At 43.5% G+C, this 72,089-nt stretch overlaps 1 protein-coding gene across 1 annotated transcript; it reads left to right on the top strand.

Moving 5' to 3' along the window:
* The first annotated feature begins 10,353 nt into the window (after nt 1-10,353).
* Nucleotides 10,354-27,981, top strand: TMEM38B (transmembrane protein 38B). Its single transcript, XM_074813094.1, has 6 exons — nt 10,354-10,542; nt 16,826-16,982; nt 20,004-20,188; nt 21,256-21,343; nt 23,379-23,496; nt 25,111-27,981. The coding sequence occupies exons 1-6, from the start codon at nt 10,437-10,439 to the stop codon at nt 25,318-25,320; spliced, it is 864 nt and encodes a 287-aa protein (XP_074669195.1). The 5' UTR covers nt 10,354-10,436; the 3' UTR covers nt 25,321-27,981.
* Nucleotides 27,982-72,089: the final 44,108 nt, after the last annotated feature.

A 72,089-nucleotide genomic window follows, 5' to 3' on the forward strand; every position in this document is an offset into this window, starting at 1 on the left:
GGTGTATGCTAAGGAGCTTCTGGACAGATCCAGCAGCATTGGCTGCAAGCTGCTCCAGTCCTCAGTCCCAGGCTTTACCTAGGAATCAACACAATATTGCTGCTTTAAAGGTTGTAGGAGAAGAGAAATTTTAAATATTTGTGAGAATCTAAACTGACGTGAGGGAGGAGGGATCTGAGCCGCACTACTGCTCAGTTTAAGAAACACTTCTATTTCTCCACTTTGCAAGATAGATTGGTGTCAAAGAGCACCTAAGGAAAATAAACCAAAATAATGTTATGTTAGGAGATAAATGGTCAAGTGAACTTCCTATGATTTATTTTCTTAGCTAATTTTTTCAAAGCATGTTAGCAAACAAGTTCAGAGAAAAAAATGAAAGGAGACAGGAGAAGGTGACCTACTGGAGGAATATTGTAGAAAAGAAGGAAGGTAACAGTACTGAAACACAAAGCTGGAAGGTATGCAGAGGTAAAGGTGAGGCCTGAGTATATGAGTGTTCATTGAAAGCATGCATGAGTAAGGTGACAAAGATGGGGTGAACAGGCAGATTCTGAGTGAGAGACAGGAGACTGAGAGGTGTACTAAGCCGTGACAAAATGGTGAGGATGGCATGGAAAAAGCAAAAAAATCAGGGAAACTGGGAATGTGGTAATAACTGTGAGGAGTGACACTGAAAGAAATATGAAAGAAATAGGCAAGGTTAATAAATATATGGTGCTATAGAGAGAAGAAACAGAAGAAAATGTACTAGAAGATCGAAGTAAGCAGCCTGAGGAGGATGAGAGATTGTTGGAAAATGGGGAAACATGAATGAGACAGAAAACTACAGAACAGAGTGGGAACTGGACCGGAAGAAGACAATGTGGCAGATGACTACAAATCACAAACATGGCAGGATGAGAACAGACAATAGGAATGTCCATTTTCCTATCTGGCAAAGATTACTATTTTCATCTGACTTGATTCTGATGCTGTCCTGGTTTAGCCAGGATAGGGTTAAGTTTCCCCAGCAGTGGGGGGAAGCTCTAGCCGGGTTATTCATATACCATGCTGACGTCATGTCCTGGCACAAGCACGGGAAGAATCGGTGATCGCGTGGGTTGGCGCAGCCGGTTCTCTCACTGCTGTATCGGTATATACTTTGCTCTGTTCATTGTTATCACTGTTATTCTTACTGTTATTGTTTGTTGTGCTGCTGTTGCTCTGTTGTATTAAACCTCTCCTTATCTCAGTCTCAGGGCTTTGTATTTCACTCCCTTTGTGGGGGAGGGGCAGCAGCCGCGTGGTCTCAGACCCCGACAGGGGCTAAACCACCACAACTTTGGCGCTCCAACATGGGGCTGGAGAAGACTGAGATAAGGACAAAAGGAGAAGGTGTGTTAGAGCAATCTGTTAGGTGTAATTTTTCTGTTTTTATTTGCATTTGTTTGATAAGAAACGTTTGCAATGCTGGCCAATTTGCTTGCGTGGTGGGGCTGGATTAATCCTTATATCCACTGTGTGTTCCTGGTGCTGGTGTTTGTTGTCGGTGGAAAATGTGTCAAGGGTCTTGTTTTGCTGTACTGGCTGCAAACTGCTTATAATGGGCTTGTATTGCTGCTTATGGGGGTGAACCGGTACCTGTTTGCTGCCTGGGCTTTTGTTTGGGGTCTCACCCCCTCTATGGGTGAGCCAGGGGAAGAGATCCTCTCGGTTTTTGAGAGTTTCAGCTATCCCTGGAGCATCCTGGCCACTGTGTTCGCGGTACAATGCTTTCTAAATGTGTGCCTGATCTTGTTTTGGGCCATGCGGTACTTCTCCAACAATAGCACCACCCAGAAACCTACCCTGAGGGCAGATAGTTGTAAATGGCAAGGTGTGTGGGAAAAGATGAGCAAGTGCCTGAGTCAGTGGTCACCCACAATGTTCTGGGATTTCACCCCTGAACAAGTGCAGAGTCCTGATAAACTGGTGGAATATTTGGAAAAGGTGTGTTGCCAATCTGACAAACCCCGGGAGACACAAATCCTTGCAATGTGCTGGGGGCTTGCCCATGCTTACCATGTCATTTTTAACACTGTTCACTGCCCTCAAGGGGGAGAAGGGGCTGAAGAATCTGAGAGTGAACTTACTGGTACAGCAGCTGGGCCAGAGGGACAAGCAGTACCAATATCAGTTGCCCCGATACGGAAAACCAAATATACGAAAAAATCCCCTCGCAGTGTACAGGGTGATGATGAACCAGGCCCATCACGAGAGCAGGAGGAAGAGCCGGAGGTAATCATCCGATCTCTATCCCTCAGTGAGTTGCAAGATATGCGGAAGGATTTCAGCCGCCTTCCAGGCGAGCAAATTTGCACCTGGCTGCTCTGATGCTGGGACAGTGGAGCTGCTGGTTTTGAATTGGAAGGGAGAGAGGCCAAGCAGCTGGGACCTTTAGCCAAGCAGGCTGGTATTGACAAGGCAATAGGGAAACAGGCTCAAACCCTCAGCCTTTGGAGGCAACTCCTGCTCGGTGTGAGGGAGAGGTACCCCTACAAGGATGATGTTCTATGTCAGTTAGGCAAGTGGACTGACATGGAGAAAGGCATTCAAAACCTCAGGGAATTGGCTGTGTTTGACATGGTCTATGGTGATCTGAATGATGAGCGGTCACCAATGGATCCAGATTAGGCCCCTTACACACAGCTGATGTGGCGGAAGTTCCTGCAAAGTGGACCAGAGGCACATTCCAAAGCATTAGCAGTAGCGTCCTGGTAGCGAGACACCCAGACTCAGACAGTGGATGAAGTGATTGTCCAGCTCCGGCAATATGAGGGAAATCTCCCTTCCTCCCAACATGCTTTGGTTTCAGCTGTAGAGGAACTGTCTCAGAGGCTCCAGAAAATGGAAGAGGACATGTCCTACATTCCACCTGCATGGGCCAATGTCTCAGCTATTAGAAGCAGGCGCTTCCCCACCCAAGAGAAGGGCAGTGGAAGGTACACACCACGGGGCACCCTGTGGTTCTTCCTCCGCGACCATGGGGAAAACATGAGGAGATGGCATGGACAGCCCACTTCCACCCTAGCTGCACGAGTACAGCAGCTGAAAGCGAAGACCACCATGAAAGGGGAGTCTTCCAAGAGAGACGCAGCTCCAGTGTCCAGTTGGAAATCCCCCAGACAGAATAGAATGGCCAACAGTATGCTTGACCCTCTTGAGGAGACCAGCAAGTCATTCTTGCAGGAGTCACTCTTAGATCAAGTGAGTGATGGTGAGCAGGATTAGAGGGGCCCTGCCTCCAGCCAGGTGGAGGAAAGGGATAATCGGATTTACTGGAAGGGAGATTCAGTTCCTAGGAATAAAATGGCAAGATGGGCGTCGCCACATCCCAATGGAGGTAATAAACAAGATAACAGCCATGGCCCCACCAACCACTAAAAAGGAGACTCAATCTTTCCTGGGCGCTGTGGGGTTCTGGAGGATGCACATCCCAAACTACAGCCTGATTGTGAGCCCTCTATACCACGTAACCCGCAAGAAGAACGATTTCAAATGGGGCCCAGAGCAACAACAAGCCTTTGAACAAATTAAGCAGGAGATTACCCAGGCAGTGGCCCTTGGGCCAGTCCGGACAGGGCAGGAGATTACGAACGTGCTCTACACCGCAGCCGGGGAGAATGGCCCTTCCTGGAGCCTTTGGCAGAGAGCACAGGGGGAATCCCGAGGCTGACCTCTAGGCTTTTGGAGCTGGGGATACAAAGGCTCTGAAGCTAACTAACCTGACTGAGAAGGAGATACTGGCAGCGTACGAAGGAATTCGAGCTGCCTCGGAAGTGGTCGGCACTGAGACACAGCTCCTCCTGGCACCCCGACTGCCGGTGCTGGGATGGATGTTCAAAGGAAAGGCTCCCTCCACACATCATGCAACAGATGCCACGTGGAGTAAATGGGTTGCGTTGATAACACAACGGGCTCGAATAGGGAACCTCGACCGCCCAGGATTAGTAGAAATGATCATAAACTGGCCAGAGAGCAAAGATGCTGGGATGTCACCAGAACAGGAGGGGAAACGTGCTGAGGAGGCCCCACCATATAACGAGCTACCAGAGGAGGAGAAGCGATATGCCCTGTTCACTGATGGGTCTTGTCGCATTGTGGGAAAACATCGACAATGGAAGGCTGCAGTGTGGTATCTCACATGACAAACCACTGAAGCTGTTGAGGGACAAGGTGAATCGAGCCAGTTCGCAGAGGTGAAAGCCACCCAATTGGCTTTGGAGATTGCTGAGCAAGAAAAGCGGCCGAGGCTCTATCTCTACACTGACTTGTGGGTGGCGGCAAGTGCCCTGTGGATGTGGTTGCAGCAATGGAAACACAACAACTGGCAGTGCAAGGGCAGACCCATCTGGGCCGCTGAAGTATGGCAGGATATTGCAGCCTGGGTGGAGAACCTCGTTGTGAAGGTGCGCCATGTGGATGCCCATATACCCAAGAGTCGGGCCACTGATGAACATCAACACAACCAGCAGGCAGACCAGGCTGCTAAGATCGAAGTGGCTCAGGTGGACTTGGACTGGCAGCATAAAGGTGAACTGTTCATAGCCCAGTGGGCCCATGAGACCTCGGACCACCAAGGCAGAGATGGAACATACAGGTGGTCTCGAGATCGAGGGGTGGACCTCACCATTGACACCATCGCAGGGATCATCCACGGATGTGAGACGTGTGCTGCAATCAAACAAGCCAAACTGGTGAAGCCCCAGTGGAACGAAGATCGATGGATGAAATATAAATATGGAGAGGCCCGGCAGATCGACTACATCACACTGCCACAGACCCGCCAGGGTAAGCGCCACGTGCTCACAATGGTGGAAGCAACCACTGGATGGCTCGAAACTTATCCAGTGTCCCACGCCACCGCCCAGAATACCATCCTGGGCCTTGAAGACGGAGTCCTGTGGCGACACGGCACCCCAGAGAGGATTGAGTCAGACAATGGGACTCACTTCCGAAATAACCTCATAGATGCCTGGGCAGAAGAACACGGCATCGAGTGGGTCTACCACATCCCCTACCATGCACCAGCCTCTGGGAAGATCAAGCGCTACAATGGACTGTTAAAAACTACATTGAGAGCAATGGGGGGTGGAACCTTCAAACACTGGGACACACATCTGACAAAGGCCACTTGGTTAGTCAACACAAGACGATCTGCCAATCGAGCTGGCCCGGCTCAGTCAAAACTTCCACGTGTTGTAGACGGGGATAAAGTCCCTGTGGTGCGCATGAGGGATCTGCTGGGAAAAATGGTCTCGGTTAGTCCTGCGCCGGGCAAAGGCAAACCCATCCACGGGATTGTTTTTGCTCAAGGACCTGGGTGCACCTGGTGGGTGATGCAGAAGGATGGAGAGGTCCGATGCGTGCCACAAGGGGACTTGATTGTGGGTGAAAACACACCATGAATTATACTGTGCTTTTGTTAATTTTTCTTTGTCAATGCTAATTGCTAAATGGCAGCTAGATGTGACGCACATGGTATAGAATAAAAGGGTGGATTATGTCCTGGTTTAGCCAGGATAGGTTAAGTTTCCCCAGCAGTGGGGGGAAGCTCTAGCCGGGTTATTCATATACCATGCTGATGTCACGTCCTGGCGCGAGCGCGGGAAGAATCGGTGATCGCGTGGGTTGGCGCAGCCGGTTCTCTCTTTGCTGTATTGGTATATACTTTGCTCTGTTCATTGTTATCACTGTTGTTCTTATCGTTATTGTTTGTTGTGCTGCTGTTGCTCTGTTGTATTAAACCTTATCTCAGTGTCGGGGCTTTGTATTTCACTCCCTTTGTGGGGGAGGGGCAGCGGCCGCGTGGTCTCAGACCCCAGCAGGGATTAAACCACCACAGATGCATAGACTTAAGTTTGAGAGATCTTCTAAGAAAGGTAAATAAATTTCATCTAATAATCCATACAATAGGAATATTTCCTAATTTGGGGAAGCAGAGTACAGATGTATGAGTTTTGAGGCATACCGATGACTAAAGAAGTCCTTCTTTTTCTTCCTAAGGCACCATTTTTGAATTCCAGGCCAATGTCTATAGGATCCCAGACATTATGAAATAAAACACGAAATAAACATATCCCACATTTAGCAGCAACTTCACCAGCCATGCTTCCATGATACGTACACAGACTTCTTTTCAAACACTAAATTAGCATAACTGCCATATGAAATGGACACAACAAATGAATCAGACATGACAGCTCTAGTTGACATTATCCACAGCTTCTATAAGATCCAGGGAGTGTGGGGACTCGGAAGGAGTCCCTGCAAGAAAATGGATGTGTGAGCAATCCTGCATATGCGCAAGACTGGCAAAGCTTCAGCTTCAGCAAGGATGTGACGAGGGACTCTGAAAGCATGAGGAACCATGAGGAAGAACCCAGGAAGGTAAACAACTTCAGGGTGTTGGTCTGGGCAGAGAAGAAGTTTGTACAATGTCGATGTGGCAGTTCTCAGCCAATCAGAAGAGAGCTTAAGGAGCATGTGCAAAGCTAACTGTCCAATCAGAAAGAATTGTACCATGTGATTATATCATGTGATTCTCACCTGCATTATAAAAGGCTTGTCCACCATATTAAAGTAGGCATTGCTTAATCACTGTGTGATTATCTGCATGTCTGTATCTCCCGCAAGGGAGTAATGGGTTGGTGATGTCATGCTCCACGGAGATTAAAGATGCGGACAAGCACTCACTTTGAAAACAACTCTCTTCATTACTTATCTCTTTGTTACTGTCAGGTGTTATGTGGTGGTTTCAGCTTTGCCTAGAATGGACCAAGAGCAACTATTTATCCAGGATCAGTTATGACATGCAGCAAGGCAGCTGTCAGGAATGTAACATCCTAGACTTTCATAGCTGTTTCAGAAGTAAAAATGTGGTGACTTCATGAACAGCTGGAATGTTTTCTGAAGCAAATTCAGAAAATACTTGCATTAATTTAGCAGTGTCCTCTTGGAAAGGACAGCTAATCCTGATGAAAAGTACTGTGGCATATGTGGGAGTTGGGTAGCTAATCAGCAGGTGTCTACAGTGCTTTTTTTTAAGATCATGCTAACATTCCTTGGGCAAGAGAGTCAGTTCAGGCTTGTGCTTCGTTTTCATATTGAGCTTTACACTCATGCGACAGAGCAGAATACTAATCAGTCCATCTTTAAATTTCTTATATGCATAGCATGCTCAGCTCTTTTTATTAGCCTACCCTCAAGAAATGAAGGTACATCTGTTCTTCCAGCCTGAAATCAGCAAAACACAAAAAAATGTGCAACACACACAAGTGTGTCTAGCTTACACACTAATACCATCCTCTCATACTGCCACAGTTCTTTCAGCATCAGCATAGTTGGTGTAAGGATGCACAGGGTTATTTCAGAGGTGCTTATCCTCTGTTATCTTTAAATTATTCCTGAAATATCTGGAACGGCTGGAAAATCAATGGCCAATTTTATATTTTCTTATTTGTTACTCTACTTTTATTACACAGACTCTGTTCCTTGATCTGATTTCTCTTTGGTGGGTTCTTCTGTCCTATGCTCTGCAAAGACACTACCCTGAATGCATAGAATTCTCAGGAATCTCTCCTCAGTTATCAGCAAACTTGGAGAAACAGCTGTTCTTATTTCCTGCTGGTGCTGGAGGCAGAAAATCCACCAGAACTTCTTTGTAGTTTAGCTGTGTCAGTTAACACACATTTCCCACCTAACTGCTGCGAAGATGGCTTGTTGAGATCTACCTTCACACTAACTATCTCTGCTCTGGAAACCAATGCTTCAGGTGCAGTGAAGACCCCCTGAAAGAGAATGCAGTAGGTATTTGAGGACCTGACTCAAGATTCAGGTAGGTATTGCCAATCTGCTACATGATAGCACCAGCAGCAGTATCATTGCTGGCATTTTAGAGAACTTGGGTATATCTACCTGAGTTGTAGGCATGGCGGTAGCTGCACTGCAGACATTGCCATCAGGTACAACATGTTGCTGGCCCAAATTACAGTTTTCTTTCATGTTACTATAGATTTATTGTGGTCATTGCCATTTTTATTTCTCTACCTCTCCTTCTATGATCACACACAAGACAGTCTGAATAATTTTCACTTTCTAGCAATGAACCTGATGCCACTCAGTGGGAATAAAACAGTACTGCAAGGAGTAGAAACTAGCATTTCTACAGCCTATGGGTAGAGAGGATCACTACATTGTATAAAACTCTTCTCAGCAACTCCTCTGTTGCTGCAGGCTGTGTAGACACACATCACTGTTCAGTGGGAAACAAAATGATGCCGAACTGATTTCAGTATTGAAATATATTTCATGTATTGAGAATACAGCTTACTAATTTATTATGTATCACCATCCATCAACTGTGGCAAAGCAACATTCTGCTCCAGAAAACAAACTGTGGCTTCTATGTCTGCACATAAGCACAACAGAAAATAAGAATTAGAAATGTTAATAATAACACTACTAAGAGATCAGTTTGCCTAAATCTTGAGCTCTTCATGTAGATGAAACACAGGATGGAAATGTCCAGAAAATAGAAACCAGGTACAAGCATAAGGCACAAACATTAGGGAGAAAACAAGTCACTGGACAAACAGAAAGGAAGATATGTTGAGAATAAGGAGAACTTACTCTGTGAAGATGGTATCAATAAGAGGAAAATCAATGAAAAGAATGGCTTACTATTCATGGCAAGGTAAAATTATTCTGGGAAAAGTTCAGGTGTTTGCTATCTTTCCTTGTATAAACCTGGATCCAGTTTATATAACCCAGTTATCCTTGTATAAACCTGGATCCTTTTATAAACCTGTAGGATCCAGAAATTATCCTACAGTTATTCCAGTTACTTCCTGAAATTGGTTCTTGGTAGGCAAAGAACAAATTTAAGACCAACTGTGGAAGTTTAAAGTTTTCAGACTGCTTAGCTTGATTAACTTCAGCACACAGCATGCAAGTCTTAAGAGTCATTAACAGTTCTTTTCACCAGTTTGTGGAAATTTAATGGAAAAGGCAAAAACGGTGCCTTTCTTTAGTAGGAAAAACAGCTAAAGACTCACAAACAAGTAAACTTAACTTCCATCCCTGGGGGAAAAAAATCCAAAAGTTAATATGCAGAAAACCTGAAACCAACAACCCCTAACATGGGTCTGTGTCAATGTCAAAGTAATTTCCTTCTATCACAAGTTAGCCAGCCTGGTGGACAAAGAAAATGCAGATGTTGTCTATCTTGGAGTTGTAGATCTTTGATAATATTCACTTGGGAAGCTCATGAGCAAACTAGTTTTGTTGAAAATACTGTAGGATTGATGCAAAACTGGTTAGAGATCTACATTTTGAAGACAAAACAGTCAACAATGGTCTTCAAAATGGATGTAAAGATGAATTAAAAGGGTTTCTGCTGAGGTCTGACCAGGATTCGGTATGTATTAATACCCTCAGTAATTATTAGGCAGGTGATAAACAGATTACATCAATCTGGAAAAAACCCACATTTTGGAGCATCCATGTTAGTAATCCTAACTACTCTTGATGAACTGAAGAAATATTCTACGGGGGGCGGGGGGGGGGGGGGGGGGGAATAAAAAAGGGATAAAGGTAAGGTATCATACTTACACCTGTAAAGTATAGTGACCTATGCATAACAACTGCCAGATGCAGCGACGTATGTCACAGAAGAAGCACAAGTGTTTTAGAAAAGGCTCTGGGAACCACAACCGATCTCAAGTGACTGTGCACCACGACTATCAGGATTTTGTAACAAAAGGCAAACAGAAGACCCTGTAGAGATGTTAAGTGTTCAGATGGGCAAAATACGGCTATAAAGATGAGGGACATCAAACATCTGCCACGTCCAAGACTGCCAGGACGAGGGGCAGGGAAATACATTTCAGGGTGAACACCCGTAGCAGCTGATGCCGAGCTGGGCCCACCGGGTGGGCACCGATCCTCCCTCCCGCGGGCCTGCAAACAGTCTGACCACCGGGAACGACACGGCTGGACCCAAGGCGGTTTGGACAAAGAGCTAAACGCGAAACTTTCACAAGCTCCCCTCCGGTCTTTGCAGAGGTTATCCAGAACTGTTCACGAGTAGGGAAGGTGGCGGGAACAGCCCTTGAGGGCCTGGGGAGGGCCTGACTGGGCTCAGCCGGACTAACGGAGCCAGGCAGCGCACAAGGACAAGCACACCGAGCCCTACGAGCGACAGCCGCCAGGAGGAACAGCTCCATGCCGCCACCTGAAGAGCGCCTGCCACACCACCGTCTTTACCGGCCCGCGACAGCCCCAACGGAGCCGACCGCCCCGCCCCGCCCCTCCCCGCCGCTGACGGCGGCCGGCAGGGGCCAAACTTCCGCTGGAGCGGCCGCTGTCGGCGCGCTGGGCAGAAGTTCTCCGGTCCTCTGTCCCGCCGCCGCCCGGCCATGGAGTTATGGCAGGTGCCGCTGCTCTTCTCGCGCCTGCCTATGTTCCCCTTCTTCGACCTGGCGCACTATGTGGCCTCCGTCATGGCGCTAAAGGAGCAGCGGGGTGAGCGGGGTCGGTTGGCGCGGCGGGACAGAGCCCCTCCCCTTGTTCCCCTGTCGCCCCCCATGTTTCCCCGTCCGCCTCACCGTGTCCCCCGTCCCCCGGCCGGGCCAGGCCAGAGGCAGGAGCCGGGAAGCCCCCTGGCGCCGGCCGCCCCCGCCTCAGCCCCGGCTGGGCAAGGGTGGCCGCCGGGCAAGATGGCGGGGGGTGCCTGAGGGGAGCCGGAGTGCCCGGAGCGGGGCTGCCCGCGGAAGCGCGCCTGGGCCGGGGGGTGCCGGGAGGTGGCCGGGGTGATCAGCGTTTGCCCGGGCTTTGCCGCTGGGTCTCTGTGGGAGCTGCAGGTGCCTCGCCCAGGGTGGGGTGTTAGAGCACCTCAGGGGTCGTTTCCCTCGAGGCCTGCCCAGCCTGCAAAATGCTAGAAAGTGGTGGGGGTATTTTGGTTTTTTTCCTCACTACTTTCGTATTTTGTTTTTAATGACAGTGAATGGCTAAACCTCAGTTCCAGTGCGTACTCCCACCAAATCTCAGGTGGCATGTGTTTCGTTTGGTGTAGTGAGAGGTTTGCCAGCGCTTCTCATGGCTTCTAAAGCGAGAGCCCCCTGATCATAAGTTCCAGCTTTTACACCGAAGCATTGCGTAGACCTGCTGTTGGGGGCTCGGCTGGCATCTCTGGCCCTGCTGGGTGCTGTTCTCACATCAAAATCCAGATGTTCTCTGTTAGTCCATAAGCATGCAAGTAAATTTGTCTCCAGTCTTCATTAGTCCGTCTGTCAGTAAATAATGTCTAATTGACTGCAGAAACCACATAGGAAGCACCCAGCTGAACTTTTTCTGCTTTCTCAGAACTAGAGGCACTGGTGAAATCAACCAGGAGTCTTGTTGAAAACCTTTCTGGAGTTTTAAGATTTTAAAAGTCCCAAGAATAAAAGGCCCGAACTCTCTGAAGTTGGGTTTATGCATGCAAAGAAGGAATGCAGATCACAGGCTGATGACTTGCTGTCAGGTATTACATCTGAGAGGTGAGAGGAGAGCTGTTCAACTCATGGGTTTATATCTTTCACACATCCTACATATGCAGGAAGGTGTTAAGGCAATTCTGTCTTCTAGGAAACACAGCTTGGGAATCTAATGGGCAGGTTGTGTGCTAGTGACTTTTCATGTTGTACCCACAGATCGTAAAATTAAATTAGGAAAGTTTTTCACTCCCAGTAACAGGATTCTGGATTTTGTATGAGTGCATATAATGACACTTGAATCTCTGCATGCTCTTTTCCAGAAAATCTTTTGCATTATGGTTGTTAACCCCAAGCCTAGTTTTTAGTTGTCACAAATGTAGAGACTAGCCTTGTTTTAATGTTTAGAATAACTACATGTGGTGTGGCTTTGGACTGTAACAGTAACTGTGCATCCCAGCTCATAACTGTGTAGGAAACTAAGATGACTTTCAGGATTATCGTGCAGATTTGGGAGATTCTGCTTGCTTCAGATTTTTAAGGCTCTGTGCTGTTTGTTTTGTGAGAGCTTGTTCTTTGGTGCTTTCATAAATGTGTCAAGGTGAATTTTTACTTCCTGCTGAGTAAGTGCACTTAGCAGACTGTGAACACTGATATAAAATGATTATGTGGGCTACTGTCTTCACCAAATTTTGTTACTACTGCTAAAATTGTTTCTGGGTGCTGACTTGTGGCATTGTGTAATATAACTGTTCCATTCAAAAAGGGACTTTCTGTCTAAAGGTATTTGACATTATCAAGCACTGCCTTGATGTGGAATGGACACACTTAAAGATCAGGATGAGAGGAGTCTCTGGTTTGCTAACGTCAGCATAGCTTTAGTGGGACAACACTTCTGGACAGTAGAAGTGTGCTGTCAGAAGTCTGGACAGATCCATGCTGATAAATTTTTTCTTTTTGGCTTAATAACTGTAAAGTTCAGAACTTTTGAGTATCCTCTAATACTTCTTACTCAAAATGAGAAGCTCAAACCTATCAAAGAGAATACAGCACTCTCAATACAATTCACTTCAAACAAAAGTATTAACAAGATGCATGCTGGTCTGTTGCTCACTTGCAAGCAGTTTGAACTGAATATTAAATCATAACAGAAAAAGCAGTCATTATGAAATACTCAGGATGGATATACTATCCTTGATTAATATTCTCTAGGCATTACTATATATTCTTTTTGGAAACTTAGAACAGTAGCTATATTTCACAGTGTAACTGAGTAACTTCAAGTGGCTGGTGGTATAAGAAGTATGTGGTCAAGCCAGAGCCATGTTTGGTTTATCCTGGCTCACTGTCTCACTAAAATACCAACCCCCCCCCCCGACTGCTTAAAATCAGATTCAGTGTGGGTATTTGTATCATGGATGGGTACACACTAACTGGGACTTTTCCAGTCCTTCTAGCTAGATTTTCTGGCTCATTTGTGAGTGCTGACGCACTACAGCAGTGACAACCAACTTGTTGCTTTCTGTGTGTTTTAACCGAAGAGTTCTTGGGTAGTGTGCTTAGGATTGCTTAGGAGTTGCTCATTTGTAACTTCAGTCAGTTGTAGATCTGGCAATTTTCTTTTTTGGGGATGGAGGGACAGAAAAAGGTATTGAGGTTGAGGATGTGTCAAACTGGGGAGGAATATGCTGGTTTTGTTCTTGCAAGTTTTCTGTGACACGATTCTGGTGATTTGAAGAGAATTAGTTTTTTAGACATAGTTTTGCTAAATTAAATCTGACTCTAAATCCTTTAGCTTAATTGATATTATTATATATAGTTGAATAGGGGTGCTATAAAAACTTCTACAAGTCCTTCTGGTTTGCTCTTTAGATGTGCATGTGGTATGTATTGCTGATTGTCTATTTGGAACATGTTGGAAAGGTTAAATCAGACCTTATCCTACTGATAGAAATAGTTTGCTGCAAGGTTTTTTTAATTACTGTGGTCTAGAAACAACATTTAAAACTGTGTTCAACAGTTGTCCTTGCATTTTGAAACCTTATCTTTACATTCTAAAACATACCATTTGTAGGACTAGTGGCCTTTTGGCAGATCATATTTTGCATGGTTGTATGATGCCTCATTAGTTTTACAGGGTGCATCAGAGGACAAATATAAGTGACCGCTTGTTGAAAAACATGTGACTCGCTTAAAATTGAGTTTGTTTTCTGAAAGGTTACATCCAAGTCATAATTTAGGTAGCAACAGTAAGATGAGCTTTAAATTAGTATCAGCATTTTTTTCTTCTTTGCCTTCTATGTTGGGTATATTCCTTGTTAGGAAACAGCTGTGAATTGTTAAATACTGGTGTTTCAGCCAAGAAAATTCTAACGTTGACCAACAAAAATCTTGAAATCTGGTGGAGTTTCCAGGCTCTTGTCCTTTTACACATAGTAGCTTAATGAAGAAATTTACATGCTTTGTTTTGGAGCTTGGTCATAGAGGGCAATCTGGTAATAATAATAGTAATTTCTATATATGTCCTCAAAACTGGAAACCACTTGCTGCTAGCTGTGGGGGAAAGGAAGAGTGGAGAAGTGGTGATTGCTGAAAGGCAGCTGAGTGGATTTGAAAAGAGAACAGATAGCGAACTAATTTTAAGGTAACTCCAACATTTCATTGATTTTTTTTTTTTTTTTTTAATCTAGCCTTTGATATAGGAAGTGAAAAATTGTGAACATATTTTCACAGAATATGTAGGAGAGAAAGCAAGTTGAACTAGAAACTGTCAAATGTACAATAGAAATCAATTTAAACCTTTTCAAACTTGATACATGAGAATCTTCCATTTTTTCCTTAAAACTAGTTGTTACATTGTTTCATTAATTGCAGTCAATGTCCATGTGCATGAAAAATAGAATACAGTGTGTTAGATTCAAAAACACAGCACCTGGAATGGTTTCCTTTCATTATGTTAGTAAACTGACTGAACACCTGCTGAAGTGAAGCAGCTCTCAGGTAGCTCTCAGTCATGCTGCATTTTGTGGGGAGGGAGGAGATAGTTCAGTATTCTAATGAAGGCTGCCAGTAAGATGTTAAGATGATTACTTCTCTGCTAATGCAAGGTGAGAAGCTCCATGCTAATGAAAGAGAGGTTGATGCACACCCACCTAACAATGGATGTCTGAAGTGTAAGATTTTTTTTTTTTAAACCTGATCTGGAGGTTGACAGTTCTTGGATGTGGAACCTCCTGTTGTGGTCTGGTTACCAGTCTCACTCCAAGACCAGATTACTGTGCAGATTACATCCTGTATTACATCTGTCCAGAAGTTAAAGCTGGGGCATAACACAAGTGCTGATGTATTAGCAGTACTCCCCAGTTCCAGCACGTTTCCTTGTGACTTGTGATTTATACTGGCTGCCTGTTAGCTGGGTTTTCTCATTGTCTTGTAAAGTTTGGGATGTTTGTTCTCTGTATGATCACTTTGTGCTATAATACCAGAGCAGCATTTAGTGGAGTTACTCAACAGAAAGAGTACTGCTGAATGTGGGAGTAGGATATTCTCTTGTTGTGAGAAAGGGAATTCAGTCCTTTCATGCTAAACTAGGTATATAGTAGTACTTGTAATGCAGCTGTGTCATCAAACAAGAGAACAATTAGATATGAGAAGGAAGCTACTGTAGTTATTTTGGACCAGTGAGTGTCTACTTAATATATTCTTGCATTTTTTTCCTGAATGCAATGGCTGTCAGCATTTTTAGATTTTTTTTTTTTTTTAAATTGAGGAAACCTCAACATAGTAAGTACAGACCATTAATATTCTGCAGGTGTTTTACCCTTTTCAAATATGCTGGTGAAGATAGGTCCACATTCAGTTATATGGGATCTGGATGTAACAGCCCACTTTATATTCTTACTTTTGCTGTTAAGTAACATTAGCAGGCTTTACAATTTTCTCCTGTTAATTTTATGCACACGAACATAATAGATAGCTACTTTGGAGAAATGGTGATATGCAATAACAAAGCTGAGCATAACCAACTTAGAGCACCAGGTACTGCAGCATGGAAAATAAATTATGCAATAGTTTTAGAAAAAAAAGAGGTATTATTTTATATTGAGATATTCTGTAATACTTAGGCGTGCTCGTTTTATAAATCGGCAGTTACATAGGAGTTTACGTAGTGCTGCAATATGTGATAGCTGTGCCAGCACTAGAACTTGAACAATCTTGTTAATACTTTTGTTTGAAGTGAATTGTATTGAGAGTGCTGTATTCTCTTTGATAGGTTTGAGCTTCTCATTTTGAGTAAGAAGCTGCTTTTCCCACAGAAATGCCTGAAAAACCAAAAGCTTCCCCTCTGAATTGGGAACATACATCACATTTCATTTTGGGGCAGACAGTAGGTTTCATCTCTGCTTTTGTGAATTCAGCCTTTGGACTATGGTTCAGGCAACCAGAACTCTGGTTCAGGCAAACAGAACTCTGCACCTGTGTAAAGGGGAAGCTTTGGCAACACTGGACTTTTGAAGTGGAAGGAAATAGTCAAAGCAACTACTTGAGGATATTTCTGGCTTTGATAAAGCATCGTTTCCCCCTGAAATTGGTTAAGGCTTCCCATTACCTCTAGCATAATCTTTTAATATTGAACACTCTTTGGGCGTAGTTCAACTGCAATTTAAAAGGGATAAATCATTTTAAAGATAACAAAATAAACCAAACTGCGAATCTACGTTTATTATTATGGCTTCAGATAACCTTTTTTCTCTGTTCAGGATTGCAGGTGAAACTATTTAATAATTGTTTTGGATACTGCTGTCATTTTGGTCAGCAAACACAGTTAGCAGGGCGTTATAAAGAAAAAGGAAAACAGTGACCTTGAATTCACGAACACGCAAAAGCAGAAATGGAATTTGTAGAATAACCCCCTAAAAGTTACCAATACCAATCCTGTCTAGGTCAGCAAAGCAACTTGCGTATTTTTAATACAAATTTGAAAACAACTGTATATCTATGCCAGATTATTAACAATGAGACCTCTCAGCCATGCTCTGAAAGCTTTTTCTTCTTGGTAGCCAAATAGTTATGATAAACCAACCCACAGAAGATGTTCAGAGAACACAGTGTCAGTCTTTCACTTTTATTTAGATAGCATATGCTTAAGTCAGTGTACTCTGAAGTTTGTATTTCTGAAGACTTTTCTGGTGAAAACCCACAGATTTCTCCAGGATTTTTCATTACCTAACGGAACAATGTTGGACTGCATGATTTGAAAAATACTGAGTTTTAAACATGATGTGATTCTCAAATGTTTATTTCTATTTATGCATCTTTTCCCTTTGTTTCAGGAGCTGTGGAAGTGTCAGTCCGAAGTCCAGTTGCCTGCTGGTTTAGTGCTATGCTTTATTGCTTTGGAGGTTCAGTTTTGTCTTCGTTGATGCTTGCAGAACCTCCAGTAGCATTTCTGGCGAAGGGGGCAAATATACTACTGGCATCTTCAGTCTGGTAAGCAGCTGCAATTGAGTTAATGAGTAGTATTGGTTCTGAGGAAGCTATACTTTGTAAACTCGTATTATACCCTCAAGCTTCCATGTAAATCAGAAGCTTAACTTAAAAATGTTACGGGTTTGGATGCTGTCTCTTCATCTAGAAAGTCACTGCAGCAAAATAGCTGTACGATCCTGTTCTATAGAAGTAAAATGCTCCTAAGACAGCAACTCTTACAGGCTGTTGTATAATATAATGCTCAGTCACTAAACTAGACTTACCTTAGATTTTTATAGTATTCCTGGTCAAACAGATGAAAACATTATTTTGGAATAAAGTGGACTTCAGTTACTGCTTTTCTGGATATAGGTAAGATGCAAACACAGCCTGGTTTTTCAGCAGTAGCTCTTGAAGACCAGAACCTGGCTGATATAAAAAATTTTGAACGTTTTGTAACTGATTATCTAAGACACAGATCATCTTTACTCTCCTCTAGTTTCTGCTTCCTGACATAGTTTTTTTTTTCTTTTTTTTTGCCCTTTCCCAAATGGATGGGCATTGTAGTGGAAAACACTTGAGAGCTGAATGGGAAATCAGGTATGTGAACAAGGCAGCAATTTGGCCTGTTTTAGAATTCAAAAAAAGCACTGAAATTATTTTCATATAAAGGTGGCCTTCCAGTGGAGTTAATTTGTTCCAGAAAGTGATCTTTGAAGAAACCCTCAAACTTCACAAACTTTGTGAGCGGCAGTGGGTTTTTGAACTTTAAAATCTCAGTTCCTATCTTAGAAAAGTGTTATCTGCTTGACATCTTTAGTATCTGTTCCTTGTAGCCCCTTAGGCTTTCTAATTGCAAATTCATTAAAATGAAAGTAAGTGTTTCTATCTGTCTATGTATATCTATATATTAGTCTTCTGGTAGTCATGTTGCAATGGAAGGTGATAGATTTCATTTAGGCAAATCGGTGAAATTAATAATGTGTAATAAATAGTGAAGTGTTAACAAAGCTTATAGAATCTGCTTATAGTTCATATTAGTCTGATGTGGGCGATGTGTCTGCTTGTTTTAATAAATGACATGAGTTAGGAGTATACGTAAACAGAACGTGATTTCTGTTGAATTTATGGTCAAATGTGATTTGCTGTGCACAAATAAAATGAGGTTTTAATGAAGAGCTATGAAAGTTATGAAACCTTTTAAGCTTCTAATTTTACAAAATCCTCTCTTCATGAGTATAATGGCTTTAATTCTTGGTCCCGGCTTATTTGAAACAAAGCCATTCATAGAACTGGAAAATAAAAGGGATTGTGCTATGCTTGAGAAATGCTCCTATATAATCTGTAGGACAGCGACATCTACTGTTAGCACGTGTTGCTAGCAGAAATTACGGACAAAATGCCGTGGTGGGACTGCAATGCTAGGTTCCATCCAGTTACCTGTGCTTCAGGGTCCTAAAACCACATTCTGTGATTGTAAATTAATTCTGGTTAGTGTTGTCTGTTGAGTACGTGTCTTAAATGCCTATTTGCAGTAGCCATTAAAATACATGTTTGCTATAAATTTTTGACTTCATATCAATTGAAACTTGGTTACATACAAAGGCAATTGACTTTACAATAGGAGAAAAAGGGAGACTATAAGTAGATCAAAAGTAAAGCTAAACTGAACACCAGAGCTGTAGTTAGCTATTAATGTAAATTCTACTAATTTTCTTATATGTGAGAAATAGGCTATTGCATGTTCCATGGTGGGAGGTCTTGAAGAGAAGAAGCTTTAGAAGTTTGCAGTGGTGAGATACTATAACCATCGCAGAAAAAGAAAATATTTAACTAGGACAGGTCTTCAGCTTAACTTTACCTTTCTGGGGAGGAAGCTTCCTGGCATTTTGCTGTAAACCCCAAACCCTGAGTGCTGTCCTGATTTCTAATCTCATGAAGCATGACTCTTAGTTGTTGTGTCTGCTGGTAGTTCTAATGAAGTAAACTAGATACAAGAGGTGCATTTCTGCATTGCAGGCAGAGTAAACAGGAGAAAGATATAGCCTTAGAAATTCTTGGTAGAAAGGATGGAGCTCAGAAGCCTAAACCAACAGGCAAGTATCTTTTTTTTTTTTTTTTTTTTTTTTTAGAAAATGAAAAAGTACCCTTCCCATCACTTAAAGGCTTTGTCTGCTTAATTGTTACTCTCTTATTACTGTGCTGAAGTAATCTAGATGCTTAATCTTGATTAATTTTTCGAGACCTTGAATGTCTCTGTAAGAACTGAATCTTGTTTATGATTGAAGAATTACAATAAAGCACCACATAATCTAATCTTTCAAAATTTACTGTCAGTTTAGGATTTCATTGTTAGCCATCTTTAACTTTGTTTTTACAGCAATTGATAAAAGGTTGTGAGTCCTGTGCTTTCAATGCTTTGAAAAAATAAATGTGCTTGCAATTGGCAAGCTGGAAAAGCTAGAATTAGTGGTTACTAAGATGAGAAATCTGTTTGAAAATAGCTGTGCATTTCATCTGGCATGACACCAACTAGTGGAGGCATTCTTGCTGAAGTTATATAATTCCATGTACCTATCAATATGAAAGCATGGTGTCAGCATGTAATTTACCACCCTGTTGTAATCCTGTTAAAAAAAAGTCAAAAAACCCAATGAAACAAAAAACCCACAGAAAAACCAAACCACACACAGTCAGTCAGACACTAATTTAATAATTTGAATTGTAAAAACATGATATATAAGCTACAGAACAGTAAAATTTAAAGCTGTTTCTCATGTACTTTAATGGATTCTTCTCTGGGACAATGAAGCAGTAAAAACAATTTCAAATAATGTTTGATGATTTTGGTACAAGAGCTCAAGCATGCTCAAAAGTATTTCAGATTTGTTCTAATGTGTCTACCACACAAGACAGTGAGTTATCAGTAGTATATCATGCTTTGCTAGTCATATTCCAGAAGTATCTCTGAAGGCTATTAGAAAGTGAATTCCTTAGCAAAAACTTTTGAATGCTGCTAATTAGTTTTCTCATGATTTTCAGGTACCTTGTGTTTTACTGCCCACAAGACATATTCTACCGGTGCTTTGCCTTTCTGCCTCTTCGGCTTCTGGTTGCAGGCATGAAAGAAGTGACTAGGACTTGGAAGATAACAGCTGGCATTGAACATGCAGACAGTCACTTCAAAGATGCCTGGCTTGTCATGGTAGCTGTGGGCTGGGCCAGAGGTAACACGCATAACATCTTGTTCTGATGCATTGTGATGTTTTGGAGTGGTATTTAAATGGCTAGTCCTTCAGTGTAATTGTAGCACCGTTCCTTGCTGTGCTGGATATGGTAGTCCTAATACAGTCTGTTGTCTCCTCAAGCAAAAAGGCTGTGCAGCAGTTTTTCTGCCTGGATTAAGGATGACACTGAATGACTCTGAAGGAAGTTCATCTTATCCCTTCAGAAGGTCTTGTGATGACTGGTAGGGTGTGCAGTTGATGACAATAAAGAAACAAATCTTCCATGTAGCTTCAGTGCTATTACTAAACTTTCCAACATCATATTTCCTCAGAGCTGTTTTTCTTGGATGTGGCTGAAGAAGAGAACTTGTTTTCTTAGCTTTTTGCACTGTAACTATTAGCTGATTTTAAACACAGGAATGAACCTTCTGGCCTGCCTGCTGTTTGGCATACAACTCTGGAAGCTACCTTCCTAGAGCTGTTTTTGTAGTCGCAATGTTAGAACCACTTAAGGAAGTAGTGCAGCTCTTATTTCTGTTTGCTTGATTCTGTTCTGCTTTGGAAAATAACATGTTAATGTGATGATCTAACATATTCTTTTCTCAGATTGTAATACAGATCAATCTCATTGACCAGAGTGTCTTAACACCTCCTCACATCTTGTATGCTTTTAATGTGAAATACATACCCGCTTTTCTTGCAGAGCGTCCTCATAGTTGTAGAGGCGTTCTCTGTACTTACGTGATGATGTGAAGAATGGAACAATGTAAGCCTCTCTGGAGATTTACTTTGGCAGTTCAGGCATTTGTTTGTAGAGATGAGTGCATCAGTTCAGATGCTATCACATAAAGGTAAACCTGAGGTTCTTGCTAAGTAGCTAAACCTCTGAGGTTTCGTGTCGGTCGCTCAAGTCATACACATATAAAAGATTGGATTAGTCTCTTTAAGTCTGAGCTTTGGGTGCCACATTTGGCATCTGGTGTAACGAGGTTTGCTGGGAGCAATAACAGTTTGTGGAGTAGTTGTAGCAGTCAGTGGAGGCTTACAGTAAATCTCTGCAATTTCAGGAGCTGGTGGTGGCCTAATTTCCAACTTTGAGCAGCTGGTGAGAGGAGTGTGGAAACCTGAAACCAACGAACTACTGAAAATGTCCTAGTAAGTTTTTAAAAAAGACTGCAAGGTGTTAACTGTTGTTTTGCTAACTCCTTGTGCTGACACCCACTTTTAGTGTTTCATATATGAAAAAAAAAAGCAGTAGGACATGTTTATACACACCAAAACATGTGGTACCTTGTGAAAAACTGGTTGATGATCTTCAGTAATTTTAGCAGATGTTTTCATCATTTTAGGTTCACAGCCCAAGAACACCAAATGGGCAGCTGAGTCAACAAAAATTATTTGACAGAAAGCAGTATTGAGTCAGTAGGAAGTTGCTGGAAAGCAGTTTTGACTCAATTTGTTTTACAGGGACATGGTTTTCTATCCAAAATGAAAGGACAGTGGTACCAGAAGTATACACATGGAGTCTGCATGTTCTGAGCATCACTAAGATGGCTTCCTTTGAGCATTGTCACTCTTACTTTTTCTGCTGGTGCTGTTTTCCTCCATAGATATCAATTATTTGAGAAGGTGCAAATTGGTTATTCAATAAAGCACAAATGTACTGCAAGATAGGAAATATTACTTCTCTTGCAGAAGCAAAGAATGGGAATATTACATGGCTCCCGGTTTATTGAGACAAGCTAGAAATCCACAAGCTATTATTGTAAGTCAGGATAAGCTTACTGTGGTAATTTCCTAAAATTCATTTGTGTTTCCCATGTTACTCTCGGGTCCTTAGAAATATGTGTATATTTTTTTAAAAAAAAGTTATTTTGCTTTTCTGCAGCCACTCTTAGCAACAGAATAACAGAAGAGAAATTTGTAGCCTTTCCTTTGGCAATATTTCAACTTTTTATGGCTTATGTTAGTTGTTGGCTTTTTCTGAAATTCCAGGTATTTAGAATTTATATCCCTCTGTCAGTGCCTAAGTGACAGTCTTGAAAGCAAAATTCCATAAGGAAGAAGTCACTGTCAGTAGTAGCACTGTAAACCCAAATAACACTGTATTTAGAGGTGCAACACTAGAGCAATGCTTACTGACTATGGCAGTGCTTGCATATATTCTCCTTCTCCATGGTGGATGTGGCTCAAGTAACTCAAAAAAGATTTTGAAAACTTTGTTTAATATATAAAGGTTAAGAGTATTAAACAGAAGTAGGTTACAAAAATTAAATGGATAAAACATTCTGCAAATGGATGAGATGCATTTATACACACAGTTGTGTTTTGGACTTCCTGAGCAGGAAGTTGATGCAATAAATTTCTCAGTTACTGAAGAGACAGTGAAGAATGTGTCTACATTAGATGCTCTGTGATAACAGGAATGTCACCTGTACACGTCACATATAGATGCAGATGAAGAAATGCACATGATTTTTCTGCCACTATATTAGTGCTCTCTCTTCAGACGGCTTTAGATAATTGACCAAAGTTCTCCTGTTTTCTGACTGCATATCCAGCAAGGAATTTACCACCACAATGAAGATAGCTAGAGGGTGTAAATCTTTGCATGTCTCAAGTCAACATAGCTATGTTGGCAAAACCTGGTAACACAGGCTTGGCTCAAGTCAAGTATACGGTGACTATAACCCTGGAACTGCTGGAGTGTCACAGTGAACAGAGACTTGTACTATGTTGTTCTTCAACACCTTAAGCAACTCCTTGGAGTGAATAACACCTGGATTACAGGAGAGGAACCTATTTTTAAGTCTAGTCCAGGTAGTGCAAGCTGTGTGATTTAACTCTTCAATAAGATACATTGGGAGAGGAAGAAGGGGAGCAAGCTGATGTATAGAGTCTGAACAGGGGCATTGATTTGAGGAGGATTTGTCAAATACAAGTTTCCTGGGTATGTAAAGTAGTGCTGAACTTGATGCTTGTCTATATTATGGACAGAAAACGTAGTATGTAAAGTGAAAGTCTTAGTTTAATTATAGCTAGGTTTTGGACCTTGTCACTGGTACCACAAATTTTCATTAGTTCTGTTCGGAAATAATTCTTTTGCACACTAAGAACATTTATTGCTTTCCAGGCGATGGCAGCTTTTACTGTAGAGTAGAGAAATTAACGTTGTTTGTTTGATTTCCAGCCCTGTGAAGGTAACTTTGGTAGGAGCAGTTCTTTTCACCTTGCAACGCAGCCAGTACTTTCCATTAGCAAGACACAACCTTGTGTTTTTATACACCGTCTTTCTTGTTGTCTCCAAGGTAAGAATATGAAAGTGTTGTAAATAACTGAATAACAGGAAGTATTTTATTCCATTATTTCAGAGCAAAAAATATGCTCTCAAACATCCTACCACAAGTTAGAGTGCATGCTTCTGGATGGGAAGGCCAGCTCCTACTGAAATCTTAAACCTGTATTTAGTCTTCTATACTATAATAGAAGACCTACTCTGTTACTGATACTGTTCAATGGCGGGGGGGGGGGGGGGCGGGGAAGGAAAAAAAAATCAGGAATTTTGGCACCCAACAGTTGATATGCCAGGCTTGTATGTCCATAATCTCAGACAAAGCTTGCAGAAAGAAGCTCTCCTGTTCTCTGCCTTTTGCTAGCTGCTTAATGCCTTCTTTGTACCTGTGCAGTCATCTGTGGGTTTGCAAAACAAGCCAATTAGGTTCTCATCTAGCTTAAAGTGTTCGCAGCCTAAGTATTTAGGTGGGAAGAGAAAGTGTATCAAAACCACTTTGAAGTAGCTATAACTACTTTTATAATAAAATACATACTACTTCTCTATTGAATCCTTTAATCCCTCCAGTTTTGTTAATTTCCAGGATGATGCCCGTCTTCAGGGTTATTAGCTAATAAGAAAGTGTAGTCTCTGTGGTAGCAAAAGTCTGGTGATTTTAAGAGCTTCAGAGCTGTGGTTGAACAGACTAGAGACTGTCTTAAAGTTCCCATTGTCCTTTCTGTGAAGTAGCTGACAAGTTTAATTCTAGAGAAGCTGCTTTAGGGAGCCAAGACTTCAAGCTGATGCTCATGATTCTGTGCTTAAACCAATAAAGACATTGTTGAACTGGGAATACTGGGAATGGAGAAGGAAAGGAAAATGTTATTCTGGAAGTGGGAAATTACAGCTGTGTTCAGAAGCTGGCTGTCAGGCTGCACTGAAGTGAGTAAGTTCTTGAGCTGATGATCATACTGACAATCAGGAACTTGAGGATCTCCTTAACTCATAAAGCAACAGTTGTGGATTTGGCATAGTCCTGTATTAGTGCAGTGTTTTAGAAATTTTTCATGTCTCTGAAAAGTGTAGAAACTGTGCAATATGAACTTGTCCAGTACCTAGATCTGCAAAACAGTTTTTTCTATCCTGATTTCAAGTTATGTATTCTAATGAATTTCTACCTAAATCTCTCAGCTTTATGGAATGAATATGGCTGTCTGGAATTCTAACTGAAGTCTGGCTGTGCATATATACTTAGGTGCTTACACATTGCATTCTTTCAATTTAAATGGAAGTAGCCACTCTGTTTACAGTTTCTCAGTTTGAACAAGGTTACAAAACTTACACATAAAAGTTGCTCTTCACCTTAGTTGTATGACATGAAATGTTGTTTACTCTTAGGATTATTTTAGTAAACTTAAACAGAAAGCTCTTTGTGCACATCATTTGTGTATAGCTGTGTGAAGAGTGTAGGTCAGAAAGCAAAGCATTCTTTGATCAATTGAAGCTAAAGTGAACATATTTCTGTTCTTGGTGGCATGGCCTCGTGCTTGTGTAGAAAATTAGAAATGCCATACATGCAGCTTTGAACTTGTTTTCAATTGCTGTGAAGTCATTAAAACTTTTATTGTAACTTGATCCTTGTTCTTCATAGGTAACAATGATGTTGACAAGATCTGCAACTTCTCCATTTGCTCCCTTTGAAGCTGCATTAGGCCATATGTTCTTTGGCTTGCAAAAGACACCATCCAAAGTGAAGGGTGAAGGTGCTGCATCTTCTAATGGCTCTTCAGTCTGTGACCGGTCTTCTTCTGAACAGCACCAGGATGGTGTTAAGAAAAGACAGGCAAAGAAAACAGAATAAATGGCTTAAAATCCTTGATGGTCATAACCTCTGAAGATGTTTGTATTTCAGATTAGGCTGGCTGAGAAATTTGTTTAAAGAAATGCATGTGAGGAGAGAACGGGGATGTATACTACTGTGTTGGTTTTGCTTTCAGAATGTGTTTTGTAAGCTACTACTCAGATGTCTAAATGCACATGTTGGATTTGTAAGTTAAAAACTACAAATTTTTATAGCAGTTACAAGTTTACTGATTTTTTGTATTTATGATAACTTTAAATGCTTACATGCTAAAAAGATAGTTTCAAAATTTGACAATCAGCTTTGTTACTTTTTCTGATATATCACTTGTTTCATCTCTCTCCCCACCACCAATTCTTACGTTTTATTTGGATAGCATGGATTTGCACTGCCAAATGTTCACAGTAGTGTATCCCAAATAAGAAGGTCACCGTCTGAGTAAGGCTTAATCACATTGCACTGTAAAACCTTTAACTAGAAAAATAACTGAACCGTTATAATTCACATTGCCCTAATCTAGACTTGTCATTTATGTAGTAAATATTTTTCTATTTTTTAAAATAAGAGTGAATTATCTGTCACTTTTAAAAATCTTTACAGTTAGAAATATTTCAATATTTTTGTGTTGGCTTACTTTGACACTTTTGGGCCAGGCCCAAAGAGTGGTGGTGAATGGAGTTAAATTTAGTTGGTGGCTGGTCACGAGTGGTGTCCCCCAGGGCTCGGTTTTGGGGCCGCTCCTGTTTAACATCTTTATTAATGATCTAGATGAGGGGATCAAGTGCTCCCTCAGTAAGTTTGCAGATGACACCAAGTTGGGTGGGAGTGTTGATCTGCTCGAGGGTAGGGAGGCTCTGCAGAGAGACCTGGACAGGCTGGAGCGATGGGCTCAGGCCAACTGGAGGAGTTTCAATAAGGCCAAATGCCGGGTGCTGCACTTGGGCCACAACAACCCCCAGCAGTGCTACAGGCTTGGGGAGCAGTGGCTGGAGAGCTGCCAGTCAGAGAGGGACCTGGGGGTGTTGATTGACAGCCAGCTGAACATGAGCCAGCAGTGTGCCCATGTGGCCAAGAAGGCCAGTGGTATCCTGGCTTGTATCAGAAATAGTGTGGCTAGCAGGACTAGCGAAGCTGGTGAAGGGTCTAGAGAATGAGTCTTATGAGGAGCAGCTGAGGAAATGGGTTGTTTAGTCTGGTGAAAAGGAGGCTCAGGGGAGACTATATCTCTCCCTACAACTACCTGAAAGGAGGTTGTAGCGAGGTGGATGTTGGTCTCTTTTCCCAGGTAACAAGTGATAAGATGAAATGGCTTCAAGTTGCTGCAGGGGAAGTTTAGATTGGGTATTAGGAAAAATTGCTTCACCAGAAGGGTTATCAAGCATTGGAACAGGCTGCCCAGGGAAGTGGTTGAGTCACCATCCCTGGAGGTATTTAAAAGACATGTAGATGTGGTGCACAGGTACATGGTTTAGTGGTGGACATGGCAGTGTTAGGTTTATGTTTGGACTCGATTTTAAAAGTCTTTTCCAACCTAAATGATTCTGTGATTCTGTACTGTCGGAAGCACTGGAACTATTTATTAGTGTTTGCTGAAATCTGCTGCTTCCTGCTCGTTGTATCTTATTTGCCCATGATGTGGAGCAGTTCTAAGTGGCATACACTTCAGAACTGAGAACTTTGATGTTTTAGATGTGTTACATTTCATAAGAATAGAATCTTTTCAAATGAATCTTTCATTGATATGCCATTTTTTAGAATAAATTAAACCGTTTTTACAGAGTTAGATTATTTGTCTTCAGAGAGTACTGCTTTGAAGAATATTCTTCAGCAAGAGGACATAGGTTAATCTTTGTGCAGGGATGCCAGGGAGAATGTGGAGGGAGATCTGATTTGAAAAGACAAAGTTCTAGATCCAGGTACATATCTAACTTTAGAAAAACTGTCACCAGTGCTGTGCTTAGAGAAAAGAAAAAAGTACCCAAAGAAATTTCTTGTGCCTGTCTAGATACATTGCCATGGTAGTGACCAAAACCATTGAACTCCTCAGTTTAGCATCCAACTTTATAGCAAATGTGCTATACCTTGAAAGCTAAAATGAGTATTTTCTTCAACAGAGAAAAATTAAAAAAAAAAAAATTAAAAAAAGAACGCCCAACTCTTTAGACAAAATAGCGACTGTATTCCTGACATTTTATGTTGAAACCCAGTCTACAGTCATAAATGCTTGGAGTATTCACTTGCCAGGTGTCTCAGTTTTTTGTAGCTTGGCATCATGGATTTATGGACAAACTTGAAGCTGCCAAATGACTCGTTAATGATCAACTAGTTATTCAGCAACACCAGCAAAAGTTTTATGTGCATGTTTTTTTAAAAAAACATCCAGAAGTTTTAAAAGGTGTAATTGCGTATACTAGATCACAAGAACCATACAGAATTGGGTTGTTGTATGGAACTATGTTGCACAAATGTGAAATGCTGGCTGATAACTGGCTACTCTTAGCCCAGATGAATGTGAAAATATGCTTAGACTAATTCTTTAACAAGTTTACAATTTGAAGGAAAATGTATGGGTTTGTATTCATTTTGGACTTAAAGATGACTATTAAAAAAAATTTTTCTTGACTGAACACCTTAAGAGAAATACACATCACACTAAAACTGTGTATTGTTGTGTGACAGAACATAAGTTATGCTGAAAGAAATCCCATTGTAAGCACTATGAAAACAAACCTTCGTGTTTGAAGATATCACAGGCTTCTGAAGGATGGGTGCTCAAAAGAACAGGGGCACCTTCCACTAGACCAGGTTGCTCAAAGACCTGTCCAACCTGGCCTTGAACACTTCCAGGGAGGGGGCAGCCACAGCTGCTCTGGGCAACCTGTTCCAGTGTCTCACCACCCTCACAGTGAAGAATGTCTTCCTTACATCTAATCTAAATCTACCCTCTTTCAGTTTAAAACTGTTACCCCTCACCCTATCACTACACTCCATGCTAAAGAGTTCCTCCCCATCTTTCCTGTAGGTGCCCCTTAAGTACTGGAAGGCTGCTACAAGGTCTCCCTGGAGCCTTCTCTTCCCAGGCTGAACAACCCCAACTCTCCCAGCTTGTCTTCATAGGGGAGGTACTCCAGCCCTCTGATCATCTTCATGGCCTTCCATGTCTTTCTTATGTTGAAGGTCACAGAGCTCACCACAGTACTCCCAGTGGTGTTTCATGAGAGCAGAGTAGAGGGGGAGAATCACCTCCCTTGACCTGCTGGCCACACCTGGATGCAGCCCAGGATACGGTTGGCTTTCTGGGCTGTGAGCACACATTGCCAGCTCATAGTCAGTTTTCCATCCACTAATACCCCCAAGTCCTTCTCCACAGGGCTGCTCTCAATCCACTCCTCGCCCAGCCTGTATTTGTGCTTGGATTGCCCTGACTCATGTACAGGACTTTGTACTTGATCTTGTTGAACTTCATGAGGTTTGCACAGGCCCACCTCTCCAGCCTGTCAAGGTCCCTCTGGATGGCATCCCCTCCCTTCAGAGCATCAACTGCTACACTCAGCTGGGTGTCATCAGCAAACTGGCTGAGGGCGCACTCAATCCCACTGTCCACTTCACTGACAAAGATGTTACACAGTGCCAGTCCCAATACTGACCCCTGAGAAACACCATTCGTCACTGCTCTCCACTTGGACATTGAGCCATTGACCTCAGCTCTTTGAGTGTGACCATCCAGCCAATTCTTTATCCACCAAGTGGTCCATCCCTCAAATCCATGTCTCTTCAATTAAGAGACAAGGATGCTATACAGAACACTGTCAAATGTTTTGCACAAATCCAGGTACATGATGTCAGTTGCTCGTCCCTTATTCAGTGATGCTGTAACCCTGTTGTAGAAGGCCACCAAGTTTGTCAGGCACAATTTTCCCTTAGTGAAGCCATGTTGGCTGTCACCAATGTCCTCCTTGTTTTTCTTGCCTTAGCATAGTTTGCAGGAGGATCTGCTCCATGACCTTGCTGGGCACAGAGGTGAGACTGACTGGCCTGTAGTTCCCTGGGTCTTCTTTTTTTTCCCTTTTTAAAAACTGTGGTTATGTTTCCCTTTTGCAGTCAGCAGGAACTTCACTGGACTGCCACAGCTTCTCAAATATGGTGGATAGTGGCCTAGCAACTTCATATGCCAGTTCCCTCAGGACCCTTGGATGCATCTCATCAGGTCCCATGGACTTGTGCACCTTCAGGTTCCTTACAGGGTCTAGAACCTGATCTTCACAGAATCACAGAGTCACAGAATCGTCTAGGTTGGAAAAGACCTTGAAGATCATCTAGTCCAACCATTAGCCCAACATTGACAGTTCTCAGCTACACCAGATCCCTCAGCGCTATGTCAACCTGACTCTTAAACACCTCCAGGGATGGGGACTCCACCACCTCCCTGGGCAGCCCATTCCAACGCCTGACTACCTGTTCTGTAAAGAAATGCTTCCTAATATCCAGTCTAAACCTTCCCTCGTGCAACTTGAGGCCATTCCCTCTTGTCCTATCGCTTGGTACTTGGTTAAAGAGACTCATCCCCAGTTCTCTGCAGCCTCCTTTCAGGTAGTTGTAGAGGGCGATGAGGTCTCCCCTCAGCCTCCTCTTCTCCACACTAAACAACCCTGTGCCCTCAGCCGCTCCTCGTACGACCTGTGCTCCAGACCCTTCACCAGCTTCGTTGCCCTTCTCTGGACACGCTTGAGTAATTCAATGTCCTTTTTATAGTGAGGGGCCCAAAACTGCACTCAGGAATCAAGGTGCAGCCTCACCAGTGCTGAGTACAGGGGCAAGATCCCTTCCCTGTCCCTGCTGGCCATGCTATTGCTGATACAAGCCAGGATACCATTGGCCTTCTTGGCCACCTGGGCACACTGCTGGCTCATGTTCAGCCGGCTGTCAATCAACACCCCCAGGTCCCTCTCTGACTGGCAGCTCTCCAGCCACTCCTCCCCAAGCCTGTAGCGCTGCTGGGGGTTGTTGTGGCCCAAGTGCAGCACCCGGCATTTGGCCTTATTGAAACTCCTCCAGTTGGCCTGAGCCCATCGCTCCAGCCTGTCCAGATCTCTCTGCAGAGCCTCCCTACCCTCAAGCAGAGCAACACTCCCACCCAACTTGGTGTCACCTGCAAACTTACTGAGGGTGCACTCGATCCCCTCGTCTAGATCATCAATAAAGATGTTAAACAGGAGTGGCCCCAAAACCGAGCCCTGGGGGACACCACTCGTGACCGGCCTCCAACTGGATTTAACTCCGTTCACCACAACTCTTTGGGCCCGGCCATCCAGCCAGTTTTTTACCCAGCAAAGCGTGTGCCCATCCAAGCCTTGAGCAGCCAGTTTCTGCAGGAGAATGCTGTGGGAAACGGTGTCAAAGGCCTTACTAAAGTCAAGATAGACAACATCCACAGCCTTTCCCTCATCCAATCAGCAGGTCGCCCTGTCATAGAAGGAGATCAGGTTTGTCAAGCAGGACCTGCCTTTCATAAACCCATGCTGACTGGGCCTGATCATCTGGTTGTCCCGCATGTGTTGTGTGATGGTACTCAGGATGAGCTGCTCCATCAGCTTCCCGGGCACCGAAGTCAAGCTGACAGGCCTGTAATTTCCCAGATCAGCCTTCCGACCCTTCTTATAGATGGGCGTCACATTGGCCAATTTCCAATCTGTTGGGACCTCCCCGGTCAGCCAGGACTGCTGGTAAATGATGGAAAGCGGCTTGGCGAGCACCCCAGCCAGCTCCTTCAGCACCCTCGGGTGTATCCCATCCGGTCCCATAGACTTGTGTATGTCTATGTGATGCAGTAGGTCACTGACTGTCTCCTCCTGGAATTCGGGGGGGTCATTCTCCCAGTCTCTGTCTTCTGGCTGAGGAGGCTGGATTCCCTCAGTACAACTAGTCTTGTTATTAAAGACTGAGGCAAAGAAGACATTAAGGACCTCAGCCTTCTCCTCATCACTTGTTACCATGTTTCCTCCTGCATCTAGCAGGGGATGGAGACTCTCCCTGCTCTTTCTTTTGCTACTGACATACTTATAGAAACATTTCTTGTTATACCTGATTGCTGAAGCCAGATTAATTTCCAGCTGGGCTTTAGACCTCCTGATTTCTGCCCTGCATAGCCTCACAGCCTCTTTGTAATCACTGTGAGTGGCTAGTCCCTTCTTCCAAAGGCTGTAAACTCTCCTTTTCTCCCTGAGTTCCAGCCAAAACTCCTGTTCAGCCAGGGTTGTCTTCTCTGTCGCCGGCTTCTCTTACAGCACCTGGGGACAGCCTGCTCCTGTGCCATTAAGACTTCCTTCTTAAAGAGTGTCCAGCCTTCCTGGACCCCTATACCCTTCAGGATTGTCTCCCAAGGGATCCTTTCAAGCAGGTGCCTAAACAGGACAAATTCAGCCCTTTTAAAGTCCAGGATGGCAGTTCTGCTTAGCCCTCTCCTGTCCTCTCTAAAAATAGAGAACTCTATTATTTCATGATCGCTGTGCCCTAGTCGGCCTCTGACCACCACATCATCCACCAGTCCTTCTCTGTTCACAAAGAGGAGATCCAGCAGGGCACCTTCTCTGGTTGGTTCTCTCACCAGTTGCGTCAGGAAGTTATCTCCCACACATTCCAGGAATCTCCAGGACTGGTTCTGCTCTGCTGTGTTGTATTTCCAGCAGATGTCTGGGAAGTTAAAGTCTCCCACAAGAACAAGGACAAGCGATCATGAGATTTTTCCTAGGTGCCTATAGAATATTTCATCCACCTCTCGTTCCTGGTTGGGTGGCCTATAGTAGACTGCTACTACAACATCTGCCCTGTTGGCCTTCCCCCTGATTCTAATGCAAAGACACTCTACCCTGTCTTCACTACACTTGTACTCAAAGCAATCATAACAGTCCCTAACATACAGTGCCACCCCACCACCTCTCCTTCCTTGTCTATCCCTCCTAAAGAGCTTGTAGCCATCAACTGGCGCACTCCCATCATGGGAAACATCCCACCATGTTTCTGTAATAGCCACAACATCATAATTTTCCTGTTTCATCATGGCTTCAAGCTCCTCCTGTTTGTTACCCATGCTGTGTGCATTGGTATACATGCACTTCAGATGGGCGGATGTTTTGCCCCCTTCCCCCTTCAAATCTAGTTTAAAGCTCTGTCAATGAGCCCAGCTAACTCCTGCCCCAAGATCCTCTTCCCCCTCTGGGACAGGTGCATTCCATCTAATGCCAAAAGGTCTGGTGCCCTGTATACCAACCCATGATTGAAAAATCCAAAGCCCTGACGGTAACACCCGTCTTGGAGCCACAAGTTCATCTGTTGAGTTCTCTGGTATTCTTCTTCATCCATCCCCCCAACTGAAGGGATGGAGGAGAACACAATTTGTGCCCCTGACCCCTTAATCACTTTCCCCAAGGACCTGAATTCTCTCTTCATTGCTTTAGGACATCTCCTGGTAATGTCGTCACTACCTGCCTGAAAAGCCCAGGAGAGGGTAGTAGTCCTTGGGTCTCACTAGAGCGGGGAGTTTTGCCTTGAGGTCCTTGATGCGGGTCCCAGGGCGGCAGCAGACTTCCCTATGAAACGGGTCTGGTCTGCATATGGGGCCTTCGGTACCCCTCAGAATGGAGTCACCCACTACAATGACTCTTCTGGGGTTGTTTTTAGAACTCGTTTTAATACCTGGTGTAGAATGACCTGGCCTTGGTGGACCTTGGTCTTCCTCCTTGTTTGTCTCATTTTCTTCCTGAGTTCTACAGGAGACTAATACAGTCTGTCCAGGATGCCTTAAATACACAATTTCTTCCTAGCTTTCATGCTTATAATTCTGTATCTCTGCTAAACTTCTCTGTGTGAGATTGGTAAGAATTCCTTGTAACTGTTGTGTTCTGGTAAAGCATGTCAGATTCAGCAGAACTGCATACATGAACTAGTTGGCTGTATCTAAGTTTGTCATCAGCCTAGTAAAATCAGAAGTAGTTCTCTTGTGCTAATATAAACTAAGGTTTGAAGGAGTTGTTTTATCAGCTCAATTTTCAGGGGGGCCTATGGAAGGGCCTATTCCTGATTAATCCAATTGCTGTTCTGGGTCTTCATTTCTATTAAGTATGCCCAATTTCTGTAAAAAGAAATACTTTAAGATGTGATTCATGAACAGAACCAAAGTTGTTTTAGATGGTAAATGGGTTTTGCTTTCCTCTTCTTATTTTCTCAATTTCATTTTGTTGGAAAGAAGTGGAGATAGGAGGATATCATACAGACAGTGCCTTCATGTCCAGCTTGATTCTTCAGTGTATTATTAGGCACGATACATTCAAGAATTCCAAACATCTGTCTTCTGTAGGAATCTGAATTTGCTCAACATAAGGGCCATGCTGAAATCGAACATCTTCCAACAATCTAGACAGTGAATGCAAGCTTCACTGGAAATGAATACTCTTAATTTATAAGGTGCATCGTCATTTCTAAGGTCTAAATGAAGTCTTACAAAGACTAGCAAGAGAGAAACAGCATTTTACACTAAGATGAGAATCAAAAATGTGTTGTAAGTAGTAATTTGCATTTGTTCTGATAAAACAGTCAAATGCCTTTTGTGAAATGTGTGAAAATGTCCAGCAAGGAACAGATAGCAGTATGAACACTGACAGAGAAATTCATTACTATTCTCAGGCAAGAACAGCCTATTGCACACTGATCTGCAAGTGGGTTTTATCTACTGTCGGGAAATAGAATATGATGATCAAAATACCATATCAAATTAAAACTGCTGCAACCAAGTTTGATAAACTAGTGCATGCATATGTCCAACAACTTCTGTGAAGGAGGAACATAATAGGTTACATAATAGAGGAGGAACAGAATAGGTTGTCCAGATAGATATCAGTGACAAGTGGTGTGCCTCAGGGGTCCGTATTGTGTACTGGGACCAGTCCTGTTTAATACCTTCATTGACGACATAGAGGCATCGAGTGCACCCTCAGCAAATTTGCAGATGACACCAAGCTGAGTGGTGTGGTTGACGTGCCTGAGGGAAGGGATGCCACCCAGAGGGTCCTGGACAAACTTGAGAAGTGGGCCCATGTGAACCTCATGAGGTTCAACAAGGCCAAGTGCAAGGTCCTGTACCTGGGTCGGGTCAACCCCTGGTATCAATACCGGCTGGGGGATGAAGGGATTGAGAGCAGCGCTGTGAAGAACTTGGGAGGTACTGGTGGATGAAAGGCTGGACATGAGCTGGCATTGTGCTCTTGCAGCCCAGAAAGCTGACTGCATCCTGGGGTGCATAAAAGAAGCGTGGCCAGCAGTCGAGGGAGGTGATTCTGACCCTCTGTTCTGCTCTGGTGAGATCCCACCTGCAGAACCACATCCATCTCTGGGACCCCTAGGACAAGAAAAACACGGACCTGTTGGAGCAGGTCCAGAGGAGGGCCAGAAAAATGATCAGAGGGATGGAACACCTCTCCTAGGAGGTCAGACTGAGTGGGTTGGTGTTGTCCAGCCTGGAGAAGAGATGTTTCTGTGGCCTTTTCATACTTAAAGGGAGCTTAAAAGAAAGATGGGGACAGACTTATAGTAGGGCCTGTCACGACAGGACAAGAGGTATCGGTTTTAAACTAGAAGAGGGTAGATTCAGACTAGTTATAAGGAAGAATTTTTTACAGTGAGAGTGGTGAAACACTGGCATAGGTTACCCAGAGAGGTGGTAGGTGCCCTTTTCAAGGTCAGGTTGAATGGGGCTTTGAGCAACCTGATCTCGTTGAAGATGTCCCTGATCATTGCAGGGGGGTTGGACTAGGTGACCATGAAAGGTCCCTTCTAATCAAACCATACTATGATTTTTGATTCTATGAAAAAAAGTTTCTTTAAAGTTGTTGAAGCATGCTGTCAAGGTAGTTGAGAGAGCCTTACTGACCCTGGGAGGTGATAGTGCCAACGGCATGTAGTTCTTATGGTAGGACCCTAAAAGCAAGAAACATGCATCCACTTTGTTGTCATTGGCTGAAACTTTATCAAACTTTCTGGCATACTTTTCTATGATAAATTACGTAAAAATTGTTGCTTGTGGTAGTCACTTCAATCAGAGTCACCTTCAGATTTTTCCTTCCCTTAAAATAAGACCACTACCAAACAGTTGAATATCAAGGCTGGATTAGATAGTCTTGCGGATTTTTTCTATTCGTTGGGCTTTTTTGGGCCAAATTTGGAATAAAATCACTGAAAGATTTTTTTGATACAAAGATCTTTGGCACACATTCTCTTTTCTGAAAATTTCATTCATTTATGGTCCTTGGATGTTTATGGAATTATATGGAAGTATTTTTGAGTGTCTCTCAGTAGAATCTGAGTATACCTGTAAGTCACTTAACAAGAAGATTATGCTGAGCAAGTTGAAGACATGAATTTATATGGTTCTTCTATTGTCATAGCAGAATGTCAGAAAAATCCAAGGTGAAGAAGTTCATTTTGTATTGAAGAGAATATAGTTTCCTGGCAACTTCTCTCTCACAGGAGTGACTTCTGTAATTCAAACATTGTTTGTATGAAAACTTTGCTATCTTTACTTACCAGCCACCCATCCTGCACCAAAGCTTAGTTCTGACTCTCCCAAAGCGAGCTGTTGTCCTGAAAAGGAGGTAATTTTTCTTTGGCGTTCACTTTCTAGCTCATGAAAGCTTAAAACAGCAGGAGACGGGCTTAGCACTTTACTTGATATTTTCAAGTTAACCCAAAGGAACTAATGGAGCATGGGAGAAAGACCCATCTTTCTGAGCAGCTGCCTCTGTATTAGCTGGGGAATGTTCTTTGGCTTCAATCCAATTATCCAATGTATTTTTAGGCCCCTTTAATTCAGTCTAGCAGCTGAAAACAAGGAGAGGTAGCTCATGTGATATGTTTAACTCGTAGCAGACCCCACCAGCAGCAATGAGAATCAGCATGTCAGAAAGAAGGATCAGCAGTGAACTGCCCTTTTCACAATAGCCTCTTCTATAGTGCTTGTGGATTTTTAAAATCAATTTAGGCTTCAGAGTCTGATAATATGCAAAGGATTGCTGGTGACCTTATCACCAAACTTGAATCTCAGTTTTGAAGCAATATTGCATAGTTCTGAAGATTTACATTCTGATAGTTTGGGTATCCTCTCCTGTAGCTAGTACACATATGCTTTATTTTTATACTGGACCTTCTGCATTAAAAAATTCAGGATCAGGTTGGATTCTTCTGAATCCATCTCTTCCAAGCATAATCCAGATGTCTTGTAGATGGCTTTGGTTTAGAACTGATTTGCCAGAAGAACAGTTTCTTAGAAATCAAATGTGCTGATTTTTCCATTCCCTTATCTTTACCTATATCTCCTGCTTATTTCAGACTGAAGCTTTATGTGAGTAACTTTGGCAAGAACTGGATCATAATTGGGTTTAGAAGAAGCTGAAACATAAAGGCTGTTAAAAAAAAAATCAATGCTAATATCTATTAAATAAGAAGATACAGATGCCAAATGCTAAAGAGTTTAGCAAAACCGAACAAAAATATAGTGCTAAAAGGCTATACTTAAGAAAAGCAGAGAAATTTCAGAAAACAAACCCATGCATTGCTATTGAGAGAAGTTGCTGTATACAGACACAGGAAACAAGTTTCTAAATTGTGCATTGCTATGTATGTGTTCTTGTCCTCAAATGCAAACTGAATGGAGCACAAGGTTAATGAACTTCAGATCAAGCTGAAGCAAGCACACAAGAAGTCAGGGCAAAGTGAAGTAACTCCTGGAAATGCTATACAGTGAGCTATTACTATAGCAAGAGGAGAAAACCCAGACTGCTGTCAGAAACGAACTAGGAATATGGTTCTGACACTAGTACAACCTTACTGTTGATGACCTAAGAGATGACATGCTGCATTTCTGAGTCTGTAGCCAGTCTATATGGATGTCTATGAAATTAGAGCATCAGTGCTGTAAGGAAAAGTAATGATTAAGAAGGTCAATCTGGGTAAGACCCCTGGGGATATGTTTGCAGCATGAACTACAAGAATGCAATCAGGCATTTCAAGTTATTAATGAGATGTTCTTCTGATATCTTTAAACAGTGCTGATTTTTTTTTTTTACCCAAGCTGAAATGATGTGGGGAAGAATGGGATTATGTTTGAGCAGTTCAGTAATGTCAGAAAGAAATAAACAAGATACTCATAGTAAAATGCATCTTTGCTTCATGGTATGCTGTAAAGTACTCGTGTCAGGCAATACAGAATTTAACCACCTCTAGTGCAGGCAACAGGGAGCTTCTTATTGCTCCTCTAGGGGCATCAGCCTGGTGCGGCTACTTGATCTTATTTATAGTGAAAGGAAAGAGCAAGAAAACTTAAAAAAATTATAGGTTGTCTTTGGCACAGAGTGTGTCTGACTCAGTAAATCAAGACTGCTAAAGAAGAGAGAGGAGAACACTGGCTATCACAAAGGTCTGTAAAAATTGAATCTGATGCATGCAGAATGATTTTTGTATAATACAGCAACTTGAAGTGAAACTGATATGTAATGGACACTGAGTGAACCAAAAAAAAGCTACTACTTAAGTTGCATAATGTATAATTAAGCTGTGGAACTCATTGCCTCAGGTAGAAATGCTAGAAATGGAAAGCAATTTTTAGATACCGGTTCTGACACAGTCAGGCCTCATAGAACGTTTTGTCAGATGGTAGAAGAGTATTATGGGTACATTATATAGTACATGCCTGACCTATCCTCAGATTTTCTCTAGGCATGTATTCTTGACATCTACTCTTGGCAGGCCCTGTTAGCCAAAGAAAGGTACACGGCCTCCTCCTACCAAAAACTATGCAGCTGATGTTCCTGGGAAATTACAGGGATCAGTGTATCTGGAAGTGCGAAGAATCCTTCGCCCTAGGGCTTCACCCTCGAAAATCCCCCTTCCATGACCATGTTGCCTTCCCTATCAGGCAAACAAAAGGCTACTGGGGTAAAGAGACTGTTGGGTTGATCCTGTATTGCAGTAGTAATGTTTATATTTGCTTCTGAAAAGCAGGCCCTTGCTTTGTTAGTGTTTGCTCTCTTATAAATTAGAAGTCATTCTTTTGCCTCCATGCAGTTCATTCTGCTATTTGTAGAATGCTTTCAGGAGCCCAGGCGAAAGGGTATTCTAGATGCATGAATTATTACTATTAGTATTGAGCACAGTTGTTTTGTTGAGGCCTTTATTCTAGCTGAAAATTGGTTTGACTGAAAGGAAACATATTTTTGCAAGAAAACTATAGCGGTGGAAACTGTTTTTAACTCTGAGTAGCAAAGAAAGCCAACTACTTTTCTTTTAAAAAATGGATTTTATTCTGTGAAATTTATCTTCCCCTTTATTTTAATTAGAAGTATTACTATTTATGGAAAACTGATGTTTAATTCATCATGGAAAAATGGTAAAAACCTTAAATAAAAAGAATAGTTTTGGGGAAAAAGTAATTTTCCCAGTTGCATTCTACCCATTTGCTTAGTATTGACAGAAAATTTTCTTTGAAGCTGTCATCTCATTCAGAGAGCAGACTTTGAGGTTAATGAAAATTTTCAGCAAAGACCTGCTCTGTGTGTAAAATGCATCCATCTTTTTTTTTTTTTTTTCAAGCCAAATAGTTTTTTGAAAGAATCATCATACTGCAGCTAGAAATTTTCTGTGATAATACAGTATTTTGAAATCTTTGGTAGTGGAGAGAAAGTTTCTTACCTTTTCAGGTTGTGGTCATGTGCTAATATTACTGATGACTTGCCTTGATTGTTTAGGTTTCAGGTAAGAGTTTTATTTCTATACTCTGGTCATAAAAGAGGTTTTGTTATTTTCTGATGTAAGCCACATTAAAATAAGTATTGTTCTAATGTTGGAGGGCCTCAAAAAGCTTCAGGCTGAAGAAGAAAAAAAGAATGGTTTAGTCTTATTTACACCAGTCCTGTCCCTTTTCCTTTCCAATGTTAAGCTGATGCTAAAAGTACCTGCTTAAGCCTATCCCATAGTGCTATTAATAGTGAGGGAGTATTGATTTTTTTTTAATTGTACAAACTCATGCCATTCTACTTCTTATTTTATAAGAACAGAGCATCTCAAGCAAGTGGCAAAAGCATTTGTTTACCTGCTTTGCGGTTGGTGTTATGGAAACATAAACACTGTTGAAAGACAAAGCAAAATGGGAAAAGTGTTGAAACTGGCATGGATGCAGTGTTAAGCTTCCACCTTGATACCGAAGTCTCAGCAACCAGAAGAAACATCTGCAGCAGAGGAAGGTGAGTTTTCTTATTCTCTGGTCTGTAGTGCCCCACTCAAGAGTATTACCTGATGGTTGTCAAGACTGTGACTTGTGTGATACGGACAGCTATTAAACATGGGAATCATCTTCCTATGGAGTCAGGACTGGGAGCTGTGTTTAGCTTTAGCTGAACATGAAGGTCGGCCTGGATATGAACAGTGAAAAGCCATGGGTCACCCTCCATGGCTCTCTTGGATCTGATTAAAGTACCTTACCTCATGTTATATTTATCTTGTTATGTTTATCAAATCTGAACTAGAAGAGTGCTACAAACCTCTCTTTTACCTGCCTGGTGTTATTTTGCCTCATATTATTACGACTGGTTAGTAAGCGGCAGAAATTTTGCTGCTTAGTGTGCTACTTTTCACACAAAAGTATGCTTTTTCATACAGCAAATAAATTCAGGACTGTTCAGCACAAAATGGGTGGGTTAGGCACCTCCAGTGTAATCTGTGAAATAGCCTGAATGCTTGTGTTGAACTGTCTGGAGAGCTTGACGTGAACAGTTTTGCTATTATTCCCAAAGGTCTTTGCCAAAGGAATTACAGATAAACAATGAGAAAGCTTAGGTCGAAAATCTCCTTTGGTATGATCATCACCAATTGTGATGGCATTCCCATAGCAAAAAAAAATTGTCCCCATGTGCCCCAAAAACATTTAAGATGTGTTACAACTACCAAGATCAAAAAATGCAGATCCTGTTTCCAGCACTGTTTGATTAGGCATTGGCAGTGGACTGAAAGCTCTAGGTACATCTATGCTAATTTAAAGCTTTAGCCCGAACAGTTAACAGAGAATGCCTGAAAAGATGCTGAACACATTTAATGTTTTATTCCCCTTGGGTGTACAAATTTCCAAAGCAGCTTTGGTAATGTCGGACTGGAGATTCAGCATTGAGCGTACTGTCTGAGGGACTGTGTGTCCTTGGCTTGCAGTCAGGTGAGAAGAGGTGCTGGGTTCTGGGTTTGCATGTGCCTCTGCTTTTAGAAATAATTTGGGCAAGTGGAAGGACAGTTCTCTGGAACCATTGCAGTCTCTTCTATACGTGCATGTTTGGGCATATTTTAAAGCCTTTATTTCCTCAGCCATGAAATCTTCTTTGAGTGGTTGCATTCTGTCTTGTAAGCACTCTATTTAGGGATTTTCCAACATGTATTTACAAGCCCATATGGATGTACTGAGGATCCAGCTGGAGAATAGGCCTTGCTGTAGCAATTCCTGGCTTCACTCTATTGTGAACATCTTGCTACTCATAGGGATTTGGAGAGGGAAGGAGCACAGTGGGAAATGACATCCACAATTCCCAGTGGCATGGACCAAAGCTGGATGCCTGAGAGTCCTTTAGAAAGTCTTTCTATGGAATGGGCATTCTTAACATTTTCTCTGCTGGTAATAAAGCCATGCTACTTCCATCAACACATTCAGCTCTTCTCATTTTACCCTCTCTCTCCACTCACTGTCATCATCTAAGACAGTCTTTAACCAAAAATAGATTAAACTAACCTGTTCTGTTGTGTATTTGCAGCTTGCCTAGGTAAATGTGTTTCAACTGATGACCTGTAGCTTGTTAAGCCATGCCAATCCTTTGTCCACACTCTGACTGATAAATTTTTAATTGCCTGCTAAATTAAACTGTTCTTTCCACCTTCCCATGGATGGTTATTTTCTTTTATCTCCTTTTACATTCACATTGCAAAGTAACAATATTGTAACTATTTTTAAAAAGAATGAAATTTGCCTGTGAGACATTCAATCTTAAGAGCTCTAAGGTGGCATGCAACAGTGTCATCCTGTGAAATACGGGAGAAAGGTACGAAAGGAATGTGAAGGTAAAGCCATGAGTGTGTAAACACACAACACACTTGATTTAAGAAGGGAGGAGTCATCCTGATGTCAGCTGAGACAGATGTGAACCTGAAGATCAGTGTGTAGAGTAGAAGTGTACAGGTTTTGTGTGTCTTGGCTAAGGCTCTGATTAAAGAGACCAAGTAAGTCAGTTGCCCAGTATGGAATGTATTACAGTATCACAGATACACTTGTAATCCTTAATTAAGACAGCAAGGACCAGAATGTGAGAAGTGTTATCCATGTAGTAATACTCCACCTGCAGTGACAAATACTTGTCTTCCAGTCTTCACCTCCACAATCCAACATTCCCACCCCTCAGAAGCTGAAGTTATGATTTCCAAGGTATGGATTTTGCTGAGAAGCATGAGAGGTGGTACACATGCCCTCTGAACTGTGTAAGACCTGTGTAGGGGAGAGGCTGAGCCTGAGGTGGTGGAACACACTATTAAGCTGCTCTCTTCATTTAGGGAGGTAATGTCCACTCTTGTCTCTGTGGTTCTGGTAGTCCCACCATCCCAATGCCTCAAGGGGAGGAAGAGTCTGCAACTTGATTCCTTGTCTGAGCAGTGTTTCTCCTTGTGAGTTCCACTGTGCTGCCTGCACACACAGCCTTGATCATGTCTTTTAACTTTCATATTTGAAAATATATGAGGAAAAAAACCCACTGTCTGGATTGTTTCTAGATTCTCATCTGTTCTGCCTTATTAGTGTGTTTTCTGCCACCATTTGGGGTTTTCCTAGAGTGTTCCCATGGCTCTGAAAACACAAGTACTAGCCCAGGCATTTCCACCCTTGTCTAGCCTAAGGGCAGTAGTACTGATAAAGCAGTGTACTCTGAGAAATATTGAGGTATCTCTGTCAGCCCTGAAAACAGAAACAGAGAGGTCGGTTCAGCTTTTTAACTTGTCTGGCCACAAGCAATCATGAAGGATGTTGCAAACAAGTGGTGGTGGCTATTCATTGAGCCAAGGGAACCCTGATGTTAAACAGTGTGTGGTATTCAAGATTTAGTGTAGAACGTGAACTAGGCTTTGCCCTAATACTTTTTATATGCAGCAGTCATGCTGCCGAAGCACATTCATTAAAATTTCTGTATGTCACATCCCGGAATTCCAACAGGATTTGTAGCTGTTCAGTTTCCTTACTCTTAGCACACATGCTTTCAGGCTGCGCTTCTGCACAGCCTGAGAGACACCTGCTGGTAAAAGCTACTGCTTTCACCATTTTGCATGAATACTGAATTTGAAACGCAGGCAGTCTAGAGAGTAATGACAGAGATGGCAGTAATATCACACATGTCAAGCAATTCAGGGTGTAAAGGGTTAACAGAAAACGAGTAAGTACAGAGACAGATAACTAGTCCAACTTAACCAACTGTCTAGTTGTAGAAACACACTTTTTGCACACACAACTGCTGCCCTGGTTTGAAAGCAAATGGGTCTGTTCAGGCTCATGTTTATGCAATTAAAAGGTGCTCCTTGACCCATCTGAAAGGGTCATGGGATCTATCAATACATTTTAGGATTTATTGTTTCTTTTGGTAAAAGTAGGGACTGATTTTTTCTTTTCCAAAACAAAGAAACAGTATTTGCTTTAAAAAGGAGCTGTGCTGGTCCAAATTGGCTGATGACCTAGTCCAAAAGCTGTCAGATTTTTCTTGTCTTTTCCAAAACTAGGAAAATATGATGACCAAGCTTGGAGGTCCTGTTTCGAGGAACAAAAGCCTTGCATTTCACCTCCTGCACTTAAGTGGTTTGTTACATCAACACAAAATAGACAAGATGAAAATGATCAACAGTAAGGTAGATCTAATAGTTGATTTGCATGTTTGTTTAACTGTTACGTCCAAGGAAGAGGTTTGCATTAGAATTTAGATTTATATATCATTTAAATTGCATGTAAATATTATATAATTTAAGTTGCTTATAAATTACAATTTATCTTTCACATGGCAGATTTGCTAGTTATAATTGCGAGTTAAAATATGGTCAACCTGTCTCCAACCATATATGCATGCAAAAGTTCTGTTTCTTTCACTGACATTTGATGGAGGATAGAAATTTGCACTATCAGAACTAGCTGAAGCATAGCCAGACATCAGAGACATTCTAAAGGACAAGCGTCAGGTCTTTGGAACAATCCCCCACAGCACATTTTCAAAACAAGTCTTCTGACAGTGAGTATCTGGATGTGAAAATGGCCCTGTGAAAGCCTGTCTCCAGTAGCCATTTTTGCACTCCCCAAACTGGCAACTTTATATAAGTAACAGTCACATTCTCTGTGCCTTTCTGTATGTATATAAAATTTGCCATGGTTGAAGCCTGTCTTTTGGGAAGTTCCAGAGGTAATTGCCTGGAGTTGATGTACAGGGCTACTGTCAAAAGTATTTCAGCAGCTCCTTGGCCAATTCCATGACAGTAAAATAGCTGACTGCCTTACACATTAGCTGGCCTAACTTAGGAGGAACAACTCAAAGGTTTTTAAAAGCAAATAATTATCATTCTTCCATTGCTTCCTGCCAGAAAGTTCTTCCGGCCCAAAAGGTTTCAAGGCAATGAGTGACTTTATTTTTCTCTGCATCTGTCTCTATTTATAGCTTATGAGTATTGGAAAATATGTGACAAGTAATCGGGAGAGGAATGGATTTTAGGCCGTCAAGCTCAAATATTTTGTTCAAGGGAGTTGTTCTTGATGAAAAGGACAGCCTGATGGCAAAGCCTTGAGAGGGAGTTGTGTTAAGCTGTGCTTAAGGTACACAGCTGAAAAGGGAAAGTGATTAGTTTCAGGAATAAATCTTCAGTGGACACAGAGGGTCCCCCATCACTTCCAAGTGTTCATCTGGAGCCCAGAAGCCTCTCTTGAAGTTCCCTTTTAGATATGATGAAATTCAGCAGCCTTTGTGGCCAGATCAAGAACTCCTTTTTCCTCATTGCGCATGACAGTAGTTGCAGTGTGAGAAAGTATTACTCAGTATCAGTAAGAAATACTCAATTTAATTAAGTACAATTAAAACTGTGTTCCATCGTGGGTTTCTTTCCTCACAACACAGTTTCCCATGGTCATTTTACCTGCTGATGGATGACTGAATCCCCAGCTGGAACAGGCTGGCAAAATTAATCCAAAATCCTTGAAGTCAAGGTGATTTAAATGGACAAGAGATCTTTTCCTAAGGTTTGCAGACATCGGGCACTTGGCCTTCAGACTCTGAGCTGTAAAATCCTTATCTTGGTAAAGTTAGCAGCGTCTTCACTGACTTCAGCAGAAGCAGGCCTTACATCATTATTGCTCAACTATGATCCTTTGAATCATTTCACTCTCTACGGCATACAGTTATATGTCATGTGATTATTCCACTGCTTGTTTTTCAGGTTTTCTCTCATTTCCTTCTGCTTTTCTACTAGAAATTATATGTTACCTGCACAGTTTTATATTCCATCAGAGTCTACTTTGAAATGCATTGGTCTTACTTACAATTTTTAACACTACTCGTTCCTCCTGCTCCTTCTAATTTTCAGTTCCACAATCTGGGCTGGGATGTAAAAACACCTTTCCTAAAAGTGTCATAGTACTTCATCTGGGAACTTATTGGAGGTAATGTCCAGTCACAAAATCTCAGTGTAGGTCCAAAGTTGGTCAGAAATTGTATCTGGGAGCTTGATCCCTTATGGACTTTTATTAATAAAAGAGGTAAAAAGTAGCAAAATATTTAATCTTGGATTATGTTTTACAAATTTTCCTGAGCTATTGTTTTTCAAGTTTGGGGTTTTGTTCTAAAATCATCTCTCTTCCCTCTTAAAAAGAAGGTGTAAATCAAGGTAAACAAACTTAAAACATGTCTGTGACACAAGGTTCATTTATAATTCAGCTGACAGGACTGCCTGATCCCAGAGAAGATGGAGAATGGTGAAAGTAACTTTCTACTGCTGTTATGTCACTTTGATTTGCATATGTTCGTGAATGCATTCACTTTAGGTACTGGTTGTGCTTCCTGTTAGAGGAGGCTTTGGGTCTGTGTCATTCTCTTTGGAATGGTTGTTCAAGTTGTATCCTGCAAGAGTAAAGTGTGTATGTGTAATGTATAATATATATGCATGCAAAGAGTATTTGAAATCAAAAAGATATATCCTGTATTCTTTGAAATATCTAAAATACAGGACCAGATGATGGTTTCAGCTGCAGTCAGCTGGGTAGATGGTATCAGTAATATATAAATTTGGCCTAATGCCTGTATATTGTGATACTTGATATTTTTGGCAAACTACATAAACAAATTTTGTGGTATTATTCTTGGCAAACAACATGAATACCACTCTTGCTAAACAACATGAATACCACTCTTGCTTTATTCTCTTTGTGTCCACAAACATTTTATGGCAAGTATTAATAAAATCAATAAAATATGAGACCATGTACACTGCAGAACCCATTAGGTCATGTATTTTGGCACTCTGCTAGGCTGCAAGGTCTGCCACAAACTTGGTGAGTTGTACTTAATGCTGACAGCATTTCCCATGCAGTATAAGCCAGATATCCTTTCCCTTTGCAAATAGTGGTGTATATTTGACTTAGTGGGTAGTGATGGTATGGTACACTAGTCCTAGACTTGTTTACCTAACCAAGACCTGTGTGTAAAATTGACATCTGTAAAATTGACACGTTTAAAATATGCCTTTATTAGGATTTTTAAAGTGCATTTACACCACTGTTGCATTCATGTGCTTTTTTCCCATCCTGCCCTTGCCCACCAGACAAAACTTTCTACCTTTTGTAGCAGACCCCAACACCCAAGCGTCTCAAGAACCTAAGGACTTCTGCTGTTACAGCTATGCTAAGAAGTTAACAGTAACAACACCTCTTCTACCAACCCTTCCTCTTTCACTGTCTCCTTCTGCCCCACTGCTACTGCTGGCTCTGATCAGCATAAAGTACCATCAATTGCCACGAGTAACGGTCTCTTCTTGGAAGATCTCCCTGGGAAGTCTGAGACTTTGGCTTCTCCATCAGTATTTTGTTTTGCAGATGATGGCTCTGGCATGTGTCATTCAGTTATCAGAGCAGAAGACAAGGATTTTTGTGCATGCTGAAGTTCCTTTTGCAGCAATGCCCTTGGGATATGAATAGGAACCTGCCTGCAAGTCTCTTTTGATCCTGAAACTCCCAGTAACTGATTGATAAATGGGAGGTAGTTACCTTATATCTCTGTGGATATGACACTTGATTCTTAGAAATTACTGTGTACTGGAATTTCAGATGGGCTGCATGCACAATGTATCTTAGCTTTGGCCTTCTAAGTACCAAGCTTAACGAACCGCTAGTAACCCAGATGATTATTATACTCCATACATGTATTTGGTTGGTTTTCAGCATTTCTCAGCAATGCTTAGATGTCAAATTTACTGGAATCAGTGGAAGGACTCCATCTAGCAGCTATACCCTAAATCAGTGATGAAGCCAGGAAGTGTCTACAGATAACCTGATGGCCAGATCAATTCTGCTGTAGGTTACTAACATGATCTTGGACGGACCGCTAATGGACTGAGATACTGTTCAAAAGAAGAAAAAAAAGGTACAGCCAGAAGTACTTTGATAATGCTTTCTGTTATTAAAATCTTCTTTTTTAATTCACTTTTGTCTATGCTTTCCCTATCAAAAATCAGCATTTGCATCTTTATATGTTGGTCACTCCCCACCCACGTAAACGATGTCTGAGAAAACTAACTTAAGACAAAGCTTGAAATGGTTATGAAGGGAACCATAAGATGCAGTTACCTACAATAATAGGGACTCTGTCTGAGAACTGAGGGTACCATTTTCAGTCCTGCGTTTCCAAGACACTGCTGTGTGGATGCCGTAGGAATTCAAAAGATACAAGTCTGCATGTACCTGCTGCAGTACTTTGATGTATTTATAATGTTATTCTAGAGTAGCAGCAAGACTCTGACAAATTCTTGTTATTTATAATCGGTGCTGGCTGTACCTGGCTGTACATTTTCACCAGAAATCTTGAAGGATATGGAAGATGGAGGACAATATTAGAATGTCTTGCCCCTGCTACTCCCATCCTTAGGTAATCACCTGGAACTGAGCATCGAAGGAACCCATCTGTTCTGTCTTGCCCGAAGGGGAATTGAGTATAGGTGGGTTATCAGCTCCTTCAGTGCATGTAGCAACACGACAGAAATGTTTACATAAATCTTTTTGCACTGGGATGTATCATGACATGGTACAGAATTTTTAAAAGCAACCATGTAATAAAGATCTCAAAAGATGGATACTATCAGAAATTACTTCTCTTTCATCTGTTGATATTAAGGATATGCTCTAACATGGCAGTTGATTGTCGACAGATTAAAGTGTTGTCCTGATTTAAAACAAGTGAGACTCTGAAGCACAAATACTTCTCTGTCAGTTCTCTATTTCTGCAATGGTTCTGGATTAAAGCCAAAAAATTAGCTTTGTTTAAGCCCCCTCTAACAATTGGCAATAGAGTTGGTGGGAAATAACCTAGTTGGCTAAGTGTCCCATGCTGATCTCTTGTCTACTTTGGCTTTGTTTTGCAGAATTTGTTTTGACGAATTTTGCACTCTGCTCCCCTGAAAGTCTTTTCTGAATGGCAAATGATCTGCCACAGAATCTTCTTGTGCCCGCAGACAGTACAGATGGCTTCAGGGCTTTTATTTATTTTGATTCTCAGTACCCTTATTTCTGAAAGACAAACAAATACAAAAAAGTAGACCAAATCAAACTGAAGTATTTAGAGTACAACTGGTGCCACCTTGGCCTCTGAATCTATGCTGACCTCATTGTGGACGCTGAAATGAAGGACCCCATGTTTGAAGCCACCCTCAGCAGGACAGAAAAGCTGCAAAGTCTGACAACTCTGGATGGTGCTGCTGATATTCTTTCGGATAAACTCACTGAACTGGACACCCAGGTGGCTAACACTGAACAGTGACCGTGCGTTTTTGAGATGAGGGGAGGCAGGGGGTGGGGCTGGAAAAACAGAAAGTCTGGCACACATGAAAGCATAGGCCGGTCGTGCAACTTGGTTTTGAAGTTTGGCCTGGGAACGGAGGAAATCTTCTGGGACACGTGGGGAAGAGGGGATGCCTCCAGCCCCCCACCCCCCCCCGTCTTTCTGCACGGCTGTTCCTCGCCACAGGCCGCACCATACCCGTCCCCACGCGGCCCGCGCCTACCTGCGGCACGCGGAGGCAGCGAGTGTGGCGGGCCCGACGGTGGGCGGGGCCACGGGAGGCGGGCGCGGGAAAGCGCGCGCGCGGGCGCGCCCCGGCCCGGGCGGCGCCACGTGGCCGCGCCACGGCCGCCGCGCGCCCGCCGGCAGGTGGCGCGCGCTCGCCGCTGCCGCCGCCCGGCCGGCCCGAGGGCACGACGCCGTCCCGGTGCCGGTGCCGGTGCCGGTCCGCTGGCCGCCCTGCGGGAGGCACCGGGGGCGGGGGCCGCGGGGAGAGCACTGCTGCCGCGCGCCTCCGCGGCGCTCCAGCGGCGAGCTAGCACGCGCCCCCCGCGCCGCCCCGCCCCGCCCGCTGCCGCTGCCGCGGCCGCCCCGTGTTGCAAGCGGGAGGAGCCGCGAGCGGCGGGCGCCGCTGCCGCTTTTTCTTGCTGCTCCATCCGTTTGTGCTTCCGCCGCGGCTTTGAGGCCGGGCGAAGCGCCTCTCGCCGTGTGGTGGCCGAGCACCGGCCGTCTCCTGCCCCGGGGGAGCCTGCATCCCTCCGCGGGGTGCCAGCGTCTCAGCAGTGCTGCGGCCAGCCACCTGCAGAGCACGTGCTGCGGCACAACCCCACGAGGAGCTGGGAGCTGCCCCCAGGGGCTCTTCCACACGGACATCGCCTCCACCGAAGACGCGGGCAGTCACCGCCATCCTGGGCTCTGTGGCTGACCAAGTTGTTTGAGGCTCATGTAGTGAGATCTGAGTTTTGGTTGCCCCCTTGGTTTTGTATTCTAATAATTTTACTTTTTTTTTTATTTCAGCATAGATCTATTTTCCTTACACTAAGTTGCTTCCCATAGTACCACATGACTCCAGATGCTGGTGCTTCTTCATCAAGCTTGACACTACTCCATAAAGTATTACAAGATGCCACATACTTTAATCCTGCACTTTTTGAAATCTTTCTCCCGACTGTGTCAGTGACCCTCGTCTGGTCTGCATGAGCAAGTTTACAAACACATTAAAAGTTACTCTCACCAACACAGTTATCTTTTCCATGTGCATGGCACACATGCACACACAGTCCACACCTCCTGGAGGGGGTTTCTGCTGAGTTACATAAAGTTCTTCCCCTACTAACAAATGTTTAAGTGAATAGCTAACTTTGACCTACTGAGATTTCTTCTTTGCTCTCAACAGACAAGCCCAAACATCAGTCAGCTGTCTGACAGACTTTATACTTCTTTAGTGATGTGGTGTTTTTAAATCTGCGCATTAGCAATGTGCCCGGGTTTCAGTTCTGTTGAATGAAGTTACATTGGTAATGCCACCTGTCACTGACAGTGTAACCTTTTCATAGGCATTGTCTAATAAATACATACACAATAGTAGTACTTGCAAGTCAGATGGGTTTAGTTTCTTATGCATTAGCAATGTATGATAGTGTCGTTCTCCCAAAAAGCTGATTTTGTAAATAGCTTAAGTCTCATGCTGAAGACTTATTGAAGGAGATGTTCACTGCTAAGTGCATGGCAGTCTTTGCTTATTCTTAATGACAAATTATTAATACAATATAGGCAAATACATCATTTCAACAGCTCCTTGTTTTTTGCCATTCTCTCTGGTCTTGTCCTTGTAAATTCAATTTCACAGGCACAATCTGTAACGCAGCAGGTGCCAAGTGTAGCCTTCTTGTTTCATAGGATCCAACTGTCTGTGTGGGATTCATTTAGAGTAGCACAGGCAGCAATGAAAAAACTTGTATTTCTGTTACACAAAAAAAAGGTTGCTTCTCAATTAGTGTGCCCTTGTAGCTTGTTCCAGAGTTGTTAAAGACCACCTACTACCATGCTTCTATGCAAGCTGGTTCTGAAATCTTTATGAACTCAATGGAGAAAACAATCATGTTATCTGTGAGTGTGGCCTTGCTTTTGCAGGTAAATAGGTCAGGCCCAGATACTTAATGGTGCTGAAACCAAAGGAACTTAGGCATCTGAATACTATTGAGGATTTGGACTTCAGTTCTTTATTGCGGTCTGTTATTAAGACTCCAGATCTTGGACTATTAATTACTGTTTATGGATTCTCTGTGACTTATGCCAAATGAATTGACATATGTGCATGTCCTAGTCCTGCTGTACGGAAAGGAACTATCTAACTCATTGCCTCTACACTTTCTCCTGAGTTTTAGAGCAGATGCAGGCTAGTAGTCATTCTGTCCTGAATAATCTCATGGAGGTTTGCCTGGGGAAAGACTTTGTGTAGACACACATCCATGATATGTCTGCATGACAGAAACTACGCCCACAGAAAATTCATCCTAATTGACATTGCAGTAGTGATCAAGAAGGGCTGGGTGATTCATGGGACTGAACTGCGTTTTGCCAGTGGGATGACTGTGCAGCTGGAGTTCACATCTACAGAACTCAGATGCAGAGATCTGTACATGAAGTTGGCAGAAGAAGGAGGGGTGAGCAAAGCTGAGGGTGCCAACACAAAGCCGAAGAGAAGTGCATGACCAAAGAGAGAAGTGACTATTTCCTATCAGCACCCTGTACTCTGCACCTGAACACCAGATCAAGCAGGATCTGCTCTGAGCAGGGATTTGTACCAGGGTGGGAATCAACAGAGATCACAAGGGCTGCTTTAAATTTGGAGGAAAAATTTTGAGCTTCAGTGTGTTTGGCTGCCCTGATTCAGGTCCCACGGCCAGACCTCGACTCCAGTGTGTGACAAAGCATGGCCACCCTAAGGAAGCTGAATGGTGAGTGAGGAACACCCAAAAGGCAGCCAGCTGGAAGGAAGCTTGCAAACACAGGAGGTTGTTGCAATCTCTTCTCTTCTCTGCAGAGCTGGTAGTGGACTCAGGGCTTTGGATAGGCACTTCCAAAATCCTCTCCCAAGAAAAAATGCTTGTGGTTATTTTGAAGTGAGCAAACCAAAAGCACCCTTTTGAAGTCAGCACAGCAGCAAGAGAGGGAGGCTGCTCTGCGGTAATTCAGAGTCTTTTATTCAGCAGGTAGTGGCCAGTGCACTCGTCTTGGAGACCTATGTAGGGAATGCAAAAGGCTCTTTGGCCATGAAAAGTAGTATATGTGCCAGCCTTGCATGTAGGTAGACGTGCTGATGGAAATCACTAGCTAGGGTCACACATATTTTAGTTGAACAATAACATATAAGATAGAGGACAGACAGTAGGATACTCCAAAACCCAGGTTTCCAAGGTGTTGTGCTGTCAGAATGGCTCATGTGATGCATGAGTTGCTTCCTGCCACTTCTGAGGAGCAAACAGGTCAGGGAGCAGACTGCACTGATGGCTAGAGGATGTGGCTGTAATGGTGAAAAGTATTTGGCTGCTGGGCTGGCAAAGGGATGGGATCTTCAATCTCTGCTATTACTTCATTTTTTAAAAAAAGTATAATTAGTGCCATAGACAATGTTCCTAAGCCCCCCAGAGAGCACTGAGCCTTTTACTCTTTAGAGTCTAGCCATAAGGTTAGGAAAAGTAAAGTGGTACAAGCATTCCTCTGCCAACCGTTTTTAAGAGCATGCTAGGTTCAAGCAGCAGATATTGATGATGATGGGCTACAAGTACATCATAAAGCATTAGTTGCTTCTTAGGTACCTGGTTATGTGTAAGACTTGACTATTTTAGCCTAAGTGGGAGGAGAATTGTTTTATGACCTTATAATTAGCAGTTGTGTGAGATTAACAGCAAGACTTATTAAGTAATTTTTGATAGCACAGTTTTTGGTGGTTTTTTACATTGCTTAGTTAAAAAAAGAACACTTTAGCACATTTTATAACACAGCTTTAAACAAACAAACAGACAAACCTTATTTCAAAGGATGGTCCAGAGGTCTCTGCTACTGAGATTCATAGTACCTGAAGTGTATGAGAAACTTAAGAAAGCTGATGGTCTGGTAAAGAGTGGATTGGGCAGAGGACACACAGGCGATACTTAGGAACATCTTGGGGTGATGATTAGAAAAGCTTGGAGGATGTGAGAAAGATAAATGAGTGACCAAACTGGTAATAGTATGAGAACATGCTACACTGTATCTTTGCCGTCAGTTTTTCTAATGACAGTGAAGTGCAGCTCCATCCATATCTACTGACTATGAGTTCATGATGTGTTTACCCCCTTCATCTCCCTTATGCATTTTCTGTTTCTTCTCTCTTCATTTCCAGTTCCTTCCATGATGTGATTGTAACACAATCATCTCAGATCATTTTTCCAAATACTGGGATTTTCAGGAAGTCTAAAGGAAGTTACTTGCCCAGCTACCAATGAATTCCAATGTACCTGACAATCCCACTCTCACTTTTTTAGAGCAGTTGAACTGCCCCCCTCCTGGAGTGATATTGCTGAGCTGTCAGTTTCATTTTCAGGGTCTGTCAGCAACTTCTTCCCAGTGACTTTGGTCACCAGTTGCTGTAGCAGCCCCACAGCTAAGTCTGGATGACAAGACACACAGTACTGGCTTTGTGCTTACATCTAAAATTCCCGACAGGACGAGACCTCAGACAGGGCCTGGAGGAACTGCTGGAGGACCCCCTGTTTGTATGGGTTTTCAGATACGCTTGAGATGCTGGGAGCTGAAGGAGAGATGTTTCTGTCAAGTCCTGAACATTTCTCTATCTGACAGAAGTTGGAGGCAGTCTTCTCTCTTCCTGTTTCGGTTTTTCTCTGATCATCTTTGGTGCATCCCAAGCAGCTGGTTTATTTGTTTTTGTGAGGAGAGAGGCTCCTCTCTTGCCTGGGTCATATCAAAAGAATTGCACTCAGAAGATGGCTGTCAGCAGTTGCTTGGGACCACAGACCTACATGATGCTTTATAAACAATAAGAAACATGTCCCGCACTGAAGTTTACATGCTTTGCCCAGGAACAGGGCATTCTTATTGCCTTTTTCTGGTGGTGGAATTGCCCCCCAGCACCCCAACACCCGGTGGTCAGATTATCAGATGGCATAAATCATTATCACTCCAGTAACATCGAAAAGAATGATGTCTGAACTATGTCCGTTTACCATCTGTCTCCTTTGTTTTCTGTGTGGGTGTCTCAGGAAGGGACTGCTGGTCTGCTAAGGGAAATGAGCTTGTAACAGGAGGTGCGTGGGCACCTACAGGTTGTGAGTACTGCTCCTCATCCTCCTTGTCCTCCTCCTTCTCCTTCTCCTCCTCCTCCTCCTCCTCCTCCTCCTCTTCCTCCTCCTCCTCCTCCTCAGTCCTACTTACCTGTTACTGTCTGCCATCACTTTTACATGGTTTGAGATTGCCCAGATGTTTTCTGGGCTCAGAGCTGCTGGAATTTTCATGGCAGCTGACATGCCAGTGCGCTGTGGCATCAGGTAGTCTGCATGTGAAATGTGGTCAGAAACACCACCTCCTCTGAGGCTGGAGACTTTATTGTGCTGGGTTGTGAGAGGGAGATCTGGAAGATGCACTGTTGTTCTGGAACTAAAGAGTCCTGCCATCCTCCGTGCCTTCTCTGGGGATGATGGCCTTTGCAGTCTGTGTGCTCATTAGATTATTAGGCCTCCTGGTCTTTTTGCATTTAGGGAGGTGAAAGAGTGGGCACTTTTTGATAGCCCACATCATGCCTGTGTGGTAGGTGGGAAGCTGATCTCACATGGATGCTTTGTGGGGTTGTGCTGCCATCATGGGTGGCAGACAGAGAGCAGAGAAGCACGAGTGCTTTTGCTGGGAGCACTTGTCTAAAAAGCAGACCTGAGCAACTGGGATCTGTTTCTTTTGTTTACATGGAGTAGAAGATTGCCTAGTGCAGATTGCATGCATGGTCATGGCTCATGACTTCTGTACTCTGTGTGACCAGGGACAGGCATGGATTAATAGTTACCCAATACTTATGACTGTGACAGAATACTGTATCATTTCTTGCATCCACCAAGCAAAGAAGACCACAAGCTTTTGCGTATGTCACTTTTCCTTTCCTGGCACACTTGTCATCAGTGGACCTTTTTGGAAGTACTATATGAGGCTTTATCACCACCCTCATTTTAGAGAGGTAAATGGAGGCACTGGGGTTTACTCTGGGCAGCATGTGGCAATTCTCCCTGGAGTCTGCAGGACTCCATGATGCAATCCATGAAGTCTCTTTTGATGTTTAAAGCTTTAAATGTCTTGGGGTCTGGCTGCCATGGAGACATGATCTCAGCCATCTGATGCACAGCATTCCAGCTCAGACAGGGACTTTAATCAATGGCTTCAGAAAGGAGGCAGCAGGGCATTATCAATGAAAGGTTTTCAACTGTAATGCCTCCTTGTTGGCCTACTGTTGTGGTTTGAACTCAGATGGTAGCCAATTGCCATGTGGCCAGTTGCTTACTTTCCTCCCCACCCCCCCGGTGAAATAGGGGAGGGACAAAAGAAGAAATTCATAGGTTGAATAAAAAAAAAATTATTAATAGCAACAAAACCAACAGTAACAATAGTAAGTCCAAAACGGGTAAAATGCAGCAGTGGCTTACCAAGCGTGGCGACAGGCACACAGCCCACCCCCTGCCAGCAGCGAACCGACCACACCAGAAAATCCCGCCATGCCAACGCGGAAACTGAAAACGGTGTGTGAGAGAGCACACGTCTGCCTATATACACTGAGCGTGATGTCACATGATATGGAACACTCCAGTGATCCATTGGGACCCAGCCCTTCAGCTGTGTTCCCTTTCAGCTCAAGGAAAGTTAACTCCATCCTGGCCAAAGCCAAGACAGTCTCCACCCCTTATTCCATATCATTGACATCATGCTCAGGTTCCAAATACATTCTAAGGAATCACCACCCCTTTTCCTGAGTCTCACAGATATCATTCCTTTGTCTATGGGCCATCTTTCCAAAATGTCTACTGAGTTCATTTAGCCCATAACTTCGGGTTCCATCTGTCATGGTAGTCCTTAAGGCTGGAGGAATGAGGTGGATTTGGCTCAGTCAGTGGAGCAGGAGGCTTTGGATGTGGCAGGAGGATGTTGCGAGGCACCAATTGCAATACAGGGTTATCTGACAGTTCGATTCTCCTTGAGGTACTCATTGGACTTCTCCGTCCTTCTGCATCACCCACCAAGTGCACCCAGGTCCTTGGTAAAAAGTAATCCCAAGCATGGGTTTACCTTTACCCAATGCAGGAGTAACCCAAATGGTCTTCCCCAACATATTCCTAATGTGCACTACAGGGGCTTTATCCCCATCCATGGTACATAGGAGGTTTGACTGAGCAGGGCCAGGTTGCTTGGCAGATCCTCTGGTATTGACTAACCAGGTGGCTTTTGCTAAATGCACGTCCCAGTGTTTGAAAGTTCTACCACCCATTGCTCTCAGTGTAGTTTTTAGCCATCCATTGTATCGCTCAATTTTCCCAGAGGCTGGTGCATGGTAGGGAATGTGATATATCCACTCAATGCCATGTTCTTTGGCCCAAGTGTCTATGAGGTTGTTTCAGAAGTGTGTCCCATTATCTGACTCTTTCTGGCGTGCCATGACGCCATAAGACTTTCTCCTCAAGGCCTAAAATGGTGTTCTGGGCAGTGGCATGGGGCACGGCATAAGTTTCCAACCAACCCGTGGCTGCTTCCACCACTGTAAGCACATAGTGTTTGCCTTGCTGAGTTTGTGGGAACGTGATATAATCAATCTGCCAGGCCTCCCCATATTTATATTTTAACTATCGTCCTTCATACCAGATGGGCTTTAACCATTTGGCTTGCTTGATTGTAGCACATGTCTCACATTCATGGATTACCTGTGCAATAGCATCCATGGTTAAGTCCACCCCTCGGTCACGAGCCCATCTATATGTTCCATCTCTTCCCTGATGGCCTGAGGAGTCATGGGCCCAGTGAGCCATAAATTGTTCACCCTTATGTTGCCAGTCCAGATCTACTTGAGCCACCTTAATTTTAGTAGCTTGATCCACCTGTTGGTTGTTCTGATGTTCTTCAGTAGCCCAGCTGTTGGGTACATGAGCATCTACATGGCATACTTTCACAACCAGATTCTCTACCCGAGCAGCAATATCTTGCCATAATTCAGCAGCCCAGATGGGTTTGCCTCTGCGCTGCCAAGTTACTGCTGTAACCATCCCCACAGCGCATTTGCCACCATCCATGAGTCAGTATAGAGGTAGAGGACTGTCCACTTTTCTCACTCAGTGATATCCAAGGCCAGCTGGATGGCTTTCACCTCTGCAAACTGACTCGATTCACCTTCTCCTTCAGCAGCTTCAGCGACCCATCACGTGGGGCTCCATACAGCTGCTTTCCACCTTTCATGTTACCCCACAACGCAACAGGACCTGTCGATAAACAGGGCATATCGCTTCTCATTATCCAGTAGTTTATTATATGGTGGGGCCTCTTCAGCACGTGCTACCTCTTCCTCTAGTACCATTCAAAAATCTTTGCCTTCTGGCCAATTTGTGATCACTTCCAATATTCCTGGACGGCTGGGGCTCCCTATTTGAGCCTGTTGTGTTATGAATGCGACCCATTTACTCCACGTGGCATCAGTTGCATGGTGTGTAGAGGGGACGCTCCCTTTGAACATCCAGCCCAGCACTGGCAGTCAGGGTGCCAGGAGGAGCAGTGCTTCAGTCCCGATCACCTCTGAAGCAGCTCAGACCCCTTCGTATGCTGCCAATATCTCCTTTTCAGTCAGAGTATAGCAGTCCTCGGATCCTCTGTATCCCTGACTCCAAAACCCCGGGGATCGACCCCGAGTCTCCCCTGATGCTCTCTGCCAGAGACTCCAGGTAGGACCATTCTTCCGGGCTGCAGTGTAGAGCACATTTTTAACATCTTGTCCTGTATGAACTGGCCTGAGGGCTACTGCACGAAATATTTACTGTTTAATTTGTTCAAAAGCTTGTCATTGCTCCAGGCCCCATATAAAATAATTCTTTTTTCCGGGTCACTTGATAGAGAGGGCTGACAATCTGACTGTAATTTGGAATGTGCAGTCTCCAGAAACCCACAACACCCAAGAAAGCTTGCGTTTCCTTTCTGTTAGTCAGTGGGGACATAGATGTTATTTTATTAATCACCTCCATTGGAATGTGACGACATCCATCTTGCCATTTTACTCCTAAAAACTGAATGTCTTGTGCAGGTCCCTTGACCTTACCACACTTTATGGCAAAACCAGCTCTCAGAAGGATTTGGATTATTTTCTCCCCTTTCTCGAAAACTTCTTCTGCTGTATTGCCCCATGTAATGATGTCATCAATGTACTGTAAGTGTTCTGGGGCTTCAGCCTGTTCCAGTGCAGTCTGGATCAGTCCATGGCAAATGGTGGGGTTGTGTTTCCACCCCTGGGGCAGTCGATTCCAGGTGTATTGGGCACCCCTCCAGGTAAAAGCAAACTGTGGCCTGCATTCTGCTGCCAGAGGGATGGAGGAAAATGCACCGGCTATATCAATTGTGGCGTACCACTTGGCTGCCTTTGACTCTAGCTCCTACGGAAGTTTAGCATGTCTGGCACGGCAGCACTCTGTGGTGGCGTGACTTCATTCAGGCCATGATAGTCTACTGTCAATCTCCACTCTCCATTAGACTTTTGCACTGGCCATATGGTCAGCAGGCGGTCCCCAGGTGCTGTAAGAGAATCCGGCGATAGAGAAGACCACCCTGACTAAACAGTGAACTTTGGCTGCCACTCAGGGAGAAAAGGAGAGTTTACAGCTTTTGGAAGAAGGGGCTAGTCACTCACAGTGATTACAAAGAGGCTGTGAGGCTATGCAGGGCAGAAATCAGGAGGTCTAAAGCCCAGCTGGAAATTAATCTGGCTTCAGCAATCAGGTATAACAAGAAATGTTTCTATAAGTATGTCAGTAGCAAAAGAAAGAGCAGGGAGAGTCTCCATCCCCTGATAGACGCAGGAGGAAACATGGTAACAAGTGAGGAGGAAAAGGCAGAGGTTCTTAATGCCTTCTTTGCCTCAGTCTTTAATAGCAAGACTAGTTGTATTGAGGGAATCCAGCCTCCTCAGCCAGAAGACAGAGACTGGGAGAATGACCCCCCCGAATTCCAGGAGGAGATAGTCAGTGACCTACTGCATCACACAGACACACACAAGTCTATGGGACCGGATGGGATACACCCGAGGGTGCTGAAGGAGCTGGCTGGGGTGCTCGCCAAGCTGCTTTCCATCATTTACCAGCAGTCCTGGCTGACCGGGGAGGTCCCAACAGATTGGAAATTGGCCAATGTGACGTCCTTCTATAAGAAGGGTCGGAAGGATGATCCGGGAAATTACAGGCCTGTCAGCTTGACTTCGGTGCCCAGGAAGCTGATGGAGCAGCTCATCCTGAGTACCATCACACAACACATGCGGGACAACCAGATGATCAGGCCCAGTCAGCATGGGTTTATGAAAGGCAGGTCCTGCTTGACAAACCTGATCTCCTTCTACGACAGGGCAACCTGCTTATTGGATGAGGGAAAGGCTGTGGATGTAGTTTACCTTGACTTCAGTAAGGCCTTTGACACCGTTTCTCACAGCATTCTCCTGGCAAAACTGGCTGCTCAAGGCTTGGATGGGCACACGCTTTGCTGGGTAAAAAACTGGCTGGATGGCCGGGCCCAAAGAGTTGTGGTGAACGGAGTTAAATCCAGTTGGCAGCCGGTCACGAGTGGTGTCCCCCAGGGCTCGGTTTTGGGGCCACTCTGTTTAACATCTTTCTTGATGATCTAGACGAGGGGATCGAGTGCACCCTCGGTAAGTTTGCAGATGACACCAAGTTGGGTGGGAGTGTTGATCTGCTCGAGGGTAGGCAGGCTCTGCAGAGAGACCTGGACAGGCTGGAGCGATGGGCTCAGGCCAACTGGAGGAGTTTCAATAAGGCCAAATACCGGGTGCTGCACTTGGGCCACAACAACCCCCAGCAGCGCTACAGGCTTGGGGAGGAGTGGCTGGAGAGCTGCCAGTCAGAGAGGGACCTCGGGATGTTGACTGACAGCCGGCTGAACAGGAGCCAGCAGTGTGCCCATGTGGCCAAGAAGGCCAATGGTATCCTGGCTTGTATCAGCAATAGCATGGCCAGCAGGGACAGGGAAGTGATCTTACCCCTGTACTCGGCACTGGTGAGGCTGCACCTTGATTCCTGAGTGCAGTTTTGGGCCCCTCACTACAAAAAGGACACTGAAATACTCGAGCGTGTCCAGAGAAGGGCAACGAAGCTGGTGAAGGGTCTGGAGCACATGTCGTACGAGTAGCGGCTGAGGGAACTGGGGTTGTTTAGTGTGGAGAAGAGGGGGCTGAGGGGAGACCTCATCACCCTCTACAGCTACCTGAAAGGAGGCTGCAGAGAACTGGGGATGAGTCTCTTTAACCAAGTAATAAGTGATAGGACAAGAGGGAATGGCCTCAAGTTGCGCCAGGGAAGGTTTAGACTGGATATTAGGAAGCATTTCTTTACAGAATGGGTTGTTGGGCGTTGGAATGGGCTGCCCAGGGAGGTGGTGGAGTCTCCATCCCTGGAGGTGTTTAAGAGTCGGGTTGACATAGCACTTAGGGATCTGGTGTAGCTGGGAACTGTCAGTGTTAGGTTAATGGTTGGACTAGGTGATCTTCAAGGTCTTTTCCAACCTAGATGATTCTGTGATTCTGTGATTATGGGGCTTTTGAAGGGGGAGCGCGTCTTACTGATGACTCCTTGGCTCTCTAGTTGATGAATCAGTTTATGGATAGGGATTACAGAGTCTCAATTGTTGCGGTATTGCCATCGGTGCACTGTTTTAGTGGCAACTGGCACGTGTTGTTCTTTGACCCTCAGCAATCCCACAACAGAAGGATCGTCTTGAGAGACCAGGTAACACAGAATTTCTTCTGTTTCCAAGGCAGCTATACCAAAAGCCCACTGATACCCTTTTGGGTCCTTAAAATACCCTCGCCTGAGATAATCTGTACCAAGAATGCATGGAGCATCTGGGCCAGTCACAATGGGGTGTTTTTCCCACTCTTTTCCACTTAGATTCACCTCGGCCTCCAACACAGTCAACTGTTGAGACCCCCCTGTCACTCCTGAAATACAAATGGGCTCTGCTCATTTAAAATTTGATGGCATTAGGGTGCATTGGGCACCAGTATCCACTAGAGCCTTATACTGATGGCGGTCAGATGTACCACGCCATCGAATCCACACAGTCCAGTAAACTCAGTGGTCCCTGTCCTCCACCTGGCTGGAGTCAGGGCCCCTCTAATGTTGATCATAATTCCCGCTAACAACAAATGGGTTAGTGTGGTGTGCACGGGTTTCAGTCTCACCCTTATCATTTACTTCCTGTGAATACAAATTAGAAGTTCTTCTCATAAGATCATGAACAAAATTGACCTTTCTGCTCTGTTTGGGCACTTGATTACTGGAAACCGGAGCAGCATTTCTCCTAAAAGAACCCCGTTTTGTACTTGTTCTTCCTTCCAGCTCACATACCTGCTTTTCTAGGAGGTAGGTAGGTTTTCCATCCCATTTCTTCATGTCTTCTCCATAGTCACGCAGGTGATGCCACAGCTTCCCCCGTGGTGTGTACCGGTTCTCTCGAGTAGAGAAACGACTGCTCCTGATAGCCGAGATTCTGGTCCGTGCAGGTGGGGAGTAGGACATGTCCTCTTTAAATTGCTTGAATTCTTGAGATAATTTCTTCACAGCCGTGACGAGGGAGGAAGAGAGACTTTCTTCATATTGTTGTAGTCAGCGAGCCAGTTCACCCACCATTGGTCCCTCTTTGTCTCTCCAGTCCATTACTGCTAATGCATTGGCATATGATGATGGTGTGATCCATACAAACTTCTGACACATGGGCCGGGTGCATTAGACTTCATCTGGATCTGTGGGTAGCTGTGCATTATCTGGGTCATAGTAAACTGTCTCCTGCACAGCTAGCTCCCTCAAGTATTGAATGCCTCTCTCTATAGTGGTCCACTTACTTGGATGACATACAACATCTTCCGTGAAGGGTTACCTCTCCCTCACACTTGACAGGAGTCGCCTCCAGAGACTGAGATTTTGTGTCTCCTTTCCAATGGCTTTGTCAATGCCCCCTTCCCTAGACAGGGATCCCAGCTGCCTCGCCTCCCTACCCTTTAGTTCCACGCTACTGGCCCCGCTATCCCAGCACTGGAGCAGCCAGGTAACGAGTTTCTCACCTGGATGGTGGCTGAAATCTTTTCGCATGTCTTGCGGCTCACTCAAGGATAAGGATCAGGTGACTATCACTGGCTCTGCCTCCTCCTCTTGTTCTCATGATGGGCCTGGTTCATCGTCACCCTGCACACTGCGAGGGGATTTACTTGTGTATTTCTTCTTCTGTATGGGAGGAACTGACACCGTCATGGGTTGGTTCTCTGGTTCAGCTGCAGTGCCCGTCCTCAGGCTTGTAGTGGCTGCAGTTTCTGTTACCTGGTTACCAGGTGCAGAGCCCTTCTCTTCCTCTTGAGGGTTCTGAACAGTGTTTAATAGCACTAGGTAAGCGTGGGCTATGCCCCAGCATGTTGCAGTGAGCTGTGCCTCTCTGGAATTACCGAGGTGATGACATACTTTTTCCAAATATTTCACTGGTTCTTCAGGATTCTGCACCTGTGCAGGAGTGAAGTTCCAATACACTCTACCCACTGTTCTAGGTACTTGCCCATGCTACTCCACACCCCCAGCCACTCATAAGTCTCCAACCTTGGGGTAGATTCCAAAGCGATACTCTTAAATAGTTGCTTAACCCTGAACAAAACATGAACCACGTTCATGAACACACTAGCTCCTAACAGCAAGGCGACCGTGTTAATGTCAACATTCCAAGGATATTTGAAATTCCTGAATTCCTCAGACACAATTGCCCCAGGGCCAATGACTTCACCCTATCATAGATGAGCATCACATAGTACAACAGAAACAATATTTTAACCCAACTCTCATGGACTGTGAGCAACAGCATGGGAAATACGTATTGCATATGAGGTGATAAAATCTTAAGGAGCCAAGCAATCAACATTATTACCCGTTTTGTCGTTATCTCAAAACCTGAGGCCCCACGTTGGGTGCCAAAAACTGTTGTGGTTTGAACTCACCCGGTAGTCAATCACCACGTGGCCAGTTGTTTACTTCCCCACCCCCACCCCCCCACCCCCCCGGGAAATAGGGGAGGGACAAAAGAAGAAATTCATAAGTTGAATAAAAAAAATTACTAGTAGCAACAAAACCAACAGTAACAATAGTAAGTCCAAAACGGGTAAAATGCAGCAGTGGCTTATCGAGCGTGGCGACAGGCACACAGCCCACCCCCCCCAGCATCGAACCGACCGCACCAGAAAATCCCGCCATGCCAACGCAGAAACTGAAAACAGTGTGTGAGAGAGCACACGTCTGCCTATATACACTGAGCGTGATGTCACATGATATGGAACACTCCAGTGATCCATTGGGACCCAGCCCTTCAGCTGTGTTCCCTTTCAGCTCAAGGAAAGTTAACTCTATCCTGGCTGAAACCAGGACACCTACAGACCATGCTTTCTTTGCAGCTACCTGAAAGGACTGTAGTTCTTGTAGGTTTTGTCTGGATTGGGTGTCACCATGTTTCTGTTTTTGCATCTGCTTGCACTGTGACTGAAGTTTGAGCAGGATGCATTTACATGGGGACACCAATACTAAATGAAGGGAGGGAGGTGTGAATGTTTTCAGAAGCTGCAGGTGGGGATTTTCAAACTATTAAGAGTGCTGGGGGTTCAGCTTCCACTGGGGCTGCAGTAAGATGTGGGCACCAAAGTTTGTTCATTCTTTTGTGAAGAAGTCTCTGTTGCAACCTATAGATTATCTTTGAAGAAAATTCTCTTCTGACAGCAGCAGCTGTATGGGCTGAAGACACTTCTTTTTGCACTGAATAACAAGTGAAACATTGCTGATGGTGTGACCCAGCACCCATGGGTCACACCATCAGCATGGGTCATGGAGTATTGGAGAAACAGCCAAATTGCATTCAGTGCCACACAGCTCTAAGGCACCATTGCTGTCTTGCTGGTCTCCAGATTTTAGGACCAACTGCCAGGTCTAAAATTTTAGAGTTTTTCTGGAGACAAACCCTTATCTTTCCATTTAAAATTTTTCACCATGCTCAGAGACAAAGCAAGATTCTAACAGGTGAAACATGTTATGCTTCTAAGCATCTCCCAGCATTTTCCAAAGCTTTATTTTAGCTGCCTCAGGTTTTTTTTGGAGACAGATTAGAGGGAAATCATGATTTTTTTTTCTTCCCACTTGTGTGTGCCTAGACGACATAGCTATTCAGATTCTCGCAGGCCACTCTTACCTGAGTGCTACTCATGAGAGGTGTGTGAGTAACATTTGGGAAAGCTGTTTGATGTAGTCATTTGTAATGGTAGTCACAACAGAGGTCTTAAAACAAAGGACCCTGTGTGTTTTACCAAGAGAAGCCACAGTAACAGGTTTCAGTGTAAATGAGAGTTGTATTGCCTTCCATCAGAAATGACTTGAAAATAAAGTACTTTGATGGTAATACTGCAGATGTCTGCAGGAAACCCAGCACAGCCTTGAACACTGTAGTTAGATAGCTGTGCAAAAAAGTACATGAAGGGAAGAGCTAATGTGCAATACTTCTATTTAAGATAGAGGGAGGAAATAGAAATTGTGATAGCATGCTATTTCAAGTAATAATAGAAAGTACTTGATGTTTACATGGTGAATGGATCGATACTAATTCTGTAGTCAGGGCACATACAGTAGTTTGGATTATACAAGTGATAGATGCACTTGGTATAGCTGAAATTTCCACCCTGCAACATTTATTTCTCACTGCATGTTAGATGGAATTTTCCACCCAACTATCTGAAAGGATTTGCATAAGAATGGTGATAGAGCAGTATTCTTTAATGATGTGCTTTTCTTTGTTAAACTTCAAAAATGTCTACGATGCATGATGAGGTTTGGATGAATTGCCAAGCTAATGCTTTTATATTTTCTTTAAAGAGCTTATCTTCACTGTGTTGTGGGAGTTTCTTTATATTGTTGTCATAAAGGCAGTAGCAGTAAAGCTGACTTTGTAGCAACCCTGGTAGGTGCCCCCTCCTCCTTTACCTTCAGGTCTTCAGAACTGCTGAAGGAGCCAGATCACAACACCCCTTACCCAGCACCTGTTTGCCCTACTGTTAGCTCATTTCTACTGCTTCTGTGGTGCTATACATGGCATTACTCATGGCTGCACTGTGTCATTTTGCTTTTAAAACAATGACCCTCTTGTTATTTAACCTAGATCAGCCCACGTTGTTATACTGTTTGTTGAAACTGGGTCATAACCAGGCTCTTCCTGGAATGACAGCTTGATTTAAAAGAAACTCAGGATTAAACCAAATGTGAAAATCTTCTGCCAGTGGTGATTTTTACAAAATGATAGAGAAGATCCTTTTGTTTTATTCTTCAGCCCCTTCCAACAGAAGTCTAATTTTTTTTAATATGTGGGAAAAGCTGCTTGAAACTGATGAATTTTAGGAATGCAACCTGGTGAGAAGCATTATTTCCTTCCTTGGAATGCCTTTACTGATAATAGACATTAATTGGAAAGAAATTTTAACAGACATAACTTTTTCCTTAATGATCTGAGGCTCTGCTCTTATATTGGACCTCACATGTCAAATTCAGTTGCATTTTATTTTTGCTTGTGCTTTTGAAGGAGTAATAGTAGCTGTGTACCCTGTATGTCAACATTCTAGCTATATACGAGAGCCCAGTGCATCCCATATGTGTGCATTGGTAGTCAGTCACGCCCACTGGACAATCATTCACCTTCATCTGGTCTCCTCACTTCTTCAGCCTATCTTCCTCAGCCCCCAAACTCTAGGGTAATTCTGCATAACAAGCGGAGAGTGCAGGTACCTGAGCTGAAAGAAGGGAGGAGAATTTTTATGTCAAATCTTTTTCAAAACCAACATCTGTTGCAATGTCTGCAAAAATCAGCAATTAAAAATCAAAATCTGCAGTGATTTCCTTAGTGGTAGCTGGAGAAGGTAGTGTTTTACTACAGTGCAGTATTGCATATGTACACATGGACAAGGGTATTTGTGTGTGCATCTACAAGTATACACAATATGTTTATATTTATATATTTGTAATATTTATAATGTAAGATCACAGGATAATTCAGATTGGAAGGGACTTCAGGAAGTCTCTAGTCCAACCTCCTGCTCCAGGCAGGCTCAGCCATGAGATCAGACCATAATGTTCACAGTTTTACTCCATTTGGTCTTGAAAGCCTCCAAGGTTGGAGGCAGCACAACCTCTCTGGGTAACCTGCTTCACTGCACTCCCATGCTCAGGGGAGGAAGTATGTCCTTATCCCCAGCCTGAACCTCTGTTAGTTTCAGCTGATGCCACTGTCTGTAGCCCTCCCCTGAGGCACTGCTGGGAAGAGCCTGTCCTTGTTTCATTGATCCTTTCCCAGTAGGCACTGTGGTGCTGTCAGGTGTCCCGAAGCCATTTCTGCTCCACACTGAACCAGCCCTGGCACCACAGCCTGTCCTTGCAGGGCAGTGCTACAGCCCTGCTGTCTTAGTGGCATCCCCTGGTCCCTATCAGTTTGTTGTCATCTTTCCCACCAGGACCCTGAAACAGGACTCAGTGCCCCAATGAGCCTGTTGAGTCTTCCCCAGTCCCCTACTGGAATCGCTGCTGGAGCAGAGCTGCCTACTGGTCCTGCTCCAATTACATGGGGTCCCTGTTGGCCCCTTCCTTCAATGTGTTGTATATTTATATACAAATGTTTGCCTAAACCATGTTTTTAAAAATATGCTTGTGCTGATATTTAAACCAGCATGTTTAAGACATGGCATCCTTAAATTCAAGCTTTCATTTTTGGTGTTTTGTTGAATTTTTGAGGAGTGACAGATCCTCTCATCTCTGGGCTGGTACTACTCTGTCTTGTGTACAGCCCCTTACCACAACATGACCCTTGTCCTGCCTCTGGAAATATTTCATAGTGATGGCACAGTATGTTTGGATTTTGCATCCATTACATGGGTTTGAGAAGGAAGGATGTCCTAGGTGTGGACCCTCTTGTTACAGAATCACAGAATCATCTAGGTTGGAAAGGACCCTGAAGATCACCTAGTCCAACCATTAACCCAACACTGACAGTTCCCAACTACACCAGATCCCTCAGCGCTATGTCGACCCGACTCTTAAACACCTCCAGGGATGGGGACTCCACCACCTCCCTGGGCCCATTCCAATGCCTAACAACCTGTTCTGTAAAGAAATGCTTCCTGATATCCAGTCTAAACCTTCCCTGGGGCAACTTGAGGCCATTACCTCTTGTCCTATCGCTTATTACTTGGTTAAAGAGACTCATCCCCAGCTCTCTGCAGCCTCCTTTCAGGTAGTTGTAGAGGGTGATGAGGTCTCCCCTCAGCCTCCTCTTCTCCAGACTAAACAACCCCAGTTCCCTCAGCCGCTCCTCGTACGACCTGTGCTCCAGACCCTGTACCAGCTTCGTTGCCCTTCTTTGGACACGCTCAAGCAATTCAATGTCCTTTTTGTAGTGAGGGGCCCAAAACTGAACACAGTAATCAAAAAACTGAACACAGTTAATGGGACTGGCACTAGGACATACACAAAGATGACCTGATAGACTAGCCAGTTTGGAGGAGGGGATACTAGCCCAGTCACTGCACTGATGCTAGAGCTGAATGTATGTGGAAAGAATCAAGAAGGCCAGCTTTAAAACACAAACCCTTTTGTGTACATGAGTACTATTTTACTTTTACTTTTTTTTTCTTTTTCCCCCCAAAGGGGAAAAAAACCCAAAGCTTCTGCAAAGCTCTTCCATTCACATGACAAAAAAATGCCTCTGTGGCACTCTGTCCCACAGTGTAGCTCTGCAGTGTTGGGTGAGGTGTGCAGGTACTGGGATAGCTGTGACACTGGAGCAGTGTGTCCTGGGATCTGTGTCTCATGAGATGTCACGGGTAATGGCTGACTGGTGTTGCTAATTCTGTCTTTTAAAATGGCAGTATGCTTAAAAAATCTACCTAACTTCAAAGAGCAGCTAGCATGAGAGTATAAGATGAAGCTGGATGTGCGTTTCTTGCTGTATTTTACACTCTACTCTTAGTTGCTACAGCCCTGTCTGACACCTCAGCATGCCAGCTGTACTCATTTCACACAACAACCAAATCCCCAATTAGTGCAATTGATGTTGTTTTGCCATTTACAGCTGTTTTCTGGCTAGGAACTTGCAGGCATCCTCCTTCCTCTAGTGTGTGCCTGGTGACTCTGGGCCAGAGTACTTTGTGGTGACTGGAGAGTCACAGCCCCCACTATTTGTTTTATGCCAGTGTCCCACTCTTAACTGTAGGTGAGCAAATACCTGGTTTGTGGCATGTGAGAAGACAGTAGGTCTCAGGCTGAAAGGCAGTTACTTCAGATTTAACTGGTATAGTGGGGAGTGGTGTATTGGCTAGGTAAGTTTATGTGGCATTGGGTATGACAACCTGAACTCTGTGTCTCTTTGCCTTCTGGATTTTATGTCCATTCTACATGTTTTTTTTTTAACTTGGGTTTTGTGTTTAATTAACCTGTGTGGTGGGACTGAGAAATAACTTCTGCCTTTGTATTGGCAGATGTGGTATTTGTAAAGCTATTATGGTGAAGATAAAGCTTTATAACAGTGCAGGAAATAAAGCCCACAAAATTATTTGAGAAGCCACACTATCCAGGATAAATGTTACAGAAAGCATTAACCTTCCATAAAAATTCCTTTGCCAGTGAGGAATTTAATACGCAGCCTTTGTGAGAGAAGATATTATACCTCAATCATGTTCTCAAATGGTTTATTTAAGAATTGGACATGAGGAAAACCTTGGTTGTCTGCAGTTTAAGCTATTTGCATTTAGATATTTTAAACATTTTTTTAAAATATTGATGCTTAGTAACGCATAGATATGTAAATAATATTTATATATAAAAATGATGTGTCCTGTATTTTATACACATACATGATTTTTTTACTCTCTCTCCATCTTTCTGTGTATATGGCAATCTCCTGTGTATTTTTTTTTCTGTAATAGGCACCTGGAAGAGGATATGATCACAGCTGAATTGTACAAGCCTGCTTCTAACTACATGAAATGACACTGAGGTTTTTATCATTGGCAATTTGGAACCCTAATTCTTTCTAAGCTGAAAAAAGATTTTTTTTTCCCTCATGAGAGTTGTTAGCTGGGGAGTGCCAGAGACCTAAGCTGTCTGCTGGTTTGTTGAAGAGACATGGTTCAGGCAGGGATGCTGCCAGTGCCTTCTCCTCACCCTCTTATGACACTTTCTGGCAGGGTCCTGGTGGTGGTACCACCAAGGCTTGAACCTCCTTGCCAGGATGGGGACCTCCTGACAGAATGAAACAAAAGGAATGAGATGGAGGCCTCCAACCTGTTTCACCAAACAGTCAATAAACGGTACAGTTACTTCACCAGCTGCAGTTTCTTCTGGGCTGGAACCAATATTTAAGGCAAGGTTTTCCTGTCTCATGTCTAACTGCCAGAGTGGTACAGTTTTAGACTCCAGTTACTTGTGTCTCATCAAAACTAACTTGGCATGGGCTTTTTGTTTCCTTTTGGGTGGGCAGACCTTGATATCCAACTCAGTGGCTTCTCTTGCTACATTTGGCTTGTCTTATAGCTGTGTTAGTGTCTTGTGAATCCTTCATAGAACACAAATGTGGTTTGGGTTAAGACAGTTCAAACAAATAATTTTGTTGCAGTTTTTTTTTTTCCCTGGTCCTCATATTTCTGAAGTCTAGAAAAACTTGTTCTGTTAAGTCTCACTCTTATAGTCCCTTGAACGCTATATTTAGTTTGTACTCATTCACATGACTGGTCAGGCAGTATTATCCCATGATTTCAGACTCAGGTTTGATTTAGAAATGGCCGATAGAGAGTGTAGCTTTTGGAAAGACCTTCCGGTAATGACGCCGAGTGGTGGAGTCTTTCTTGTGGGAGATTCTGGTCTACTTCATCCATAAAACATCTCAATGGTGCACCAATTCTACTCTCCTACTTTTGCCCAAAAGATAAAATGTACCTCTCCATGATTCCCAACCCATATTTCATCAGAGTTTGTGTTCTCAGCTACACCTTCTGGAGGATTCTGCAACTTTTGATGACAAGACAATTCTTTGGTTGGTAAATATTAAGAGCTGTCTGTCCTTGGTACATACTTAGAACAAACTGCAGATAAATGCTTACAAATAATGATCTGTCCTGCCTATAGCATGAAGCTTTCCAAAAATAGTTTTCTATAAGCAAAAATGATTCTGAGGTTGTGTATTAATAGAGTGATGCTTCAGGTCTTCTCCTTACTGCTGATGCATTATAAGAACTAAAAATGAGAGGTCTAAAATACATTCAGAAGGCACTACTGATGTGAGGGGATCTTGGTCTAAAAATACTCAAAGTCTTTTGAAGGGATCTACTGAAAATGGAGTGATTTTGTGATGGTTTAAGTTTGACACAAATCAATGTAGTCTTTTTCAATGTCTTGGCCAGTTTCTGTATTAGCGTGTTATCTCACAAGCTGTGCACCATAACATGACCCATTTAGCTGTTTTTTCCAATTCATTTTAATGTTTTTAAAGTGAAGAAAGTTTGCAGTAGATGAGTTGTTAACATCAAGGTCTGAATGCATATGGTCCTTCCAAAGTATCCCCACCTTCCCCCTCCATGAGATTTCTGTGGAAGTAATTGATATTTTATGTATTTATCACTTGGTATGAACTGCTTGTCTTGTTTGAATGCCTAGAGGCTCTGACTGAAATTTCACTATGTCGTGCGACGTGCTGTACAGATGGAGAATATCAGACATACCTCTGTACCGAAGAGGTTGTGTTCAACAGAGACAAGACAGATGAAGGGCAGGATGAAAAAACACCAGAGAGGTTTGCCTTACTCTGTTATTTTCATGCTGCCCTTTATCACTCTACTTACTGTACTTCTGGAAGATAGCAGAGTGATTAGTACTCATTGTGTTCAGTTATCTTTCCTTTCAAACAGAGAAATTCACAAGCTCTGGGTCTAGGGTTTTAAACACAGTTCCGTATTGATCCCTGCTCTGTTTGTGTGTGCCAGCAGTGGCAAGTTCAGAGAAGGGTTCTTGGCGCATGGAGGCTGAGGCAGGGTTTTTGTCCATCTACTCATCTGATCTGCAGGTGGTTCTGCCTTACAGGGGGGAATATCTCTGGCAGTATGGATGACTCACCCGAGATGGGACGTTTTGGAGCAGCAGGCAACCTGTTAGGTAATGGGGGCTCTGGAGACCAAGGATGCAGTCCCTGGACTCTACTCATAATCCTGAGTCTGCTCTGTGAGAAGTCATACTGGTGAAAATAGGGGAGGGTAGGCGTGCTGTGTTTGTAGGAGACTACATGGCAGAGGAGCATGGCTGCGTACCTCGTCCTGGGGAGTTTTTGTGCTGGGTGTGGTGGGTTGCTAGGATCTGGCCAGTTGCTGAGGGTAGCGTGTACCACTCATGCCAGGCCTCAGCCTGGTGGCCCTCCTGGGGCCTTTCTATAGGTGCTACTCACAAAATCACTGTGCTGTCTTTTGATGTAATCAGCATGGGGCACTGTTTTGTGAAGTTTTCCTCACTTTCACTAGGTTGTAGACACTATCTTTTTCATTCCACTTTCTTCATAAAGGTAATCAATCACTTCCTTGCTCAAATACAGGGCCAGGACCCCCAGCTGCCTTTGGATCAGGGCTGGCATCTGGAGGCACCCAGCCACTTAAGCATGTTCTCTCTCAGTGCTCTGTCTTTGCATGCTGTTTTGATTTACTGTTAACCTTTTCAAGCTTGTAACAAGTAGACATCCTAAAGCCTTTTAGACGCACTTATTCTCTGGGTCAGATAGTCCAAGAGGTCATGTACAGACTGAGACTGAACAGTGAAACATCTGCATATGCTTAACCTTGCTTCACTTTTGACATTGCTCTTGAGTGTTCTTTGGGCTTTGATCAGACCTTTTTAATCACTCCAGGATCTTTCCTCTTCCTCAATATCCTTGCACATGCCTGCTTCTCCAGAGTCCGGAGTATCCTAATTTTCCTGAAGTCAGTTTTTGCTTCTGCCTTTTCACTCTTAATCTAAAATGGCCAGTGAGAACTGGCATGTTTTTATAGCTGTAGGTCCTCTTTGTCAAGGGGACTTTGGTTAGTTAACAAGACAATCCATATACTCTCAGGAACTGATCTGTTTGTTACCCTTGAAAAACTCATCATCTCAACAATAGCCATTTCTTTGTGCAAGGGGCGCTGTCTGAATGGCATGGGTAAATAACTATATAAAGAGATGGCAAAGAACCCCCATTTTCATAACAGAGTTTGCAGTATGCAAAACCGATCCATGATACATAGATTCCCAGATCGTGGCACTGGGCTTTTGA

The sequence above is a fragment of the Strix aluco genome, chromosome Z (assembly GCF_031877795.1).
Source record: "Strix aluco isolate bStrAlu1 chromosome Z, bStrAlu1.hap1, whole genome shotgun sequence".
Lineage (NCBI taxonomy): Eukaryota > Metazoa > Chordata > Aves > Strigiformes > Strigidae > Strix > Strix aluco.

Coding starts and splice junctions, on each gene's coding strand:
- TMEM38B (XM_074813094.1), top strand. CDS start 10,437: ATGGAGTTATGGCAGGTGCCGCTGCTCTTCTCGCGCCTGCCTATGTTC. Junction 21,344..23,378: donor GAACTACTGAAAATGTCCTA/GTAAGTTTTTAA, acceptor TTTGATTTCCAG/CCCTGTGAAGGTAACTTTGG. Junction 23,497..25,110: donor TCTTTCTTGTTGTCTCCAAG/GTAAGAATATGA, acceptor TGTTCTTCATAG/GTAACAATGATGTTGACAAG.